We start from the raw sequence: 72,089 nt of genomic DNA, 5'->3' as shown, positions 1-72,089 counted from the left end.
ATCTTCTTCAATTTCCTGAAAAATGTGTACGCCTAAAGCGATGTTAGAACTGTCGGTGGCAATGGAATAATTTCTAGTAAGATCTGGGTGCGATAAAAATGGTGCATTCAACAAGGCATATTTCAAATTACATTTTCGTGAACATGATTCACTGTGTCAAAAGTATTGCTTGCGTTACTGGAAGATGCAACCTGTACTGTATCAAGTCAAATTCTTTCTGACGTGCTATTATTTGCGGGAGGATGCTGTGGCGTTACGACTATTTGTACTGTTCTGTTATTTCTTCCTGACGTATTTCGTTCGGGATGATATCTACTGTCTGGTTCATTCATGATAATTTGTTGTTGCGGATGATTCTGCTGTTGGTAAGACCGACTGTTATTAAACGTACGCTGAAAATTGTACTTATTACTTTTACGTCTGTCATAACTGTCATTTCTATACGGTGCATTGCGATAAGAATTAAAAATAGTGTGTTTTCTGTACGTACTGATTCCCTTGTTGTTGTGTGTTACTATTTGTTGGAGCTGATGCTATACGTGCAGGCGGCGAAACATTAAAGCTTGGTTGACCTTGTACATTACATTGTTGGTTAGGTATGCTAACCGGTTGGCTTTCATGCTGTTGCGGTGAAAAACGTCTATTGTTACCAAAATGTGGTTCCTGTTGCTGATAATTTTGATGATACTGATAATTAAAATTTTGTCTGTTATTAAAGTTCTGGTGGTTGTCGTTTCTGAAGCGTCTATTACCTTTGCTATTGAAATTGCGTGGCTGATCGTAGTTGCTGTATGTTTGTTGGCCTTCGTTATTATATGAAAAAGTTTTGTTTATAAAGGAATAATCCGATTGCTGCACTTCCAAAAGCTGTAACAGATCTCTGAATGCCGAAATATTTTCTTTTGCTGACCCATTAAAAGTGACACTCTTAATGATCGTGGTAGTTTAGAAATGCATAATTGTATGAGTGCAGATTCACTATATGGTTCACTTAAGTACTGGTTTTGTTGGACCATGTGTTAAAAAAATTGCGTGACAGTGGAAAAATTTGAGTTCTCATAATATGGTAAACTAATTAATTGAGCCTTAATTCTGCGCTGTGTCGTCTTCGACCAATACGCTGACAGAAAAGCATTCTGAAATTCTTCTACCCAGTAGCATTGTCTCGCGATCGGTCTCATAAGAGTTGCCGGTTCGCCTTCCAAAAAACTGCAAATAAATTCAAGCTTATGTGTTACGGGCCAAGTCGGTGGAAAAGCAAAGCTAAATTGTTGTATCCAATCCAAGGGGTGGATCTGTGTTCTCTCATTTTTAAATACTTTAAATTTTCTCACTGATAGAAAATGTTTGTAATCAAAATTATCGTCTCTGTATGTTTGAACAGGTTCACGATTGTATGAGAATCTATTTGTCTGTGATTGTTCGGAAACTAACTCATGTACTCTCTGTAAATTACATAAATTATACTGGCTGTGTGACTGTGACAAATGTTCGGAATGTGCCGTATGCTGTGACGCATTATTGACTGAAATATTTTTTATCTCAGTCACCTCTTGCTGTAAAGTCGACAATTTTCTACGTAATGTATTATTGGACGAATCTATCTCACTGAACGTCTGCTGTAAATTTTGGAATTCAGGTGTTTGATTAAACGAAATCGGTGAAGTATCGTCTGATTTGCTGTCATTATTACTTTCAATAACGTCAATACGACTGGCCAATTCATCATATTTTTCAGTCAGCATTTTCACCTGATCATCGATTTTAGTGTCGCAAGCATTAATTTGTTTTTGTATTTTACGTGTGGTTTCGTTCAATTTTTTAATGTCAGCTTTGATGGCATCGGAATCCTGTATTAGTTCTAATTGTTCAAGTCTGTCAGTCACTGTCTGAAAGTCTACCGTGTGTGTATCTGTTTTTGATTTAAGATCGAAAATTTCATCGCGCAATTCGGTCTTCAACTGTTTGATAGTATTAATTTCATCTGATACTGTAGCAAAATTATTGTCTACGTGTGTTTTTGCTTTCGTAAACAATTTACGTTTATCTTCCTGTCTCTGTGCGGTAATTGTTTCCATGACTTGTCGTTTTACTTTATTTTGTTCCTGTAGGAACTTACGGTAACGCGTTTCACTGTTTTGTAGGTGGTGATTAAAGCGTTCGTCAATTGGACTGTTCTGTTGGTCGAATTTCGCATCTACTTTTGCATCCAGTGTGCGTGAAAGTTCTGCTGACATTAATTTAAACTCCTCGCGTGACTGTGTTGTGTTTTCAGAGCATTGTTTACCGACTGCACTAATTTCGTCTCTAAGTGATTCTGTTGCAGCTCCTTGCGTATTCTTAATTCTTGAGCAACAGATCTAATTTCTTCACTACTTTTCCTAGCACAAGCCTCAATTTCCACACGTAATTGTTCTTTAGTATCACGACATTGCACGGCAACGGCTGTAATCTGTTCGCTAAGCTGTCTGGAATTGTTGTCTAATTTTTCATTAAGGTTGACATGTTTTTCATTAAGTTGTTTGAAATTTTCATTAAGGTTATCTTGTTTTTCATTAAGTTGTTTGTTCTGTTCACTAAGTTGTTTGAAATTTTCATTAAGGTTGTCTTGTTTTTCATTAAGTTGTTTGTTCTGTTCACTAAGTTGTTTGAAATTGTTGTCTTGCTTATCATTGTTTTCATTAAGTTGTTGTTTGAGATTTTCGTTAAGTTGTAGCATTAATGCTATGACTCGATCCATGCCAAAATTAGCTACTGTATTCTCTGTGCTGTGTGATGGTGTATCTGCTTGTGTCGCGTTTTCTATAACCATTTGGTCATTCTGTAATTCTTGAAAAGGTTTGCCAATCGGATGTGCACTGTTAGTTATTGCCTCGGAATCAAATAAATCTGTACTACTTTGAGTATACTGTTCATTTTCGTTAGAAAAATTTGTCTGTTCATTACGTAAATTTTGCAAACCGGGTGTGTCAGGCTGGGCAGCGTTCATTGTGACAGAACGTGCCGCGTCATCAATTGTCGTTAAATTAACAGACGACACAATTGAATTTGTTTGCTCATCACTAGGATAAAAATCGTTACTAGTGGTCAGTAAGCACTGATTGCCTGTAAATGGAGGATTGTCATCATTACACTGAGTGTCGCAAGTACTATCGGTCAAATTATTTGAGTCGGCTATTTCACTCATTACACATCGCGATGTACTGTTAACAGTTTTTCGTGGCATTTTTCACAAATCAGAATTAAGCACAAATGAAACAAGGACAATGCAAAATGTAACAAACACAATTACAACAAAGAGCAACAAATTGCCGATGATCTGTGAAAGAAAGAGTGACAAATTAGTAAATGCGTTGCGCCAGATGCAAACTACATTTAAGTAAATAGGAGCAGATATATGACTACTTATCAGAAGATTCACAAGGAAATATGATCCTGGCCGGATGTCGCCAAGTGTAACCTCCCCACACGAAATTAAAAAATTGAAATAAAGATAATTATTATGGGGCCAAGTGTAACCTCCCTACCAATCTAATAATTAAATGATTTTTTTAAAATATTGTAAGCTCGGAATAAAATTGGGTTCCCCCAAAAATAATAAAATTCATTAACCTGGTAAATTTTATGAGGACAGCAGCGCTGCCCTTCGGCCCTGTATTCTGAATAAAAAAAAGCAAAAATTCTTACCTCAATAAAAAAACTGCTAATATATCTGCTCTTATGTAGAAATTTTTTTTGACACAGCTTCGTGCAATGCTGGCGTATTTTTTTTTTTTTTTTTTTAATTCTTGGAAGGAATGATCATGCATTGGAAATACTCTTTAAATTGAAATGAATGCTTTTCTTTAAAAAATTACTTTATATTATGAAAATTATTATTGCGGCATTTTTGAAAGAAGTTAATGACAGTTAATATACATTACTAGACATGCGCAAGGCTGCTTCTTTACCTTCTACAATAATACTCATCCTCCAGAGTCCCGACCAGAGCAGACTGCCGACAACACGAGCCGACCACTGCATACTCAAGACTGATGCCGACTGACTACTACTACGGACTAGCGCGGACTCGCGACAAGCAACAACTAACTACATACTACTCTCTGGTCAGAGACTCTCCTATGCCTCGCCCGTCGCCGGCAACACATACGTCTTACAAAATATATATATACACATAATGACTAATTGAAAACCTCAGCTGCCGACAGGTGTTGTTGATATACCTCGATGTGGACAGCTGAAAATGTGTACCCCGACTGCGACTCGAACCCGGGATCTCCTGCTTACATGGCAGACGCTCTATCCATCTGAGCCACCGAGGACACAGATGAATAGCACGACTGCAGGGACTTATCCCTTGCACGCTTCCCGTGAGACTCACATTCCCAACAGCCCACAATTCTACATATGTATTGTACCTTATAGACATTTGCCCACCCACACATTTTCAGCTGTCCACATCGAGGTATATCAACAACACCTGTCGGCAGCTGAGGTTTTCAGTTAGTCATCATTTATTCCAGGGAAAAAGCTGCACGGTCATCAACAGTAACTGTTCTTTCGAGAACAAGTTGCTGTCTTCGTATATATAGTTAAAGGCTACCCAGCCATTGACCTTCGTCTGTGCGAATGCGTACAGGTTGCCCAAACTCTTACGGGAATCGCCAAAGCGTGCGCGAGTAATGAGTGCACAGACTACCACAGCATGCCTCGCTCTACAATCCAAATTCACATCTCAGGCAGGATTCCCAGTTTCGTTTGATTCTGAAGCGCCCTTGAGTTTAGGGGAGAATTTCAACTGGACTGAGGTACGAATAGGAATTTGGACTGAGGAGGGAGGTGTGGTAGGATGGTTTGGGCAGTTGTGTAAAGCCACTGTGCCAGGGTGGTGTAGTGGTCAGCACATCTGCCTAGTGAGCAGGAGACGTGGGTTAGAATCCTAGGCTTGTTACAAATTTTCAGTCATCACTTCAGTCTGCGTATACAGGGTGTTCCATTTACCTTGACTACCCAACACAAATGTTTGTCCAGATGCAAATTACAAAATGTTTCAACCACATGTTCTTTAGCTGTCAGGGGGCATCAATCAGCGTGATTGCCTTCATTGTAGCTTTGTTTTTTAAAAGATATGAACAGCGGCATGACTTTTTTAAATGGCACCCTATATTTTTTATTCGGTAATTCATTTCCTCTCCTAAAGACTTATTCAAAAATGTATCACAGTGTACCATTCACTGAAACACAACGTTATTAATTACATAACACACCATTGACTTTGAGCCCGGGACCACAAACTCGTCCACTTGCTGGAGTTGTCAGAAAACCAATGAAAACAAGTAAAAACATAACACAAAATTGACTTTGATTCTCCTGTACCATTGCCCAAGAGAATCCATATGTTTGTAAAAACAATGCTACAGCGAAGGCAATCATGCTGATTGATGTCCCCCTGACAGCTAAAGAACACTTGCTGGAAACACTTTGTAATTTGCTTCTGGACAAACAGTTATTTAGGGTGGCCTATGTAGGGTGGTCAAGATAAATGGGACACTCTGTATATTTATTTATTTATTTTATTTATTTATGCATTTATTTTACCTGGCAAGATTAGGGCCTTCAGGTCCTCTCTTACACCTAACCAGGCATACTCAGATTGAACAAATTTCAGTTTCTACAGAACATTAAGGACATACAGTATAACATGTTATACAGTATTAATGTTAAAGAAAAAATAGGGATTACGACAATCAAAAAAATAATTATAACAATCAATAATGATAATAATAATAATAATAATAATAATAATAATAATAGTAATGACTATGTATATGAAAGTACACATATTTTTCTCTTATGAATGTCAGTCCTATTGCTAGTTGGGAATTTTCTCGTTATATTCTTGCAGCTTGTGAGTTATTCTCATCGAGCAGAGACATAAGACGATAGAATGGGGTGAAATAGATAGAGGTAGATAGGTTAGAGGAAGAGAAATAGAATGGTAAAATTCGAAGCTATGATGGAGAGGAGAAAGAAAGAGATGAGATGGGCACAACAATGGTGGCTATACCGTCCCTAATATGTAAGTTTTGAGTTCACTCTTGAAAGTTGAGTGGTTCTGGATAAGACGCAGATCACAGGGGAGCGCGTTCCATAGTCGTATGGCTGAGATGGAGAATGACACGGAGAAAGATTTTGTGTTATGTAAAGGTACAGCCAAGATGCTAGACGTATCCGATCTGGTATTGCGGTTGTGGAATGATGATAGGTGTTTAATGTGAGAAGATAAGTATTGGGGGCACCAGTGGCTAAGAAATCGATGAAGTAAGCACATCGTGTGGAGATCGCGTGCCTTATGTGGGAGTATCCAACCTAGCTGGGAGTATGAAGGACTGATATGATCATACAACCGTATGTTGCACACGTATCTAACGCAAGCGTTCATCACTAGCTCGAAGCATCTCGAATTTTCACTATTTGTGCCGTGTTGAACTACATCACACTAGTAAAGATTAGGCAAGACTAGTGTTTGGACTAATTTTTGTTTAACATTGGTTGGAAATATTTTTCTAAATTTTTGAATTGCATGTAGGGAGGAGAGTGATTTCTGGCAAGCTGTGACTGTTTGTTCTTCCCAGTTTAGGTGTTCATCCAAGATTATTCCAAGGTCTTTTACTGTTTTTTGGTATGGTAGTTGGGTACCATTGAGGAGTATTTGAGGGACTGTTTCGCGAAAGTACCGGCTGATTAACTTTGGATGAGATATAAGTATGACCTGGGATTTCTTGGGGTTTAGTTTCAGACCTAGGTTCTGTGCCCATTGAGAAACAGAGCAAAGATCTGCGTTAATACTCGCTACTGCGTCAGCAGTGTTCTTGGGGCTTGCACTTATGTACAGTTGGATGTCGTCGGCATATAGATGGTAGTTGCAGGAGTGAATCACTGAAGAAAGTCATTAATGTACAGTGAGAACAGTAATGGTTCAAATGGCTCTGAGCACTATGGGACTTAACATCCATGGTCATCAGTCCCCTAGAACTTAGAACTACTTAAACCTAACTAACCTAAGGACAGCACACAACACCCAGCCATCACGTGGCAGAGAAAATCCCTGACCCCGCCGGGAATCGAACCCGGGATCGAGAAGAGTAATGGACCAAGGACGGAGCCTTGGGGAACTCCAGAGCGCACGTTTTTCCATGATGACTTTTCCGACCCACAAATGACTTGTTGATTTCTGTTTCTGAGGTAGCTGTCGAACCAGTGTATTGCGCTGTTCGAGAAATTCAGCTGCTTCATTTTAATTAGTAATATATCAAAGTCAACTGTATCAGAAGCCTTGCTAAAGTCAAGCAGTGTTAGGATGGTAGCTTCACGTCTGTCCATAGCATGTTTAATGTCATCAGTTACTTTGATTAATGCAGTTGCCGTACTATGGTGCTTTCGAAAGCCTGACTGATATTTGTCGTGGATGTTATGAGTTTTGAGGTAATCTAGGGTTTTAGATATTGTAGGTAGTATGCTGATCGGCTTGTAGTCACCTGGCGACTTAGGGCTGTCAGTCTTGGGTATAGGTTGAATTAAACTTTGCTTCTACTCAGTAGAATATGTACTACTGACAAGAGACGGGTTGAAGATGTCTGTGATAACTGGAGTAATAGTGTCTACGATGTTCTTAATCATGCCAGTGCTCACTCCATCATTTCCTAGTGCCTCGGAAGAGATTCTCATAATTTCCTTGTGTACTGTGCCGGTAGTGACATGTTTTAGGAAAAACTTGTCTCTCGAGAGGTTGATATCTTGGGGCTGGTAATTTGTCGCTGCGTGGCAGTTTACAGCTGTTGAGGAGAAATCGTTTAATTCTTCTGCAGACGCTTGATAAACAGCCTCAGATCTTCGCTTCCCTATACCGAAACTGCGCAGCTTTTTCCACAGTGCAGCAGGTTTTGATATGCCGCATACGACAGAGCGGGCATGTCTGATTTTGGCATTCCTCACGCTTTGCTTGGTTCTGTTTCGGAGTTTCCTATAAGCTTCGTACGCCTCGGGAGTTGGGTTACGCTTGGAGGCCCTATGTGCAGCACCACGTTTATTCATTAACTGGCGTAATGAGAGTGGTGAGCCACGGAGCCGGAGCTCTCTTTACCTTGACAGTGCGTTGAGGAGCATGTTTATCATACAGTGCAATAATTTTGCGACATAATTCCCGAATTTTTCCGTCTAAAGTCGGTTCATTGCTAATATCATGCCAAGGAATATCTGAGCAATCCTTTTGAAGAGCGTCATGTTTAACATTTTTTAGGTTTCTGTAGGTTACCAGATGAGATTTTTCTTTGGTAGTATGCACTGAGTAATTTAAGAATATCACGTCATGAGCAGAGAGTCCCGGAGCGGATGTCTGATTGGCGCGAATTATTTTATCTGGTCGCTTTGTTGCTATTATATCTATGAGTGTATGGCTGTGTGGCGTGTGATGAGTTGGGTCCAGCGGTGTTAAACTCATATCATTGGAGTGTAACAGTCTCCTTAGTTTTTCTGCAGAGGGAGATTTTAACTGTAAGTCGATGTTTGTGTCGCCCATAATGATTATGTGTTTTAGTGTCACGAGTGAGGACAGGGCAGACTGAAAGGAGGACATGGCACTGACGTTTGGAGGTTTATAGATTACTCCAGTTAGCAGTTTCTGATTTGATGTACTTATCTTGTTTGCAAACTCTCAACCTAGAATGGATAAAACGCACGGAACGCTAAGCTATTAACAATTTGTACAGAAACCAGACAGTAGTTACTAGAAATGAAGGACGTGAAGCGAAACAATAGTTGAGCAGGCAGTGAGTTAGTGTTGTAACCTCAGCCTCTCCTCAATGTTATTCGGTCTGTGCAGGGAGCAAGCAGTAAAAGAGAGCCAGGACAAATCTGGGAAGAAAATTAAAGTTAATGAATCATAATTTTAAAACTTTGCTGTTTGCCAATGACATCTTCAAAATATAAGAGACGGCATAGGTGTTGCAAGAGCAATTGAACGAAATGGATAGTGTGCCGATAAAAGATTATCGACAAAAGTAGAACAAGGATAATCGAATACAGTTATGCTCTGCGCACGGCGTCTTGTGCTCGTCTACCGCGGCGCTCGGAGTCGCAGCACTAAGTTACGACACCTGAAGATGGCCGTATAAGAGCCAGAAACCGGTCGTGTACTAAATAAAAGAACCTTCCAACTATAGCGGTATTTTCAACGTCTGATGTAATGTTCAGTTGCGGATGTTCCTCTGATAAGATTGTTTGCGAGTACAGTCGGTTGACGCTAATATGATTATATTAGGCCGGCCGGGGTGGCCGAGCGGTTCTAGGCGCTGCAGTCTGGAACCGCGCGACCGCTACGGTCGCAGGTTCAAACCCTGCCTCGGGCATGGATGTGTGTGATGTCCTTAGGTTAGTTAGGTTTAAGTAGTTCTAAGTTCTAGGGGACTCATCATCTCAGAAGTTAAGTCCCATAGTGGTCAGAGCCATTTTTTTTATTATAATAGCTAATATGAAATTGAAAGTAGTCGATAAGTTTTACTGTTTGAGCAGAAAAATAACTGACGATGGGGCCGAAGTAGAAAGGATACCGAGCGAGGTGGCGCAGTGGTTAGCACACTGGACTCGCATTCGGGAGGACGACGGTTCAATACCGTCTCCAGCCATCCTGATTTAGGTTTCCCGTGATTTCCCTAAATCGTTTCAGGTAAATGCTGGGATCGTTCCTTTCAAAGGGCACGCCCGATTTCCTTCCCCATCCTTCCCTAACCCGAGCTAGCGCTCCGTCTCTAATGACCTCGTTTCGACGGGACGTTAAACAACACTAACCTAACCTAACCTAGAAAGGATATAAAATGCAAACTGACAATAACAAGAAAATCTTTTCTCAGAAAGAATGACATCATAACATTGAATATAAAATTAACTGTTAGGGAGTTTTTCTGAAAGTAGCTGTTGAGAGTGAAGCCTTGGAAAGTAGTAATACTCGGAGGTGAACCGTTGCACGATCGACAGCTCGCGTCACCTTTCAGGAACACAATCTTTGGCATGAACGGGGCGTGGTACGTTTGCCTCGAATACCGTTGAGACCTTTTTTTCCGTGTAGAGGCAGTCAGCGAATCCGAACCGACAGTGTAGGTCTGCGGGGTAACGGGTCGGCTGTTTGTTCTGCCGCACGTGTGACTTCCAAGTCAATCTAGCTGAGCACCTTCCGCACACAAGGGACGTGCACCGGAAACGAGAGTGGACACCCTCTGGCCGACTATGTGGGAGGCGGGCGGTGGGTCGTCGTCATACACACGTCTCTTGGCCGCGCCGAGTACTCTACAGTTTCCCATCCCACAGCGGTTTTGCATCCTCGGTGAACTACTTTCAGTTCGGTGCCTTGGTGCCGTGACCATGCGGCATTCGGAAAGACTGACCACCCACCCGCTGTGAGCGTGATAATTGTGACTGGTTCGCTTCCTGTCGTGTTTCAGTCCTCCTGCTTTTATACTAGACTCGTTTCAGTCTCATGTTGTTGTTCTTGTGTCTGGCCAAGCTATTTGAGAAGCGTCTCGCTCATATCGAAACATAATAGCTTCCATTTAGCAATTGTCATAGAGTTACAATTTGACTGTATGTTTTAAAGTATTGGGGTTTTATAAATTTCTTGTACGTTCAGTGTTATTATTTGCGAATTCCAACACCTTTTTTCCTTTTAGCTTGTGTACAAAAACACCAAGTAACTTTGCTTAGTTATTTGGAGGCCACAAACTTATGCGCTTCACCAGGAAAATCACGTTGCTTGGCCGGCCGGCGTGGCCGAGTGGTTCTAGGCGCTTCTGTCTGGAACTGCGCGACCGCTGCGGTCGCAGGTTCGAATCCTGCCTCGGGCATAGATGTGTGTGATGTCCTTAGGTTAGTTAGGTTTAAGTAGTTCTAAGTTCTAGGGGACTGATGACCTCAGGTGTTAAGTCCCATAGTGCTCAGAGCCATATGAACCATTTGAACCATATTGCTTGTACTCTGGTGGCCTGTGTTTACGTAGGTGTGGTTCATCAGCCTTATCAGCCAACAGTGAGCGTCTTTCTTCAATCTATGTTTTCCGTCCCGCGCAACAGTTGAGTATTTACCGTGCCTGCCTCGTGGCGTGACTTGGAATTGAATCTCGGTTGGCCACTGAACTACTTTACTATCACGGGGTTGTAGGATGGTTGTTTGGGAAAAAGAGACCAAACAGCGAGGTCATCGGTCTCATCAGAATGGGGAAGGATGGGAAAGGGCTGTGCCCTTTCAAGGGAACCATCCCAGCATTTCCCTGGAGTGATTTAGGGAATTCACGGAAAACCTAAATTAGGATGGCCGGACGTGGGATACTATCAGGTATAAGGGAAGGAGGAGGGGGTTTACCTTCACAAACGTTTATCTGCGCTGCTAGCGTGTAATCTGACGACTTAAATTTTACTCGTTTTACTTAAAAATTGCTTGTCTGGTAATCAGGCTATCGTTATATTTTTCTGCGTTTGGGTGTGTTCTCACTGGTTGCTTAGGGAACGAGGAGTGTGGTGAGAATCATACTGGGCTTGCCCTAAGTGATTTCAGTTCGTCAGGATCACATTGCCCGACGTGTGGTGGTTTCACATGGAGCAGTTTCAATCTTTTTTTTTTTTTTTTTTTTTTTTTCCTTCTAAGGAACTCCTTTTTCGGCAAACCTCAATTACTTGTTGTATTTTAGTCAAACACACTCAAGAAATATTTGTGTGCTAACTATTTGAAGACTGTTCTCTCAGAACCTTTGAAAAGACTGTTACGTCATTTCAGTTGATTCAAATGGTTCAAATGGCTCTGAGGACTATGGGACTTAACATCGGAGGTCATCAGTCCCTAGACTTAGAACAACTTAAATCTTACTAACCTAAGGACATGACACACATCCATGCCCCAGGCAGGATTCGAACCTACGACAGTAGCAGCCACGCGGTTCCGGACTGAAGCGCCTAGGACTGCTCGGCCACAACGGCCGGCTTCAGTTGGTGAAATGTTATCCTACTTCACGTATTAAAATTTGCTGTGAATATATCAATAATAGTAACCAGTGGCACACAAGATTTGTATATTTTGGAAAAAGAATAAAATTTGTTGTAAGTTTAAAGTTTCATACTTCATGTTCCCATGACTAATGTTTGGATAGCTGAGAGCAAGTATTTGAATTTTCACTATAATCTTTTGTTTCTTGGTATCACTGAAATATTTGTTATATTGTTGACCGACTATCAGTAATTGTTTTTAAGTAATTTTATTTAATTTAGCAGTTTTAACCCAATATGTTAAGGTCGTGTTGGCCTAGGTAATAAATTTACTTTGCTGGCAACTGTTAATAAAAAACTTCGTACGAATGATGTTCAACCCTCATTTGGCCAGCTTGTTGTACTGCCAGGCAGCTTCACACCACCATTGCGTACCAGGATGAAAAGCAGTTGGGGCAAGAAGAGAATAAAAGTTTTTCTATTGTCGCGTTACAGAAGAATCTTGAAAAATAGATTGGTAGATAGAATAATTAATGAGGAGGTGATGAATCGAATTGGGGAGAAAAGGTATTTGCAGCGCAACTTGATTAAAAGAAGGTTGGATTGACACCACACATCCTGATGCATCAAAGAATCGTCAATTTGCTACTGGAACCGAGTGCTGGGGCTAGACATTGAAGGAGACGACCAAGGCTTGAATATAACAAGCAGGATCAAATGGATGTACGTTGCTGTAGTTATTCGGACCTAGCTTGCGCGCAGTAGAATAGCATAGAGCGCTTCAGCACACCAATCTTCGGACTGAAGACCACAACATTAACAACAACTAAAACATAAAATATTCATTTTTCTGATGTTGTAGATCTTCCTACTTTTCGATCTAGTTGAGCAGAGAAAAACTGAGAAAAAATTCCGCTTTATGCGAGGCATTGTATCATAATTTTTATTTCATACAATCGTGTTTCAGCAACATCCGTACTAACTTCGGAGGGTAATTGTTTATTTCTCTGTCGCTCATGGTGCTATCACTCCATTTTGTGCTGAAAATTTATATCTATAATAAATTCTACAACACTCTCTGTCATAACACGCATTATTGCGGCTTTATAACCACAGCAAAAGATATGGGTAATAGGTTTTCTGCGATATCCCTAAATCGCTCCTGGAAAATGCTGGGTTAGTTCTTTCGAAGGGGACATGGCTCATTCCCTTCCGTGTCATTTCGCAACACGTGCTTGTGCTCCATCTCAAACGACGGCGCTGTCGACATGTGGTGAAAACTATATAGCCTTCTTCCTCTTTAACCACAATAACACGCTACTGACGACTGAAACCTTGTGTTTCATGAAAAAGAAGCGCGTGTGTAACGCATTTGTGGCTCAGTTTGATTAAAAGAAGGTATCGGTTATTAAGATACTTCCTGAGGTTCCAGTAGATTTTACACTACTGGCCATTAAAATTGCTACACCACGAAGATGACGTGCTACAGACGGGAAATTTAACCGACAGGAAGAAGATGCTGTGATATGCAAATGATAGCTTTTCAGAGCATTCAGACAAGGTTGGTCCCGGTGGCGACACCTACAACGTGCTGACATGAGGAAAGTTTCCAACCGATTTCTCATACACAAACAGCAGTTGACCGGCGTTGCGTGTTGAAACGTTGTTGTGATGCCTCGTGTAAGAAGGAGAAATCCGTACCATCACGTTTCCGACTTTGATAAACGTCGGATTGTAGCCTATCGCGATTGCGGTTTATCGTATGGCGACATTGCTACTCGCGTTGGTCGAGATCCAATGACTGTTAGCAGAATATGGAATCGGTGGGTTCAGGAGGATAATACGGAACGCCGTGCTGGATCCCAACGGCCTCGTATCACTAGCAGTCGAGATGACAGGCATCTTATCCGCATGGCAGTAACGGATCGTGCAGCCACGTCTCGATCCCTGAGTCAACAAATGGGGACGTTTGCAAGACAATAACCATCTGCACGAACAGTTCGACGACGTTTGCAGCAGCATGGACTATCAGCTCGGAGACCATGGCTGCGGTTACCCTTGTTGCTGCATCACAGACAGGAGCGCCTGCGATGGTGTACTCAACGACGAACCTGGGTGCACGAATGGCAAAACATCATTTTTTGGATGAATCCAGGTTCTGTTTACAGCATCATGATGGTCGCATCCGTGTTTGGCGACATCGCGGTGAACGCACATTGGAAGCGTGTATTCGTCATCGCCATACTGGCGTCTCAGCCGGCGTGATGGTATGGAGTCACCTGTTGTTCACATTGACGGCACTTTGATCAGTGGACGTTACATTTGACATGTGTTACGACCCGTGGCTCTACCCTTCATTCGATCCATGCGAAACCCTACATTTCAGCAGGGTAATGGACGACCGCATGTTGCAGGTCCTGTACGGACGTTTCTGGATACAGAAAATGTTCAACTGCTGCCCTGGCCAGCACATTCTCCAGATCTCTCACCAATTGAAAACGTCCGGTCAATGGTGGCCGAGCAACTGGCTCATCACAATACGCCAGTCACTACTTTTGATGAACTGTGGTATCGTGTTGAAGCTGCATGGGCAGCTGTACCTGTACACGCCATCCAAGCTCTGTTTGACTCAATGCCCAGGCGTATCAATGCCGTTATTACGCCCAGAGGTGGTTGCTCTGGGTACTGATTTCTCAGGATCTAAGCACCCAAATTGCGTGAAAATGTAATCACATGTCAGTTCGAGTATAATATATTTATCTAATGAATACCCGTTCATCTTCTGCATTTCTTCATGGTGTAGCAATTTTAATGGCCAGTGGTGTACTTTCAATAAAGCAAAATATTTCTGTAGTCTGTAAAGGTCTTCAAACAGGACTATACACAATCAATACAACAAAATGTATTCCATTAAATTAAAGAATTAGACTCCAACCTTTTCTCTAACGTACACAACCTGCCAACAACATTAACATTCACTGATGTTAAATTCAAATGTTCCCCTTCGTTCCACAAAAGATCTCTGATTGACCGAGGCGGCCGAGCTAATTGCGGACACCGAAGTGCGCGTAGTTTCATTGACTATTGGATCATGACATATTGAAATAAATACGTCTACACACTTCCACACGCACAGTTAGAGAATCCTCCAAAACACTTGGATTCACATTTACAGAGAGTTGAAAGCAGCGCTTGAATTGTAGAAGAGGAGGTTCCGGTACTGCAATCTTCAAGAGGGGGATGGGGGGGGGGGGGGGGGGGGGTGAAGTGGACTGCGGTAGTAGTGGTGGGGTTGTGGACCACTGCGGTTGCGGCGAGGACCGAGCCTCTCCGTCGTTTCTAGGTCCCCGGTTAACATACAACACACAACAACGCACCTTACACATACACACTATGAATCTGAAGAAGTACTGTTAAGTAATAATCGATCTTTTCATACTTACTATATCAAATTCTACGGATAACACAACGACACTGTTAACATTTGATATTAGTAACTTCTATACTTACGGAGATATAAATTTTTATCTAAAACACTTTGTGCTGGCATTGTAAAACCGAGGTAGGGACTCTAATGTAGTCGTCTGTAGTATCAATTGAAACTACAACCAACAGGATAGGTTCCTACAATCAAATTTTCTGGAATTTGCTTCAGTTTCATTACAACAGATTTCTGACGTAATCAAAAGTACTTCGGAAAATTATTACTTCATCGTGTTTTTGTTGTGTGAGTGTTTTGGGAGAGACAGAGAGAGTGAATGGCGGACACGAGTACAGATAAAATGTGATAATTTTATTAAAACTATATTCATAAATGCCTGAGAAAATTGTTGTGCGATAGAAAAATTTGTGATATATGTCCGAGTGAGCTTGATTTTGTAAAAGGCAGCCAGAAGGGGGAGCGCTGAGTAATTGATTTTGGGGAAAGGAATCGCATTTTCTTTTCATTAAAGTTTATTTAGTTTCGGAATTACGAGATTTTTGACTACCAGACATTAGGAATACCGCGAGTATAGAAGTGGTCGAGATGACCTAATTGGCTGCTTAGCATACTGGCCGATAGGAATTCATTATTTCTCGCACGTCTGAGTAGGGCTGTGTGCCCCAGTTCTATGCCTCGAAAGAATCGCTTGGGAGCCGTCTTCTGGTAGACGCCTATGTTAAATTGCGCTGATCAAATTTTTACGAAAATGAAGAAATCCTGGCGTTTGATTGGTTCTCGTGTCGTTGACAAAAAAGGAACTACAGCGTTGAGCATTTTTTTAATCTTGGAGCCTTGTGAGTGGTTTATTTAAGGAGATACTTGCGTGTGAGCATCTCATGTGGTACACCAACTCCAAGTGGTGTGTTTCGTGCAGATAACGAGACGTTATGGAGAGCACTTATAGGAATCCTACTGAATGATGAATGTATTAACTCGCAAGCAGTCGAACTAAATATTTTATAGCTGCTTTCAGGTGTGAACTTGTTACAGAGACAGTCAGTAACATAGCATAATTAATATCGGGATAGCAGCGCGGAGTGACCGCTTGGTTTGAGGCGTCCTGTTACGAACTGCGCGGCCCCTCCCGCCGGAGGTTCGAGTCCTCCCTCGGGCATGGGTGTGTGTGTTGTTCTTAGCATAAGTTAGTTTAAGTAGTGTGTAAGTCTAGGGAATTCACACACATTTGAACATTTTTCAATATCGTGATATTAAATAAGGACTTGATGGCCATTTTCCTCGTTTTAAAGAAAATAAAACAACTTTAAGGAAATTTTAGAAATTTTTTGAAACTGCTGAAGCCAGAATCCGGACCGCCCGATAGTTTTACCGGCTTTCAGATGCTACCCATGGACGTGGCTTTTGCATAGTAGGTATTTAGTCGAATTTTCGTCAACGCTGCTTTTGCCGACTAAACCATATCCACCATCGCAGAATGAAGGGGCAGACAGCCCAAAACCTATCCAGGTCGGCGGGCAGATTGTTTAATGACGGCACCATTCGACCCGTGCACGTCCACGCCTTGGCACGGGTAGGAGACGGGCTAGAGGTGCGCGTGGCTGTAGTCGCACTGCAAATGACCGGTTGGCAACAGCTAGTGCTGACACGTCTGGGCTCACAAGCCCTCTTATCTGTGATGTGGTAGCTGAACGATCTGCCACTGCTGACATTACAGTTCGAAAATCCCGGCGGGAACTTTGTCCACTGGTGTGAGAATGTTCACGTGACTACTGATACAAGCATCGTTGCACAAGTGAAACAGAACACCCAACTTGTTTGGTAATTCTCTGAGGGGACCATCCTGCCATTAGTAAGGCCACTTTTAGATCCCTTTCAGACTCGCTCAGCTGGCTGTAGGAAGTGCTTCTCTGTGGCGTGGTTGCCTGCTTGCTCCACATGTTTGCACCACACTGAGCGTTCTGGCTATGAGCATTCCCTCTTAAAGGGTAGACAGAAATGGCTCTGGTAGGTATGACACTAAGCTATCTGTTGGCATACAACGTCGAAAGCGTTATCAGTACATCCTCTATCTCCCAGGAGACATATGCCTTCATCAGATCAAAACGACGTCGTCTTCCCACGGGTACTCTTCTCCGCCAGTATATACATAAAGTCAGCCTGAAACAGTTTGTTAGGTGCGCACTGTGGGCGCGAGTCAAATGTGTACACAGTGCTTGGACTGCATACATAATACACTGATCGTCAGAGCAAGAGCGGCCCCCAGAAGGGCAAAGTGGGCTGCGTTCATTGTTGGCGGGTAGGTTCATGGTACCAGACGTACAAAACGACCACTCTTTCAACTATGAAGGAGCAAATTTTTTTGAGGTAGACGACAATAAATTTATGTGTTAGTATGACGCGAGGCTCCGTCCAGACGTCATGGCACGGAGTTGTACAGATATCGGATGTAGACCAGCGATACTGTGTCCCATGTCATTTGCACCTGGGCGCACTTCCCGCAGACTGGTCGGTGGAGTGCAGATGCCATGCTCCGTAGAACCCCACACATTTTCGATAGAGAAGAGATGCGGCTGCTCATGGTACAGTATCCACAGATACAACGTATGCTCAGAAGAAGGTACTGACGTGGGGACGTGTTGTTCTGCTGAAGTCGGGCATTGGCTTGGGAATTACGAAAAGCAGAGACACGAGTTGCAGTACCTCCTCTACGTACCATGCAGCTCGCACGGAACGCGTTAGAAACATTAACGGTGACCGGATACCACACGATATCACTCCCTAAACCGTTAAACCAGGCTGGTGGAAGGTGTGGTTGCAGACCCCTATCCGCTCTTCGTGGCGCTCTGCACTCTGCCTGCAGGAGTGGGTCCGGTGGACGTCGTCTCCAAGGCAATAGCGGGACTCGTCACGAAAGATGATCTGTTGCTAGTCTGCAGGACCCAATGTTCGTCATTGCCGACACCAGGCGTGGCTTTGCAGGGTGAAAGTAGCAGACGTCGTCACGGCCAGAGTGTGGCGAGTCCTGCGCCAAGCAGCCACCTGCAGATGGTACTAACACAGGGGACGTTGCATAGAACGCAAGACATCCTGCTGAATGGGTCCCATCGCTGCCGTTGGATGCGTTTGTGCGTGGCAGACTACCTGTCGATCCTCCCTCCTCGTGGAGAGTGTCGTATGTCCAGATTCTACATATCAGGCATGCACACATTACTGTATGCATTGTCCCCAACAGCGGGCAATAGTGGAGTCCGTATGACCGGTGTGGTTTGCAGTACGATGATACACTATGCCATCAAAAGTATCCGGACACCTGGCTGAAAATGACTTACAAGTTCCTGGCGCCCTCCATCAGGAATTCGTTAGCTCACCCTTAGCCTTGAAGACAGCTTCCACTCTCGCAGGCACATGTTCAATCAGGTGCTGGAAGGTTTCTTGGGGAATGGCAGCCCATTCTTCACGGAGTGCTGCACCAAGGAGAGGTATCGATGACGGTCGGTGAGGCCTGGCACGGAGTCGGCGTTGCAAAACATCCCGAAGGTGTACTATAGGATTCAGGTCAGGACTCTGTACAGGTCAGTGCATTACAGGGATGTTATTGTGATGCATTATGAACAGGTGCTCGATCGTGTTCACGGATTCAATCGCCATCCCCAAATTGCTCTTCAACAGTGGGAAGCAAGAAGGCGCTTAAAACATCATTGTAGGCCTGCGCTGTGATAGCGTCGCGCAAAACAAGAAGGGGTGCGAGCCCCCTCTATCAAAAACACGACCACACCACAACACCATCGCCTCAGAATTTTACTGTTGGCATTACGCACTCCGTCAGATGACGTTCACCGGGCATTCGCCATGCCCACACCATGCCATCGGATCGCCACATTGTGTACCGTGATACGTCACTCCGCACAACGTTTTTCCACTGTTCAATCGTCCGATGTTTACGTTCCTCTGATGGGCCTCTTGGATTTGTGAACACAACGGCCTGATTGGCTAACTTCAATGATAATTAATTAGAAAAATGTACAACGTATCGGATTTTTTTCTTAAAAATTATTTCTCAGCACAACCTAACCTACAACACTCTTACGAGCTTTTCAGACTGTACCTGACTACCCTGTAGTCGTCACAGTCACCACGTCTGTATATGACTATATCCTCATTGTTTCATTATTTCGTCATGACCATTTTCCAAGTTCTGCGTAATACATTCCATTTGCTTGGACGAACTCATACAATTCTGTGTTTTCTTTGTGTCATTTGTTTCTTAAGAGCACTCATTATTATGAACTGAATCTTCTTAATTCTTTGTTTTACTTAAAAAAGTGTCCGATCATAATCTATGGTTTTTAATATGTCTAATGTAACTGAGTACGCTAACTGCTAATGCAAAAATTATTCCGTTAATGGCTCTTGCGTCTACTGTGATGTGTACTGATCCATCTGTCTTTGGGTGTATGATAATGAGACTACAGTAACTGCTTTGTGAATGCTCAATTTTTCCTTACTTTAGAATACTTTTTATTCCTTTGCCCATTGCTTCCCTCTTGGATAAGGCTGTGGGGAACAGTGCAACTTTAAATGCATCATCTGGCTCATGTGGAAAACAATACATATACTTTTTCATGGGCACTGTTTTCTTCCAAAATGCATTCTGATATTTAAGCAGTTGTTGTTGTTGTTGTTATTGTTGTTGTGGTCTTCAGTCCTGAGACTGGTTTGATGAAGCTCTCCATGCTACTCTATCCTGTGCAAGCTACTTCATCTCCCAGTACCTACTAAAGCCTACATCCTTCTGAATCTACTTAGTGTGTTAATCTCTTGGTGCTCCTCTACGATTTTTACCCTCAATGCTGCCCTCCAGTACTAAATTGGTGATCCCTTGATGTCTCAGAAAATGTCCCACCAACTGATCCCTTCTTCTAGTCAAGCTGTGCCACAAACTCCTCTTCTCCCCAATTCCATTCAGTACCTCCTCATTAGTTATGTGATCTACCCATTTAACCTTCAGCATTCTTCTGTAGCACCACGTTTCGAAAGCTTCTATTCTCTTCTTGTCTGAACTATTTATCGTCCATGTTTCACTTCCATACATGGCTACGCTCAATACAGATACTTTCTGAAACGACTTCCTGACACTTAAATCAATACTCGATGTTAACAAATTTCTCTTCTTCAGAAACTCTTTCCTTGCTATTGACAGTGTACATTTAATATCCTCTCCACTTCGACCATCATCAGTTATGTTGCTCCCCAAATAGCAAAACTCCTTTACTACTTTCAGTGTCTCATTTCCTAAACTAATTCCCTCAGCATCACCCGACTTAATTCGACTACATTCCATTATCCTCGTTTTGCTTTTGTTGATGTTCATCTTATACCCTCCTTTCAAGACACTGTCCATTCCATTCAACTGCTCTTCCAAGTCCTTTACTGTCTCTGACAGAATTACAATGTCATCGGCGAACCTCAAAGTTTTTATTTCTTCTCCATGGATTTTAATACCTACTCCGAAGTTTTCTTTTGTTTCCTTTACTGCTTGCTCAGTATACAGATTGAATAACATTGGGGAGAGGTTAAAACCCTGTCTCACTCCCTTCCCAACCACTGCTTCCCTTTCATGCCCCTCGACTCTTATAACTGCCATCTGGTTTCTGTACAAATTGTAAACAGCCTTTCGCTCCCTGTATTTGACCCCTGCCACCTTCAGAATTTGAAAGAGCGTATTCCAGTCAACATTGTCAAAAGCTGTCTCTAAGTCTACAAATGCTAGAAACGTAGGTTTACCTTTCCCAAATCTTTCTTCTAAGATAAATTGTAGGGTCAGTATTGCCTCACGTGTTCCAACATTTCTACGGAATCCAAACTGATCTTCCCCGAGGTCGGCTTCTACCAGTTTTTCCATTCGTATGTAAAGAATTCGCGTTAGTATTTTGCAGCTGTGAATTATTAAACTGATAGTTCGGTAATTTTCAGACCTGTCAACACCTGCTTTCTTTGGGATTGGATTTATTATATTCTTCTTGAAGTCTGAGGGAATTTCGCCTATCTCATACATCTTGCTCACCAGATGGTAGAGTTTTGTCAGGACTGGCTCTCCCAAGGCCGTCAGTAGTTCTAATGGAATGTTGTCTACTCCCGGGGCCTTGTTTCGACTCAGGTCTTTCAGTGTTCTGTCAAACTCTTTACGCAGTATCGTATCTCCCATTTCATCTTCATCTACATCCTCTTCCATTTCCATAATATTGTCCTCAAGAACGTCGCCCCAGTATAGACCCTCTGTATACTCCTTCCACCTTTCTGCTTTCCCTTCTTTGCTTAGAACTGGGTTTCCATCTGAGCTCTTGACATTCGTGCAAGTAGTTCTCTTTTCTCCAAAGGTCTCTTCAATTTTCCTGTAGGGCAGTATCTATCTTACCCCTCTTGAGATAAGCCTCTACCTCCTTACATTTGTCCTCCAGCCATACCCGCTTAGCCATTTTGCACTTCCTGTCAATCTCATTTTTGAGACGTTTGTATTACTTTTTGCCTGCTTCTTTTACTGCATTTTCGTATTTTCTCCTTTCATCAATGAAATTCAATATCTCTTCTGTTACCCATGAATTTCTACTAGCTCTCGTCGGTTTTTTACCAACTTGAGCCTTTGCTGCCTTCACTGTTTCATCCCTCAAAGCTACCCATTCTTCTTCTACTGTATTTCTTTCCCTCATTCCTATCAATTTAGCCGGCCGCGGTGGTCTAGCGATTCTTGCGCTGCAGTCCGGAATCGCGGGACTGCTACGGTCGCAGGCTCGAATCCTGCCTCGGGCATGGGTGTGTGTGATGTCCTTAGGTTAGTTAGGTTTAAGTAGTTCTAAGATCTAGGGGACTTATGACCTAAGATGTTGAGTCCCATAGTGCTCAGAGCCTATCAATTTAAGCAGTACTTCTTGCAAATCATGCGCCTCTTATTCACTTAATCCTTTAATGTTTGCGACCTTTTCTTTAATATTTACTTCTATTCTGACCTCTTTGGATCGTACCACACTCTCGTACATAAGAATATTTTCGTCTGAACCATTTGTTCTCTCATTGTAAGTGCTCTAGCTTTTCATTGCTACCTTCTGTGGTCTCATTTTCCCTGAGCCTGAACACCTTCTCGTCATCATCCTCTGTTATCTTTATTACATACCGGCCGCGGTGGTCTCGCGGTTCTAGGCGCGCAGTCCAGAACCGCGTGACTGCTACGGTCGCAGGTTCCAATCCTGCCTCGGGCATGGATGTGTGTGATGTCCTTAGGTTAGTTAGGTTTAAGTAGTTCTAAGTTCTAGGGGACTGATGACCACAGCTATTAAGTCCCATAGTGCTCAGAGCCATTCTTTATTACACTTTCAGTGAAATCTAACACTCTCTTGTTTGCTGTTAGATAACCCATTCCATATATTAAACTGACACATAGCCTTGGCAGTAGCATAGCGCTTAACAGTGATTACTGTATCCTACACTTTAAACTCTAAGGGAATTTGCCTCTTCATTAGCTTGTTTCTGGTTCCACACACTGTAACAACTTTAACCTTCTGTACTCGTTACTCTGGAATATTCAAACTCTTCTTCATTTCTTCAAATAAATCATTGGATATGGCATTTCATTTGCTACCTGAATGGAGAGTTGCAACCACCGTCATATTTTGTGTGCCAACTTCAATAGCTGGTTGGTACAGTTCTTTTACTTCATTTGTATCGTCTTCCATTGCCCCTCATTTTCGTAAGTGATTCAATATATCTTGCCACTAGCGACTGAATCAGGTCGGAACCACCCTCTAATTTTCCTGCAGCTTGCAAATTCTATATTCTCAGGTACGTGTTCCCAATTTCCACTATTCAGGTACCCTCTGTTGCCTCCGTCGTCGCTTCCTTTTTGATGACCTACTGAAACATGCCCCTTCCTCTCCTACATGACTTGCAGCTATGTTGCGTTGGTCTACTCTCTTCCAAGCTGTGACACATACCATTCCTATCAGCGCCGCTGCCTTTGCTTTTCTCGATGTCATTATGCCTTTCCCTTTACTACGTATTTCATCTGCACCCTTCCTACCCATGTCTGTTGCGTGACACTTAATCTAACTACTGAAGTACATGCATTAAATCACTAACGGCATCTTTGTTTACGCTAAGATTTTCCTCTACTGACACAACGAGTTACAATTTTATTGTAAAAATAAAGTTCGATTCTTCCTGTAATCAGTTAAATATATGTTCTTCGCCCAGTAATGTTGGAAAAATTCTGAGAAAGCGCCTCGCTTCAGTTGTATCACTTCTGATGCTGTGCTGTGTGCTGGTGGACAAATACTGGTTGGGAAACGTGTGTACAAAGTCATCATATGTTTTGCATGTGTTAAACACGTTTTGCCCCTGATATGACATCGCGCTCAAATCTACTTCCAACCCACTTTTTTTTTCTGTTCTTTGTTATACGATGTGGTTTCGTAAATTTCATATTTTGTGTTATTTTTATTCTACATGTATTTTTAATAACACGACATTTTTAAGAAGAAAACTGAAACTTTGTGCATAGGATTCACTCTTAGCATTATTGCGTCTACTTAAAGCTTAGCATTGACTTTTCGCTCTAGTATTTGGCATACCTAGTTGAGAAGCAAGTATGACAATTGCATGCCAGTCGTAAATGGCAATCTATATATTTTAAGGCTGCACTATGTGCCATATGTTTGCTATTATAGAAAGGTAATATTTTGTAATCGCTTATTTCATTATTATTTTAAATACATACACTGTAATGTTTTGACTATAGCATGGCCTGAAGAAGGTGCTGTGTACCAAAACCGGTATCCAGAAGGAAAAATAAAAACGGAATTGCAAGTTTCCGTCCAACACTGACAGCGGTGGTGTAGGGCCCACCAGGCCGATTGGAACACGTCCACTGAGCCACACCTTAGAGTATAAATATCTGTGGAGTGAGAATAGCCTACTGCGCATGTTCTCAACATCAAACCAGGCTAGTCACGTGGTGTTGGGGACGTCGCTGCTTGTCTGCAGTTTGTGGCAACAGCGAAACTTTAGTATTAGACGTATTCACCTGTTGCTACTGATGTAAAGATAAGTACGTGAAAGGAGAACCAGTTACTTTTCATAGGTGGTGTAAACTGCTTATTTACAGTAACGATTTCATTATCATTGCTACAAATGCGTCCCCCCTCCCCCTCCACTTCTTCCTGTGATGCATCGGCGCCCAATAGAGTGTCATTGTGACGTAATTAATTAGATTCGACAACATGAATAAGTGCAATAGAAAACCTAAAAAGGTATTGTTGGCCGTCACTCTTTTCCCGCACCCGAAAAAACGTGAGTAAAGTGGAACTGAGCTATGATACTGCGGCGTAAAAGCACAATACCCTTGCTCTTCACAGCCTTAAAACTATGTCAGTGCCAGGTATAAAATTGTTAAGATGTCTATAAAACGCATATACAAATATGTCAGGATCCTCCCGAAGGTGATCTATCTGTTCTAGAAGAAGTAACAGCACTCAAAATACACTAAGCGCTACACAGACTAGTGGCAGTGCCCTCTGCCGCCACGATGTAGGATGATCGGTGCCAGACACTCAGCCCACTTGCACTTGCAGCCTCATCGTACCAACACCGTAGGTCGTGCCTTCAACAGCGAGCTTCATCCTTGTTGACACTGTGATAGCTGGACTCTGTCTCCTGTTGCACCATTTGTAATGAGTCTTCATACGGTTGGAGAAATACAAGTTAAGTAAATCTTCTGTTTGTTGTGTTAACTTGTTCGCTAATTGTTTCTGCTCCAGTCCAGCTTTCCTACGACGACAGTTGCTGCACAACACTGTCCTCACATCTGTTTATCATTGTGTACTAAGTCGTATACCACAGAGAAAATGCTCGATTACACTTAAAATTGGCTGTAAAATCTCAGTTTTCAATATTCCATTTTACTTTTTCAATTTTTCCATTACTTCGAGGACTAGTTATCCCAGCACTTCTCCAAAGACGATTCTGTACGCAGTATCGACTACAAGCATGGGTTACCTTCGGAGTTTTTCTCTGTGTGTTTTATGGGTAGTGTGATCACCTTTTCCAGGCGTCCAGCCCAATCAACGCCCTCACAAAAGCACACAGGGCTGGCTTTCAAATACTCTACTGTTGGGTGTGCTACAAGGAGAACAAGACGTGGTTTGGTCCTGAATTTGGCTGGTTGCAGAGTTGCTGACTGATGAGATGGTTCATGTAATTGGGCTGTGCCTAGGCAATTTCGTTAATCTTTCATGAGGTGGTGGCATTCAGTGAGTTAATTTTCACTTCACATAGTGAAATGGTTACAAACTGAGTGTTGTCGTGTTCCACGTACCATTACTGGTTCCTTGTTTTGTTGTGAAGACAACAGTTACGACGCTTGCTACAGAATTTGACTTTATCAGAGTCTGAATTTAATGAATTAATGCAAAGAACGTTGCAGTAAAGTCAATTACCTTTCTCATCAGTTTACCTTACTACAAGGGTCGTTCAGTACGTAATGCCCAATTTTTTCTCAGAACATATTTACTGTCAAGAGTCAAAATTTGGTGTCAATATACAGCAATATACTTGTCCATGTCCTATTTTTCTACGTAGTCTCAATCACTTTCTATGCCCATACGCCAACGTTGTGGAAGAGCATGTATTCCCTGCTGGTAAAAGCTCTTGACCTGTAGGCGTAGCCATGTTTTCACTGCGTGATTGACCTCTTGTCATCTTCACAGTGTGTTCCCCGTAGAGAATCGGCAAGCGGCCCAAAGAGATGGAAGTCCGAGGGTGCCAGGTCTGGACTGTAGAGTGGATGAGGCAACCCAATTTCGCGTTGTGTTCCTGGGTTCTCAGACTTGTGTGTGGGTGTGCATTATCGTACTGGAGCAAGATTTTTGCTGGATTCTTGTCCGACCGAACACGTCAGAAACGATTCTTGAGTTTATTCAGAGACTTCACGTATGCCTCTGAATTGATGGTTGGCCCTCTTGGCATCACATCCACAAGAATGACGCCATCACAAGCCCAGAAGGCTGTCACCATGACTTTTCCGGCAGAGGGGATTGTTTTGAATTTCCTCTTTTGTGGTGAATGAGGATGATGCCACTCCCTGAACTGCCTTTTTGTTTCCGGCGCAAAGTGGTTCGTTCCCCGTAACGATCCGTGACAAGAAAAGGCCTCTCCGTCGGTCTCCAGCAATTCCTTTCTTTGAATCTTGAGCTCCGCTGTGAGCATTCGTGGAACCCATCGCGAGCACCTCTTTGAATATCCGAGAGTCTCGAACATTGCAGACGCACTTCCAATGCTGACCGACAACTGTAGAGCAAATTGTCAAGTTGTGATGCGCCGATCGACACGAATAATGACTTCCGCACAATTCAGCATGTCTGGAGCAGTTGCTGTGAAAGGGTGTCTCAAGCGTGGCTGATCATGGAGCTCTGTTTCTGCATTTTCTGTGGCTGCAACTTTCTTTACCCATTGCCCGACTGTACTTCTATCAACTGCAGCATCGCCGCACACTGCACACAAATGTATATGGATGTTCACCACGATTTCTTTTTCTGTACACGAGAATTCAATAACAACACGCTGCTTGTAGCGTGAGTCGTATGTTGACACCATTTTGGCGCTGTACTATGGCTCTGACATCGACCAGAACGATTCGAAACTTCACCGGCGCACATAACAAACATCACATGTTAAGCACCACCGAGGACGTTTGTTTGTGTGTATTAATGGCTTTTTAAAAAAGAACGTGGTCTCATTGAACGACCCTTGCAAATATTTAGTGACTTATATGGAAACTTGTTCATGTGATGCTTACGTATTTGAATTTTACCTACCAGCCTGCCGGGGTGGCCGAGCGGTTCTTGGCCCTTCAGTCCGGAACCGCGCGACCGCTACGGTCGCAGGTTCGAAGCCTGCCTCCGGCATGGATGTGTGTGGTGTCCTTAGGTTAGTTAGATTTAAGTAATTCTAAGTTCTAGGGGACTGATGACCTCAGATGTTAAGTCCCATAGTGCTCAGAGCCATTTGAACCATTTTTTTACCTACCATGTATCTTTTTTACGCTAACAGATCGTGTATTATTTTACTCACGTCACTTCTGAAATTTAAAAAAATGGCTCTAAGCACTATGGGACTTAATATCTGAGATCATCAGTCCCCTAGAACTTAGAATTACTTAAACATAACTAACCTAAGGACATCACACACGTCCATGTCCGAGGCAGGATTCGAACCTGCGACCGCAGCAGCAGCGCGGTTCCAGACTGAAGCGCCTAGAACCGCTCGGCCGCAGCGGCCGGCTCTGAAGTTAAACATATTGTTTTAATTTCCTTGGTCATTTATTTGTTTATTAAATGCGTTGGCGTGACTGATTCTTTCCAGCAAATGTACGATCGCGCAGTCCAATCCGCAACCTTTGGTTGTGCTAATTGAAACGCTCCACGGTTTTCGTACGGTATTTCACATCAAAGATAGCATCCACTACTCTGAATACTTATTACGTATCCCGTTCTTTGTACACATTTTCCAGCAAATAAGAGACGGCGTGCCGCTAGTTCAGTTTACAGAAGTTCAGTTTACAGACGCGCTCTACTCGTCCGCAGCTCGTGGTTGTGCGGTAGCGTTCTTGCTTCCCACGGGTGGGTTCCCGGGTTCGATTCACGCCGGGGTTAGGGATTTTCTCTGCCTCGTGATGACTGGGTGTTGTGTGATTTCCTTAGGTTAGTTAGGTTTAAGTCGTTCCAAGTTCTAGGGGACTGATGACCATAGCTGTTAATTCCCACAGTGCTCAGAGCCATTTGAACCATTTTTCGCTCTACTTCCTTCTATGGAACTGTATATGTTCGACATTTATATTTGACTACTCTAATTACAGATCTGTGTTCAAATCCACTGAGCGTAGTAGCCGCCCATAATTCGAGCTGCTAAAGCACCTGCATTATTGCTGGAAAATTAGAGACAATTTCTTATATTCAGTGGAGTTTCCATTTGCTGTGCCCGATATTTACCGTTGCGCGCTGAAGGTAAGGTCGCACTGACAAGGGAACCTCACCATCGCACCCCCCTCAGATTTAGTTATAAGTTGGCACAGTGGATAGGCCTTGAAAAACTGAACACAGATCAATCGAGAAAACAGGAAGAAGTTGTGTGGAACCGTGAAAAAAATTAGTAAAATATACAAACTGAGTAGTCCATATGCAAGATAGGCAACATCAAGGACAATGCGATCCCAGCAGCGCCGTGGTCCTGTGGTTAGCGTGAGTAGCTGCAGACCGAGAGGTCCTTGGTTCAAGTCTTCCCTCGACTGAAAATTTTACTTTCTTTATTTTCGCAAAGTTATGATCTGTCCGTTCGTTCATTGACGTTTCTGTTCACTGCAATAATTTTAGTGTCTGTGTTTTGCGACCGCACCGCAAAACCGTGCGATTAGTAGACGAAAGGACGTGCCTCTCCAATGGGAACCGAAAACATTTGATCGCAAGGTCATAGGTCAACCGATTCCTCCACGGGAAAACACGTCTGATATATTCTATACGACACTGGTGACGACATGTGCGTCACATGACAGGAATATGTTGTCGACCCACCAAACTTGTACACTTAGCGAGTGGGTAAAAAGATTCTTCTACCTTGCCCGATTTAGGTTTTCTCGCAGATGTGGTAATCACTCCCAAAATAGTGATGAAAACATAAGAGTTTGTCACATAAACTGAAAATAAAAAATTAAAGTTTTCACTCGAAGGAAGACTTGAACCTAGGACTTCTCGTTACATAGCTGCTCTCGCTATCCACGGGACCACGGCGCACCTTGACTCCCAGTGTCCTTGATGTTGCCTATCTTCGCGTGGACTACTCAGTTTGTATATTTTACTAATTTTTTTCATAGTTCCACACAACTTCTTCCTGTTTTCTCGATTGACCTGTGTTCAGTTTTTCAAGGTCTATCCACTGTGCCAACTTATAACTAAATCTGAGGGGGGTGCGATGGGGAGGTTCCCTTGTGAGCGGAACTGCACTGCAATAGAGCAGTGCGACAGGACGCGACCCAATATTGTTCGTATGAAATCGTATGAGACCGTGCGACACTTCACTGAGAGGCAAAGTTGGCAAACTGGCCAACTAGGATGCACTGTGCTGCGTCGCGTAGTTCCGTTGTCGCGACACCGGGCGCCATTCAGGTCGCAGAGGTGGCCCACGAGAAAGACAGGCCATGTCGCGTACGTCACGGCACGTGCCACTGCAGGTCTCGAGAGTGCGAGCAGCCGTTTCTGGCGGGGGGCGGGTAATTATTTCAGTCGAGTTTAACAATTCATGACTCCGTGTTTAGGAGCACGCTAACTCACGACAGCACACGACAAAGTTAAGACAGTTTTTGGGTACCTTTTCAATTAAACATTGATTTCCCGTGGTCCCTGCACGGACACGAGCGTTCGCGAAGTGAGGCTGGACAATACGACTAGTGTGACGTCACAAGTTCGTTGCAAGGTCCGTGTAACTTGTTGGCGCCGAATCGTTACTCTTTTGACGTGCAAAACGAAAGTTTGTTTACTAAAATAGCGTTAGAGGAGGGGAAGCACGCATAAGTGAATACCCAGAGTGATATGACTTTCAAAATCAACTTTATATGAACAGTGCCAGAAAAATGAAAATTTGGAAATAAATTCCCAAGGAAATGGAAGTAAAGAATACGTAAATTGCATATTTTTTTCTCTGATGGGCCAATACATTTATTTTTTGATAAAAATAATGTGCAAATACCTACAATTTATATTTCTTTTTATTTTGTGAAACAGATGATCAAGTATTTATTTTTTTATGACTACACGCTTATTATTACATTTTTACTAACTGCTCATTTTCTATTTGAAACAATCTTTGGATCTATCCCACATCTGGATAGCATTATTTGCAAAACTGCCTCCTATATGAGGAAGGTCTCGTAACCGCATGTGTTCAGTCTCCTCATTGTGAAACTGCACTGTATCATATCTGAGAAAACTGTACAAAATACAAGTGGCAAGATCACGTTTCCCACCCATTTCGAATTGAGACACCGCTTGTGATAGTTAATCCTAAATGTTAGGACAATATTCCAGAAGCGTTTCCTGCAGCTCTTTAGGCTCCTTTATATATGTAACCGCATATTTTTTTCGATTGCTCATCTAATTGTGTACCAAGTTAAAGTCTCGTCAGATAGGTTCTTGATGGGAAATCTTCGTCTCCAACAATCACATAAGCGGGCGAACTCTCGTGGCTGGTAATTCTTTTGGGCCAGGAAATTAGCGGTATTTGATTCCAATTTTGTTGCTAAGTCACCAACGTTCACGTGTGTAAATTTATGGTCTCCATCTACTAATGCAAGTAGCACTATTGAGGATACTTTTTGTAATTAAAATATAGGGAACCACTTTTTGGTATTGAGAAAATTGATCTGTCGTACCCATCTAGTCCACCAATACGGTTTGACTAATTCCATTTTACAGAAAATTCTTTTTCAACTTTCTTCTATTTCTCATGATCCGGTATGGTCACTACTGTCTTGGATAAAATTTCCCCGCAACGAAAAGGTTCTGCAATATTCTTGAATGACGTCACTAGTAGCAAGACGTCTAAACAAGCAAAGTTAAAAATTAATATTTTTACTATCAGATACCATTGAAAATAGAAATGTAAAGCTTTGAGAGGCACTATCATGTAAGTAAAATGAGACGCAAATGCAAGAATGGAGATGGTTCTAGACAAGCAAAAAATAGAAAAACAAGAGTCAAAAGGAGTTGTTACGGCGATATCTTCAGGAGAGAGTTACAAAGAGCGTCAGTGAAGACGCCGAGTTATTAGAGATGATAATATTACCAATGCGATTCGCTTCGTGATGTAATGGCAGTTTTTCTTCAGCCAGTAAACTCAGCCCTATCTTCTTCATCGGCAAGATTATTGACGTTCAAGAATATTAATGTGAGGAAGAAGAACCGAACGCACCAGATATCAGTAGCCAGTACTCTACAGAATTACCTGAATTCACTACCATCTACAACTACACCGGAAACAACAAGGGACAGTTACTTTTCCAAAGTTATGACTGACTCCGGCAAAGGCATGCGACCAGATCTACAACTAAAGCCAAAAAATAAAATTTATATTGAAACTACCTCTAATTTTTTTATTAATCTCTGACCTACAGAATTTTCCCTGACAAAGACAACTCAAACTTAACATATTCATTTAACACCTACAATATACGTGCACAACACAATCTGACTGCTATACACTGACAACACAACTTCCAATAATTAACACAAAAGAATGGCCCTGAATTCCAAAAAATCCTAACAATAAAACAAATCCAAAAAGTATGAAATTAAAGAAATATGAAACTACTTCGAACACTATTAATTGCCTAAACTTATTTCAATCACGCATCCCGATAGTGGAAACCCCTTTGTTTTTCATAAGTCAGTTACCTCACAGAAAATCTTCATAACACGAACTACAGCAATTACAAGTAGCATAAACAGCCGGCCAAATGAAAAGATTCTAACTACTGTAGACACTAATTACGACGAGGTATCTGGATAGCAAAAAAAAAAAAAAAAAAATTGTTGACGAGCAAACAATGTTTTTAGAAAATATTTCTTTCGTATCACATGCAGTTCCAAAAATTATATAGTTGTCAATAATTCCACTGCCCAAACTTAGTCAACCATTCACTCGTCATCATACATTTCCTTGTGAATTTTCTTATAAAAACATCATTTCATCTCACTTTACAATGCATGTTGTTGTTGTTGTTGTTGTCGCGGTCTTCAGTCCTGAGACTGGTTTGATGAAGCTCTCCATGCTACTCTATCCTGTGCAAGCTACTTCATCTCCCAGTACTTACTGCAACCTACGTCCTTCTGAATCTGCTTAGTGTATTCATCCTTTGGTCTCCCTCTATGATTTTTACCCTCAACACTGCCCTCCAATGCTAAATTTGTGATCCCTTGATGCCTCAGAACATGTCCTACCACCCGGTCCCTTCTTCTTGTCAAGTTGTGCCACAAACTCCTCTTCTCCTCAATTCTATTCAATACCTCCTCATTAGTTATGTGATCTACCCAACTAATCTTCAGCATTCTTCTGTAGCACCACATTTCGAAAGCTTCTATTCTCTTCTTGCCCAAACTATTTAACGTCCATGTTTCACTTCCATACATCGCTACACTCCATACAAATACTTTCAGAAACGACATCCTGACACTTAAATCTATAATCGATGTTAACAAATTTCTCTTCTTCAGAAGCGCTTTCCTTGCCATTGCCAGTCTACATTTTATATCCTCTCTACTTCGACCATCATCAGTTATTTTGCTCCCCAAATAGCAAAACCCCTTTACTACTTTAAGTGTCTCATTTCCTAATCTAATTTCCTCAGTATCACCCGATTTAATTCGACTACATTCCATTACACTCGTTTTGCTTTTGCTGATGTTCATCATATACCTTCCTTTCAAGACACTGTCCATTCCATTCAACTGCTCTTCCAAGTCCTTTGCTGTCTCTCACAGAACTACAATGTCATCGGGGAACCTCGAAGTTTTTATTTCTTCTCCATGGATTTTAATACCTACTCCGAATTTTCTTCTGTTTCCTTTACTGCTTGCTCAATATACAGATGGAATAACATTGGGGAGCGGCTAAAACCCTGTCTCACTCCCTTCCCAACCACTGCTTCCCTTTCATGCCCCTCCACTCTTCTAACTGCCATCTGGTTTCTGTACAAATTGTAAATAGCCTTTCGCTCCCTGTATTTTACCGCTGCCACCTTCAGAATCTTAAAGAGAGTATTCCGGTCAACATTGTCAAAAGCTTTCTCTAAGTCTACAAATGCTAGAAACGTGGGTTTGCTTTTTCGTAATCTAGCTTCTAAGATAAGTCGTAGGATCAGTATTGCCTCACGTGGTCCAATACTTGTACGGAAACCAAACTGATCTTACAATTATAGTTCGGTAATTTTCATACCTGTCAACACCTACTTTCTTTGGGATTGGAATTATTATATTCTTCTTGAAGTCTGGGGGTATTTTGCCTGTCTCATACATTTCGCTCACCAGATGGTAGAGTTTTGTCAGGACTGGCTCTCCCAAGGCTGTCAGTAGTTCTAATGGAATGTTGTCTACTCCCGGGGCCTTGTTTCGTCTCAGGTCTGTCAGTGCTCTGTCAAACTCTTCACGCAGTATCATATCTCCTATTTCATCTTCATCTACCTCCTCTTCCATTTCCATAATATTGCCCTGAAGTACATCGCCCTTGTATAGACACTATATACTCCTTCCACCTTCCTGCTTTCCTTTATTTGCTTAGAACTGGGTTTCCATCTGAGCTCTTGATATTCGTGCAAGTAGTTCTCTTTTCTCCAAAGGTCTCTTTAATTTTCTGTAGGCAGTATCTATTTTACCCCTAGTGAGATAAGCCTCTACATCCTTACGTTTGTCCTCTAGCCATGCCTGCTTAGCAATTTTGCGCTTTCTGTCGATCTCGTTTTTGAGACATTTGTATTCCTTTCTGCCTCCTTCATTTACTGCATTTTTATATTTTTTCCTTTCATCAATTAAATTCAATAGTTCTCCTGTCACCCAACGATTTCTACTAGCCCTCGTCTTTTTACCTACTTGATGCTCTGCTGCCTTCACTACTTCATCGTTCAAAGCTACCCATTCTTCTCCTACTGTATTTCTTTCCCCCATTCTTGTCAATTGTTCCTTATGCTCTCCCTGAAACTCTGTACAACCTCTGGTTTAGTCAGTTTATCCAGTACCCATCTCCTTAAATTCCCACCTTTTTGCAGTTTCTTCAGGTTTAATCTACAGTTCATAACCAGTGGCCAGAGTCCACATCTGAGCCTGGAAATGCCTTACAACTACCAGGCGGCTTCCTCTTTCATTTCTTCCCCCCAATCCATATTCACCTACTACGTTTCCTTCTCTTCCTTTTCCTACTATCGAATTACAGTCACCCATGCCTATTAAATTTTCGTCTCCCTTCACTATCTGAATAATTTCTTCTATCTCATCATACATTTCTTCTGTTTCTATGTCATCTGCAGAGCTAGTTGGCATATAAACTTGTACTACTGTAGTAGGCGTGGTCTTCGTGTCTATCTTGGCCGGCCGGCCGGTGTGGCCGTGCGGTTAAAGGCGCTTCAGTCTGGAACCGCGTGTCCGCTACGGTCGCAGGTTCGAATCCTGCCTCGGGAATGGATGTGTGTGATGTCCTTAGGCTAGTTAGGTTTAATTAGTTCTAAGTTCTAGGCGACTGATGACCTCAGAAGTTAAGTCGCATAGTGCTCAGAGACATTTTTTTCTATCTTGGCCACAATAATGCGTTCACTTTGCTGTTTGTAGTAGCTTATCCGCACTCCTATTTTTTTTATTCATTATTGAACTTACTCCTGCATTACCCCTATTTGATTTTGTACTTATAACCCAGTATTCACCTGATCAAAAGTCTTGTTCCTCCTGCCACCGAACTTCGCTAATTCCCATAATATCTAACTTTAACCTATCCATTTCCCTTTTTAAATTTTCTAACCTCCTGCCCGATTAAGGGATCTGACATTCCACGCTCCGATCCGTAGAATGCCAGTTTTCTTTCTCCTGATAACGACGTCCTCTTGAGTAGTCCCCGCCCGGAGATACGAATAGGGGACTATTTTACCCCCGGAGTATTTTACCCAAGAGGACGCCATCATCATTTAACCAGATCAGTCTATCATCCAGACTATTGCCCGTGCAAATACTGAAAAAGCTGCTGCCCCTCTTCAGGAACCACACGTTTGTCTGGCTTCTCAACAGATACCCCTCCGTTGCGGTTTCACCTACGGTACGGCTATCTGTATCGCTGAGGAAAGCAAGCCTCCCCACCAACGACAAGGTCTACGATTCATGGGGGTTACAATGCATGTACTACCAATTATATCACGTCCATCCACTTCCCTATCCACTCCCTAACTGCTAGTCCGTCCCTCACAGAATCTCTTGCAGAGGGCGCAAAGCGCTGTTAGTGATATTAACACAGTCTATAGCGCAGCCAACATACAAGCAGGCTACTTACAATATTATAGAATCAAATTTAGAATACGAGAATCTACTGAGGAGCTCGACATCATCTGCAAGACGAGCCAGAGCAGTAACAAAGGAATCAGCTCCATCTGCACCTTATGATTTAAATAAACAGTTCCATGTACCAACTCCATCTATATCTGTCTTAAATAAATAGTTCCTCAAAAGACAAAACACGCTGGTAACACGACTTCAGACTATTGAAATCCATAGAGTTCAGATTGCTTCAAGCAAGTCACAACATAATATTTCTGGTACAACCATGGGAACGGACAACGGTTCTCAAAGCTGTCGTGAGGCAGGTCCGAATAAACAAATCGTATATATCATAACCTCGGATGGCTTTCTGCGGACACAAAATGCTGCATATGGTGTGTGATAATCAGTATCTATGTAATAAAAACTGCTATCCTAATAGTCACCATGTTTTTCCCACCACCCCTATCGATTTTCGGAACAGTACATCCGCTTTTGTTATATGGGACTCCATAATTTGTATTAACTCGTTGAATTTGTCTTGAAACATTCTAAAGTACGTATGAAATTTCTTTGGAGCATTTTTAAGCCGTGGCAAAATATGTGATACTTTCCTTCTTCACATTGTCAATTGAAAATTTTATGTAGGCATATACTTCGTCTTTCTCTTGCTTCCTTTTGCTTCAGCCTTTCTTCTTCCTACATAACAAAGAGATTAGCATCACATCCATGTCACTTAGGTCCATTTTTCTAGGCGGTTGCCGACCGGATTTCATGAATAACTTGCTGTGTGTTATCGCGCCGTTCTGCTGTAATACAGTTACGTCCAGTACGGTCTTACGTTTAAAGTAAATAAGAACTACTCAGGTAACTCTCATTTATCATGTTTTAGTCAAACTGCGATCGTAAATTAATTGCACTGGTCAAAATTTTATAACCGATAGGACGCAGTTTTTTGGATCATAGCATGTTGGGATTTATTTGCACTAGTAACGCAACCCATGGTTGTCACTGCAAACATCGGAAAGTATCGTGCTCCGGACCAACCAAAAGTGGGACGATCAATAAAACTATTTGAAGTGGGATCAGAAACCTAGTTAAAATTCACAAAAGGAATCTAACGAAATGTAATTTATCCATGCAATAAGTGGATTGCAGAACGCTTTTTCGACGATTCTTGAATACTGCTTCTCAGTCTAAGACCCTCACCAGGTACGAGTAAGAGAGAGGATAGGTCCAACGAAGAGCGGCATGTTGCGTCGGAGCATCGTCTAGCGAACACCAGAGCAGTACAGAGATACTGAACAAACCGCATCGGCAGACGCTACAACAGGAGCGTTGCGCCTAATGGAGTGGTTTACTGTTAGAATACAGACAGCGCACTTCCCAAGCAGAGTCAGGCAATGTACTATTTCCTTTTATGTACTTCTCTCTCCACGAGGAAACATCAGACAAATCAGAGCTCAAGAAAGTGGCGAAATGACTGTGATACTAGAGTACCCACCGCCACACACCACAAGGGGCTTTCCGAGTACATGTAGACGTCGGCAGACTTTCGCTTTTTTTTGGGGGGGGGGGGGGGTTGCTTCAGTTTAGATTTAGATGCTGTTGACGATGTGTGGCTTATTCTTACTAATTATGTCAATAACTTCTAAGGGCCATTGTACTGACCTTGGGCTTTATTACAGTGCTGTCTCGTGTCCTCTACCTAAGGGACTTTAACTCGTCATCAGTGGGAAAGTTGCAAAGGGCAATACACGTATACCTACTATTCCTTTTCAGTAAACATTTCAGTGATACTGTAATCACTTAAAAGCCTCAGAAGGTGACGTTTCGCTGAACACGACTTTCAATAGTTCTACCAAGCTAAGAGAAAGCACTTCAGCTAGTGTAACCATGTATTTTTAACTCTCTATGTTTAGACTGTGACCTGATTCATTTTGTTTTTGTTTTTGGTTTATTCAATTTGGTTCATCTAAAGTATCTAATCAATTCTAGAAAACCTCAGTTAACGTTTCTATGATTTCCAAATTGTCTATAGCTTTTTGTAAATTTATTTCGTACCGAATGCGTCTTTCACAGACATCCTGCATACATTTCTTGTTGGATGAGAGAATATACACTCTCAGAAAAAAAATTAGTGCACCTGGAAAGATGTCGTCGATTTTGCTCCGATCACGGCATATCCCACATTGGAGATAGTAGATGTACTGATAATGGTTTCAACATCGCCCCCTAACACAGAGCGTAGTGGTGTAGCTAACAGAGCGCCATCCGTCTCTGTTCTTCAACGTGGACTGCTCATAGAAAGAAGGCTCAGTGCGGTGCAAATGTGTGAAGCAAACAGGCACCCATGCCACTGATTGTGAGACGCACTCGTGCTTCCTACAGTCAACCGAGCGAATTTGAAAGGGCCCAATTGTGGCAGGATGGTCCTTTTGGAAAACTGCCACATCAGTTGGACATGCTGTGCCAGTTTTATGATGCTAGCTTTCCCACACCTGCAGACGAGGTTGTGGACTTGCATGCAGCACAGACGGCCACAAAGACCTTCTTATCATAAGGGCAACAGCGGAAGATCGTACAGCTACCACAGCACAGATAAGAGAGCCTCTGAGCCCAGACGTGTCAACATGAGCTGTTGCAAACCAGTTATTAGGAGTGGGACTACGGGCACGCACTCACCTCTCGCCCATCTTCCACTCACGCCACAGCACCGACGTGCACGGTTCGACTGGTGCCGTCAGAGGATCGCTTGGTAAATGGAATGGCGCGCTGTGGTCTTCAGCAACGGAAGCAGATTCTGCCTGCTTGCAAGTTATGGTCGTTTGTGCTTACGATTTAGACCTGGTGAACGCTGTCTCGCATAGTGCATTCGTCCGAGACACACTTGTCCCATCCGAGGCCATATTGTAAGCTAGCGCACTCGAACAGATGTAATTTAGATGGATTCCTCACACGCTGCCTGCGATATGTAAACTACAACAATGTGTGTGTGTGAAATCTTATGGGACTTAACTGCTAAGGTCATCAGTCCCTAAGATTACACACTACTTAACCTAAATTATCCTAAAGGACAAACACACACACACACACACACACACCCATGTCCGAGGGAGGACTCGAACCTCCGCCGGGACCAGCCGCACAGTCCATGACTGCAAGCTGTAAGAGAATCTCAGACCAGAGAGCAGTGTTGTATGCAGTAGGAACTGTGTGGCAGTAGGAGTAAGGAGTAGCTGGCAGTCTGGTGTATCGAGTTGGCTGGGTCGGTTGTGGGGAGCGATGGCGGTGCCTCAGCGATGTAGTATAAGGTAAAAGCAGCCTCGCACATGTTTACTATTGTTGTATCAAGTCCCATGTAAATGGTTTTTTTTAAATCTCTTAATAATAATCTTTCTTATAAAAATTAACTTTCGACAATCATTCATCTCAATTTAAAGAATTTACTAATTTCTCCAATCCATGGTCATCCTGATTATTGTAAAGAAAAATCTGTTGTTTCTTTTTATACATAACAAATCTATCGGCCAGCATTGCACTGGGCTGTGCCACAAAAATTTCTTATAGGAGCAGATATATATACGCGTTATCCGGCATCTTAATCGAGGTAAGAATTTTCAATTTATTCAGTATGATCTTTCAGGGCCATGACGCATGACTGATGACGTCCAAATTTACCAGTTTAGATTCACAGCCGCTTAATTTTTGAAGGGTTATATCTGAGCCACAATTTTATTGAGAGATTAGCCACATTTTATTATTGGTGGGTTACGGAATCTATCTGCTGGTAGGTTCTACTAGATGTGAGTGCTGTATAATTTTATTTATTTATTTATTTATTTATTTATTTATTTATTTTTTTGTGTGTGTGGAGGTTACAATATGGTCGGGGATGCGAAAAGCTACAACTCTCGTTCATTTATGGTGTGTCTGGAGAGGATGATAACCAGGGCCTGGTACGCGCAGAATTTTTGTTAGACCCGTTCTTCTTCCATTCCATTTGTGTGTTATTGGATTGGATTGTTCGAGGGAAGAGACCAAACAGCGAAGTCATCGGTCTCATCGGATTAGGGAGGACGGGTAAGGAAGTCGGTCGTGCCATTTCAAAGGAATCATCCCGGCATTTGCCTGGAGCGATTTAGGGAAATCACGGAAAACCTAAATCAGGATGGCCGGACGCGGGATTGAACAGTCGTCCTCCCGAATGCGAGACCAGTGTAATAACTTCTGCGCCACCTCGCTCGGTCTCTTCGTCCATTCTTGCAGAAGGAAGGCGATGTATTGTTCCCACAGCATAATGCTGCCGTGAAACTCAACGTACTCTGCAAGACGTGCTGCAACTTCCCTGGTCAGCACGATCTCCAGACTTGTCTCCAATCGAGCACATGTGGGATATGATGGAACGAGAAGCGAACAGTTTGACTCATCGACCAACAATTCTTACAGAACTACGTGAGCAGGCCGAGCAGGCGAGGCACTGATTATTTCGGAACAGTATTCGCCGTCTGTACGATCGACTGGGTGCCGAAGTCAGCGCCTGCATTGACGCCTGTCAAGGCTACACCACGTTCTAAGATGGGTGTTCCAGCAAGGCGCGACACTCATACCTCAAATCCGATTGTGGTATTGGTCTGTAAATGTAATAACTGCATGTACTCAATATTCACAGTCTTAACAATAAACCCTCAGTGAACTGGAGGCCTCGAAGAGGGTCTACTAATTTTTTATTTTCAGCACTGTAATTAACTTTGCTTTTTTGCCTTTATTACTTTCCTTGACTTTTTTCTGGGTGCTGAAATAGAGGGCTATTACAAATGATTGAAGCGATTTCATAAATTCACTGTAGCTCCATTTATTGACATATGGTCACGACACACTACAGATACGTAGAAAAACTCATAAAGTTTTGTTCGGCTAAAGCCGCACTTCAGGTTTCTGCCGCCAGAGCGCTCGAGAGCGCAGTGAGACAAAATGGCGACAGGAGACGAGAAAGCGTATGTCGTGCTTGAAATGCACTCACATCAGTCAGTCATAACAGTGCAACGACACTTCAGGACGAAGTTCAACAAAGATCCAACAACTGCTAACTCCATTCAGCGATGGTATGCCCAATTTAAAGCTTCTGGATGCCTCTGTAAGGGGAAATCAACGGGTCGGCCTGCAGTGAGCGAAGAAACGGTTGAACGCGTGCGGGCAAGTTTCACGCGTAGCCCGCGGATGGCGACGAATAAAGCAAGCAGGGAGCTAAACGTACCACAGGATGGTGCTCCACCGCACTTCAATCATGATGTTCGGCATTTCTTAAACAGGAGATTGGAAAACCGATGGATCGGTCGTGGTGGAGATCATGATCAGCAATTCATGTCATGGCCTCCACGCTCTCCCGACTTAACCCAATGCAATTTCTTTCTGTGGGGTTATGTGAAAGATTCAGTGTTTGAACCTCCTCTACCAAGAGGAGAAACGTGCCAGAACTGCGAGCTCGCATCAACGATGCTTTCGAACTCATTGATGGGGACATGCTGCGCCGAGTGTGGGAGGAGCTTGATTATCGGCTTGATGTCTGCCGAATCACTAAAGGGGCACATATAGAACATTTGTGAATGCCTAAAAAAACTTTTTGAGTTTTTGTATGTGTGTGCAAAGCATTGTGAAAATATCTCAAATAATAAAGTTATTGTAGAGCTGTGATATCGCTTCAATCATTTGTAATAACCCTGTAGATTTAGGATGGTCATTATCTTCTCTGATAATTCCATCAGTGTGCCCCCTCTTGTTGTTGTTGTTGTTGTGGTCTTCAGTCCAGAGACTGGTTTGATGCAGCCCTCCATTCTACTCTATCCTGTGCAAGCTTCTTCATCTCCCAGTACCTACTGCAACCTACATCCTTCTCAATCTGCTTATTCATCTCTTGGTCTCCCTCTGCAATTTTTACCCTCCACGCTGCCCTGCAATACTAAATTGGTGATCCCTTGATGCCTCAGAACATGTCCTACCAACCGATCCCTTCCTCCAGTTAAGTTGTACCACGAATTTCTCTTCTCCTCCATCCTATTCAATACCTCCTCGTTAGTTATGTGATCTACCCATGTAATCTTCAGCATTCTCCTGTAGCACCACATTTCGAAAGCTTCTATTCTCTTCTTGTCCAAACTATTTATCGTCCATCTTTCGCTCCCATACATGGCTACACTCCATGCAAATACTTTCAGAAATGACGTGCGGCTGATCCCGGCGGAGGTTCGAGTCCTCCCTCGGGCATGGGTGTATGTGTGTTTGTCCTTAGGATAATTTAGGTTAAGTAGTGTGTAAGCTTAGGGACTGATGACCTTAGCAGTTAAGTCCCATAAGATTTCACACACATTTGAACATTTTTTTTTTTCAGAAAAGACTTCCGGACACTTAAATCTACACTTCATGTTAACAAATTTCTCGACTTCAGAAACGCTTTCCTTGCCATTGCCAGTCTACATTTTATATCCTCTCTATTTCGACCATCATTAGTTATTTTGCTCCCCAAATAGCAAAACTCATTAACTACTTAAAGTGTCTCATTTCCTAATCTAATTCCCTCAGCATGACCCGAGTAAACTTCATTCCATTCCATTATCCTCGTTTTGCTTTTGTTGATGTTCATCTTATATCCTCCTTTCAAAACACTGTCAATTCCATTCAACTGCTCTTCCAGGTCCTTTACTGTCTCTGACAGAATTACAATGTCATCGACGAACCTCAAAGTTTTTATTTCTTCTCCATGGATTTTAATTCCCACTCCAAATTTTTCTTTTGTTCCCCCTCTATCGATTCTCATATTAAAATCGAAATTTCGTATACATACAGTCTTTCTCCTGTTCCGTCCTTTTACCATAAAACTGTCCGCCCCGATAGTTGGGTGGTCAGCGTGACGGATTGCCGCCCTACGGGCGTGGGTTCGATTCCCGGCTGGGTCGGAGATTTTCTTCGCTCAGGGACTGGGTGTTGTGTTGTCTTCATCATCATTTCATCCCCATCCGGAGTGCACGTCGCCCAATGTGGCGTCGAATGTAATAAGACATGCACCCAGGCGGCCGGACCTGCCCCGCAAGAAACCTCCCGGCCAATGACGCCGAACGCTCATTTCATTTCCACCGTAAAACTGGCCACTGTTATCGTATAGTGCTACGAACTTTTGTTTAAAACATTTTTTGTAACTAACCATAAAATCATTTTCCGAAGAAGCAGATGACGTTATGTGCAGCTCCCTAAAATGTTCTGAAACTTTTTAGCGAAGATCGAAGGGGAATTAGTCTTTAATATCCACTCCAAACAGAATTCAAATATTTAAGCAGACAATGTGGAAAGCACTTGCGCCGAATGAATGTCGATTACTTGAACAATGAGCGCTAATGTTTAAGAAGGTCAACGATTTAATACTAGGTAAAGTAAAACTATTCACTGCTTGAACTCTTATTTTCGAATTGATTTTAGTATGACAGCGTTTGTTTTATTTTTTACCAGTTTTACTCTCTGCACCATGGTTTATTTTTCAGCAGTTTCACGTACTAGAATATTTCCCATTTGTTTGTTCCATTAGGATGCTACATTTCCATTTTTTTAGATAAGAGATTCACTTTCAAATTGAATATTTATTTTAACTGATATTCGTTACTTCACTTAGCGTTACAGCAAACCTTGTAGCTGAGGGCAGTTGCGCTGCACAGTTTCATTTAGTTTAATAGCGGTACAGACGAAATACACGCCAGGCCACAAGTGCACTTTGTGATGTTTTGCTGGTTCTCGCGCATCACCTTTAATCTCTTCCACTAAGAAAGACCTAGTGGTACCATTCCTCTTTATTCCGTCTTAATTAAGAGAGCTTAAATTTCCTTTATTACTTGCATCGTATCGCGAGAAGAAGTTTCAAGTTTTTCTGCTCAAAGTCTACTAATTACGCAGAGTTACAGACTGAGGAAAACTAACAGCAACTGAATATCTTCAGGAAAGAATGTATCTAATTCGTGTAACTTTAGGCAATAGCAAGTTGCTAACTGCGGGTTTTGAACATTAATTTTTTATGCTTTCCATTTTCACGGAATAGAAAGTTAGAGGAGAATTTAGGTGCAGTTCTGCTTAAATATCCTTTATTGCGAGAAATTTAGAAACCACAATAGAACTTAGTGCTGGTATAGTGTACTGTCCCTTCAAATGTCACTAAACTGTGATAATCGTTGTTGATTTGCTGTTTTCAGTTGAATAACTGGAACAAGAGCGGACGTTGTTAACCATCCAACATTGCCGTTAACTTCTGTACCCCCTGAAATAATAAAAAACAGATGTTTTTAGGCGACAGTCTAAAGCATGAATATATTGTAGAAAATGCATTTTAACTTTTCTGTATTTAATTTTACACATTTATTCCGACCGGTTTCGGTTTCCAACTATTTAAAAGTCGTATTATTTTTTGCTTTTACCTGGATGATGGTTAAGAAAGCGAAACCGGTCGGAATAAATTCAATACAACAAAGTTAACATACATTTTTCCAAAAAAAAAAAGAAAAAAAGAAAAAACATCCATTTTACTGAAGATAAAGACACTGTATCATTAAATGAGTTGTGTATTAGAGAAATGAGTAAATATTTAATATGTGATGGACAGTGCACTTTTGGGGATGTGTAGCTTAGTGTAAAATACAGTGAAACAGATAGCCGCATTGTGCCACCAGAATGTTAGATAATTAATAACATTCGCAAAATAGTGATAAATAAACAATGTTTGGTACGAATTGTCACAATCCTCTAACAATGGACTTGAGTAAATATATTTTTTAATTAGAGGGGAAATTTTGAACTGGTGGTGAGATGATATTTTTACGAAAATGTTCTGACCTTAGGGATAAATCAGCATGTGGTTGCTCTTAAGAGGAGTCGTGCCGCGCAAAATGACAAAATTTGACATTTTTACTTTCATGCAAATTATGAAAATGTGGATGTTTATGCTTAATTTGGTGTTGGTTTTATTAAAATATTCGATTATTTACTATTTTAAATAAATATTTGAAAATAATCATGCAATGACATTTCCGAGAATTTTGTTTTTCATCATTTCGCATATCGGCATTTTTCTCTGGAACTATATAGTCTAGAAGGCTGTGGTTTCTTTTGTTTTGTAGAGAACTGTCTGTTTCATAAGTTGCCTATACTGCCGGTACTTCGTAGTAAACTCTTTGAACTGTACATTTGTTTGTGTTTGACAACAACAGTTATCCACTTGCCACGTTTTAGTTTCTATGTTTCCTTTGATAGTTTTCGTCATGACTAAACTAAAATGAGTGTTTAAAAAAATACGAAACAAAGGAAACAGATACTACAGTACAAATACAGCAGCAGTAAAAAGAGAAGTTAGCACCGAAGGACGTGATAATTTGCTTGTAAATAGTGACAGTCCTTCTACTCCTCCGAGTGCTTCCAAGAAAAACTGCTGGGTAATGATGTAAAATACAACGCAGCTTCAGACAGTGAAACAAACTGCAATATCATTATTAATCTCCATATACTTATTTCAGCTTTGTGTGAAACAGCGTGTTGTCGTATATGTGGAGGGGAAATTGAAATTTCTGAAAAACTATCTCAACGCAATGGTCTGGTGTGCACTTTACAAATAATGTGTTTGAACTGTAAAAGCAAAAAGACTTTCAAGACTTCAGAAGTAAGTGTAAAGAGTGGCCTTTTTTTACACTAATTTAAGATACTTCTATGGACTTAGATGCATAGGAAAAGGTAAGATTCTTTGTGGCTTGCTGAACCTCCCTAGCCCCCCTACAAAATCTATCAAATACAACTCCATAGTAAGAAGTAGCGTCAAGGCATGTGCTATGGAGTCAAAGACTACAGCAGCAGAGCAGGCTGTAGCAGAAAATGGTAGTTCTGACATAGCAATATCATTCGACGGATTCTGGCAAAAAACAGGTTTCCAGTCAAAGAATTCATGTGCATCTATTATGAGCATCGACAATGGGGAAGTGTTGGATGTTGATGTGTTGACCATGTACTGTCAGGGTTGTAGGCAAGCAGGCAACAGTACTGAAAAGCAAACTAAGCATGAAATGAATTGTCAGAGAAATGAAGGAACTAGTGGAGGGATGGAGGTTGCTTCTGCAGTGAAAATTTTCCAACGTTCCCAGCATGGCCGTTCTGTGCGCTACATGAGTTCTCTTGGGGATGGAGACTCACGATCGTATAAGGCACTGGTGGAGAGTAAACCCTATGGTGATTTGTCAATTACAAAACTAGAGTGCATTAATCATGTGCAAAAGAGGATGGGCACGAGACTACGTAGACTCAAGGATTAGTGTTTTAGGGCGCACAAAACGTAGACTCAACCAGCAGCTGGGAAGTACCAAGCTATCTGATGGTCTAAGTATAAGACGTCGACTGACTGATAAACAAATAGATCATATTACACAATATTATGCTATGGCTATTAGAAGTAACAGAGATAATTTAGATGGTATGAAGAGAGCTATTTGGACAATTTATTTTCACAAGATGTGTACAGATGCTGAACCAATACACAACCTATGTTCAACTGAGTGGTGTAAATACTTGAAAGCAAAAGAGCAGGGTAAAGCAGACACTTTCTCGCACAAAATTACTATACCAAATGCTGTTATGCTTGCCATGAAACCTGTGTTTCAGGATCTTGCCCAACCAGCGTTGTTGAAGAAACGACTCAATAGCAAAACCCAAAATGCGAATGAATCATTTAGCAATGTTGTATGGTCAAGGATACCAAAAAATGTGTTTGTTGGGTCAGTCTCTGAACTTGGTGTTTTGGATGCTGTTCTTACTTTTAACGATGGCTATTCTGGAAGACTACAGGTTTTGATATACCTTGGCTTTCATAAAGGTTACACCAGTAAAAGTGTGATGGACTTGGACCAACTGCGAATCACGAAGGCAGAGATTGCAACAAACAATATGTCAAAAGAAGCCAGATCCAAGTGAAGGAGGGCACCACTGGGTGAGGAAGATGAAGGAGGAGAATAGGACTACCATATTTTTTATGTGTCAGTTGGCTATATATTAAAATTTTTCTTTAAACGCAATTTTCTCAGCATGACATTTTTCAGTATAAAAGCCCCTTTTTCTCAGGAACTTCTGAATCTACTTCAATGAATTATTTACCACATAAAATAGATAGTACAATGATGTTGTAGCTCTACTTTAGTAGTATTTACTGTAATAGTTAAAATTCAAGAAATTAAAATTGTGAAAATTTTCACCAAAAAATTATATGTTTGGGGAAAAAAATCATAATTTTCTTCCAGTTGTTATTTTAAAGTGACTGTAGAGCAATATAGTCACCAAACTTGGGAGAACATGTGTTAAAAACACCACATTTATATACTCAACAGTTCCTGAGAAAACGGGGCATTTATATAGCTAATTTAATGTTGTCGAGATAGGGCGGTACGACTCCCCTTAATATGGTAGTTGCCAGAACCGCCAACTTCTGGTTCAGTTTCTGAACACAATTGTTAAAGAAACCGACTGAATCATTCAGTAACTGTAATGTTACTTCTCGGTGCGTTTGCGGAACACTCGTCAATGATGCATTTAGGTGAGACAGACAGGGGGTTTTGAGACCAGCGCGTCATATATCAAGATTTAGTACGGGGAAGGCGCGCCGGGGAGTTGGCATCCAACACGACGATAATCCCTTTGAGGAGATTAGACACATTGATTCGGAATTTATTCGGTTCCGCGCTGGCTGCTGACGCTAACGGTAATGAATTATGTCTGCGGTGAACTCGGGGGGCCCGCCGCGGCCATGAATATTTGACGGCTCCGCCGCCGCCGCCGCCCCCGCGTCCGGCATCGCCGCCAACTTCTCTGTCCTGGCGGGTAACTTCCGCCCTTCTTTTCTAATTTGTTGGACCTCCTAGTACAAAGTTTACTGTGCGCTACAAATCCTGCTAAAGCTGTTGGACACGGGAATGCACTTTATTTAGATCTCCGTCGAGGTTCGCTCTTTATTTTACACAAAGTTTTCTGTAACCGCAGTCTCGGGAAAAAGCGCTTTTGACCTCAGCAACTCGCTCTCCGGCGAGGAGCACATTCAAGGCAGACCTTTCTGCAGATTTACCTGCGAAACAACAGATATGCACACAGAAATAAATAAATAAAACACCTTTTAAGTTTCGCAGAGTCTTCATGAGGTTTTACACTGAAGTGCCGATAATTACAGTACAGCCGTCATTATCATATACACTATTTCCAAGTCAACATCCCTTTTTCTTAACATATGATTGCTGCATTGTTAGGAAGACTTTTAAACCGGCTTCTGACATTTCACTTCTGGAAAATTTTAACAAAAAAGCTACCTTTAGCTATCATATAGCCGGCCGTTGTGGTCGAGCGGTTCTAGGCGCTTCAGTCCGAAACCGCGCGACTGCTACGGTCGCAGGTTCGAATCCTGCCTCGTGCATGGATGTGTGTGATGTCCTTAGGTTAGTTAGGTTTAAGTAGTTTTAAGTTATAGGGGACTGATGACCTCAGATGTTAAGTCTCATAGTGTTCAGAGCCATTTGAACCATTTGAACTATCATATATGCCCAGCTTCACACATATATTACATGACGCTAACTTATTAATCACAAATAAAAGACTCCAGTTTTGCATTATAATTATTTGTTTTAAAGCATTTATTGAGTCTATACTACATTGTCACAGATAACAACCGTGACCCCTGCGGTAGTCCATCATCTCTTCTCGTCGTACGAGTTGACTTCCCGAAACGACAAACGTATTTGTCATTGTCGCCTTGAGTTGTGATTTACTTATTGCTACTACGGCCTAAAGTACTTATTGTAATTGAAAACGTTTTTCGATTTAAAGTTAAACTTTGTGGACCTACTGACAGTTCCTGATCTCTGCCCGTCGTAAAAGCCGGGACAAACATTCCAAATGCAAAACACATTTGTAGACAAATGGAAGGGTGTATACAAAATTCTTTCATAAATTCATGATAATTATTACACGACGTTAGGTTCACTTTTAAGGATGATTTCTCTTCATTCCCACATCTAGGCTTACCGTAACCACTATACTTGTTCCAAATACTGTCATTATTTAAAACTATAAAAGTGAGGACGTTTCGCACCGGTCTCCTGGTTTAAGTTATTATACGCTACTGGCTATTAAAATTGCTACACCAAGAAGAAATGCAGATGATAAACGGGTATTCATTGGACAAATATATTATACTAGAACTGACATGTGATTACATTTTCACGCAATTTGGGTGCATAGATCCTGATAAATCAGTACCCAGAACAACCACCTCTGGCCGTAATAACGGCCTTGATAAGACCGGGCATTGAGTCAAACAGAGCTTGGATGGCGTGTACAGGTACAGCTGCCCATGCAACTTCAACACGATACCACAGTTCATCAAGAGTAGTGACTGACGTATTGTGACGAGCCAGCTCCTCGGCCACCATTGACCAGACGTTTTCAATTGGTGAAAGATCTGGAGAATGTGCTGGCCAGGGCATCAGTATAACATTTTCTGTATCGAGAAAGGCCCGTACAGGACCTGCAACATGCAGTCGTGCATTATCCTGCTGAAATGTAGGGTTTCGCAGTGATCGAATGAAGAGTAGAGCCACGGGTCGTAACACATCTGAAATGTAACGTCCACTGTTCAAAGAGCCGTCAATGCGAACAAGAGGTGACCGAGACGTGTAACCAATGGCACCCCATACCATCACGCCGGGTGATACGCCAGTATGGCGATGACGCATACACGTTCACAATGAGCGTTCACCGCGATGTCGCCAAAACACGGATGCGACCATCATGATGCTGTAAACAGAACCTGGATTCATCCGAAAAAATGACGTTTAGCCATTCGTGCACCCAGGTTCGTCGTTGAGTACAACATCACACGCGCTCCTGTCTGTGATGCAGCGTCATGGGTAACCGCAGCCATGGTCTCCGAGCTGATAGTCCATGCTGCTTCAAACGTTGACGAACTGTTCGTGCAGATGGTTGTTGTCTTGCAAATGTCCCCATCAGTTGACTCAGGCATCCAGACGTGGCTGTACGATCCGTTACAGCCATGCGGATAAGGTCCCTGTCATCTCGACTGCCAGTGATACGAGGCGTTCCGTATTACCCTCCTGAACCCACCGATTACATATTCTGCTAACAGTCATTGGATTTCGACCAACGCGAGCAGCAATGTATCGATACGATAAACCGCAATCGCGATAGGCTTTACAATCCGACCTTTATCAAAGTCGGGAACGTGATGGTACGCATTTCTCCTCCTTACTCGAGGCATCACAATAACGTTTTACCAGGCAACGCCGGTCAACTGCTGTTTGTGTATGAGTAATCGGTTGGGAAGTTTCCTTATGTCAGCACGTTGTAGGTGTAACCACCGGCGCCCACCTTGTGTGAATGCTCTGAAAAGCTGATCATTTGCATATCACAGCATCTTCTTCCTGTCGGTTAAATTTCGCGTCTGTAGCACGTCATCTTCGTGGTATAGCAATTTTAATGGCCAGTAGTGTAATATGGTCACTGGTAACAAACTATTTTCCACGTCATCACTCATTACCAAAGTGTCAAGTAACCTTCCATTTCTCTCTATCTTTTGCTAATATTTCTCACATCTGCGTGTCTACTAAAGTAGTATTACACAGTATTTGTTCGCCTACAATTTTATCACTTGCTTGCTCAATTGGAACAAATTTCAAATCCTTCGTAGCTATTATTAATTTAAGTTTCCCATGCTTTGGCCACATGAAACTAAAGTTATTTCCGCTATATGTAAAGATAGTTATGAAAAGATACGACCAACATCCCACCTCCTCCGCAAGCATAATCACAGTTTAGTGAATGTAAATGACGATGTGTAAGCTAGTACGACTAGTGTTATGAAAGATGTGAATGCGAGTCTTGTGGTAGAAAATATGAGTGTGCACCCTTCATCACAACGCCATACCAGACACAATATAGGAGGTGTTAATTAACACGTGGAAAACATCTAGAGAATGAATAGAGGACTTAAAAAGAAAGAAACAGTTGCTTTACACATGTGGTCAATTTTTTATTTTCTTAGTAACAAACACTTTTTGTTGTTACTTGTTGATTCGTTTTGGTCTTCTTGTTTTTCAGACTTAATGTTTATTTTGTTTTCAGATATTGTATTGTGATGGCTAAATGAAGTGCTCAAAATTCCTAACATCAACTGTAACACAGACACCGAAACGCCGCGTCATGGATTGCACTACTCGCTGACATATTCCAGATGTGTGCTGTATGTGCTGAAATACTTCTTTAACACAATGGCGGAGTATTTAAACATTCAAAAAAAGGTCTTGAATACACGGTATCCATTAGATGTCCCAAAAAATAAGAATCCAATGGATTCAGATCAGAAGATCTAGAAGACCTAGATGTGGGTGTCTCATGGTGTATACAGTTATTTGGTAAACGTTGATTTAAAACTGTTGTTGGTTGCAGAGAAAAATGAACTGGCTAGCCATCGAGCGTGAACCACATGTGCTGAATTAAGAGAAGTGGATCTTATTACACCAAAAAATTTCAATGTTCAATTTAAAAATCACTGCATGATGGACGCTCCAGTGTTCCATGGGAAATGAAAAAACCAGTTAATATGTCTCGAATTATACCATCCCCCACATTAATGCTAAACTGTTGTTGATGTCTTTGTTCCAGAACTGCAGAAGGAGTCTCATCCGTCCCATCCGCCCATATATATATATATATATATATATATATATATATATGGAAGTTCGCTCTTTATTTTACACGAAGTTTTCTGTAACCGAAGTCTCGGGAAAAAGCGCTTTTGACTTCAGCAACTCGAGCGCCAGCGAGGAGAACATTCAAGGCAGACCTTTCTGCAGATTTACCTTCGATACAATAGATCTGCACACAGATATAAATAAAACATTTTTTAAGTTGCGCAGAGTCTTCATGAGTTTTTGCACTGAAGTGGCGATAATGACAACACAGCATCATTATCATATATACTATTCCTCAAGTCAACATCCCTTTTTTTTAACATATGATTGCTGTATCGTTAGAAATATTTCTTAACCGGCTTCTGACATTTCATTTGCGGAAAATTTTAACATAAAAGGTACCTTTAACCATCATATAAGCCCTGCTTCACACATATGTTTCATGACGCTAACTTATTGACCACAAATAAAAGACTCTCGTTTCGTATTATCTTATTACAAACATCACTTTATTTGTTTTAAAGAATTTATTAACTGTATACATCATTGTCACAGACAAAAACTGTGACCTCTGCAGTAGTCCACTATCTCTTCTCGTCGTACAAGTTGACTTTTCTAAGTGAATATACTTGCCGAAACGACAAACATATTTGTCATTGTCGCCTTGAGTTGTGATTTACCTATTGCTACTACGGCCTAAAGTACTTACTGTAACTGAAAATGATTGTCGAGTTAAAGTTATAGGTTATGTGGTCCTACTGACAGTACCTGATCTCTGTCCGTCGTAAAAGCCGGGGCAAACATTCCGAATGCAAAACACATATGTGGACACGTAGAAGCTTTTATTATTTCCCTGGTAAAGCTGCCATTATTGTCTTGAAAATGATCAAGTACTAGAGGTTTTAAATCAGGTGTCCTAACGTTGTTTGGTGTTTCAGAACGGATTTCCTTTTCTCGGAAGAGCTTGTCTCCATCAGACGTTCATGTATTCTTTGAAATGATTTTATTGTTCGTTAATTATCTATTAGGAAATCATATAGCGTACAAACGTCTGGCTTCATGTGCATTACAATTTGCAGGTAAGTACATCAGATGTATGTCCGTTATGTGGTGATTATAATACATTTAAACCAAAAATCAACAGTACACAGTGTGGCCCTAACTTTTCACTTTCAGAAACTTCAGCACAAGATTCATAGTGTTAGTAAGGATTTGTATAGCAGTCAGGCGTCTTGCTTTTATTAATCTGGAGAATATTGTAGCCTACCCGTGAACACTTAAAATTAAACAAAGAGAGTACTTTGATACTGTCAGCGAGTTTCGTGTCGTTAGTTGCATGCAGTCGTCTGCTGTGTTATTACTTGTGTTGCACTGGGATGGAAAGTTGCACCCAGCGCTCAAAAGTGTTGAAAACGTAGACAGATTGGCAGTATTAGCAAGCTTTCAATTCAAGGAACGCTTCTTGGGATGCTCTGAAATCCCAACATCTCCAGGAGAAGTTTGAGCCATGACTGTTCACGAGTCATCAGTAAAGCGGCGTATGTGGTACGGTAGCAAGCGATACAGGCCGAGTAAAAGTCAACTCTACAAATCTAGAAAAATAGTTCAGCCGTGAAGAGCTATATCTGCCTCGCCGTCATCAGATTTTTTAAGTGGTGCTTAAGACCTGTTCTCACTAGCTGATGGAGGCAACTTCTGGCCTGTACATGGAACTTTCCAAGAAATTTAAAGTGGTCGCAAGTCGAGGAGATGGTTTATACAACCGGTAGGAGTAAAGTATCTGATTACTTACGAAGTATCATTCTCGGATTTCAAGAAAACCAAGTTTATACGTGGAAACAAGCGCGAGATGATTTTCCTTGGAGTTTTTGGCCGAAAAAAGTGTTCCTGCCGGTCCATATTCTTCTTACCAAATTTAGCACTATTAAGCACTACGTGACTTCTAGCTCTCTCCGAAAATTAAAACAGTGCTTAAAGGGAAACATTTTGACGCCATTCCTGACGTTTAGAGGCCCACGACTGAGCAGCTGTACGCCCTTCCAAAAGACGCCTTCCAGAAATGCTTCCAGTCAAGGATACAACGTTGGAGTAAGTGTACTGCTAGCCAGTGGCAAAACTTTGAAGAAGATTAAATCTAATTTCATGTAAGCTCATTATTTTTTTTCTAAAAAAATTATTCACGGTATTTTTTGATCACATCTCGTACTTTGCCAGTTCCCCCCTCCCCCCCCCCCCCCCTCTCAGTTTCCATTTCGCTGTTAGTTTCTCGGTGTGAGTCAGTGTCAGTACCCCGCGCATTGTGTGACATCGATCTTTCCTCCCTCTTACCGTGGGTTGTACTTCTTGTACTTCCATTTGATATTCACGACAGAATTATTTCACAAGTTATGGGTTCATTCGCGTGTTGGATCACAAACCTGCTAAATGCAACTATGGCGCTATAATATATTCGTTCTATTGGTCTCACAGTTCACCTTCCTTCCTTACGTCTATCGTACAGGCTGTCGATGTTAGTTCTGAGGTGAACTACAGCATTGAACTGCGTATATTATCTCTAGTCCGACACTTCCCAAGCATCTATGACTGCGGAATGCTTCGGCAGATAACTCACGCAGAGCCCAGCAAAGTGACTTTTTATAGTTACAAGACGGATATTTTATAAGTGTCAGTAGTTTTCATGTGTCCACTAAGATCTTTTGGCACAGTTCCTTGTGTGCCGACAACCACTGGAACCGCTTTCACATATTACGCCAGAATATTGAGAGTTCCAAGTCCTCATATTTGGTAAGTCTTACCAATTTTTTCTCGTCGATTCTACTATCACGTGGGATAACAACATCAAAAAGCCACACTTTATTTTATTCACATTTGTAATACCTGGAGTACTATGTTCCAGCATTAGATATCTGAAGCAGGAAGTTCTACAGTAATTTGTTATGTTTGTGTTCAACATTTTCTCCGGCTTATGGTCTCACCGGTTCTTTCCCACAGGCAGATGATAATTTTGGCAAACATTGCAGTGGATTATTTTTGCCGAGCATTTCACCTCTACTTCTAACTAACATGGGAGATCGTTTAGCAAGTGCTCGAGGTGGTGATGATCGTTTCCATAGTATTTTTTTTTTTCCTTCAGGGTCTCCACTTCGGTTCTTCAACTGATCTGTCGATTCTAACTTTGATGACTTTAGTTGTCATAGCTTGCTCCTGTGCTGCAAAAACCGGTCCTTCGCTTCCTTCTTTAGGGTTCCATTGGTCGTCCATAACTAGGTGTTTCGTTCATCTACTTTTCCTTGCGACTTCTCCAAAACCTGCCGATCCGATGCATTATTCCGCTAGTTGTCAGCCAGGTACTGAAGTGCAGCTTTCGGGTATTGATTTTTAGTCTGATGTAATTCGGCAGCTTTCTGTTGTTGATATAATTTTGAGAGACACGACTGTGTTATCAATTAAATCATGTAAAATGTTTTGGGATTTCTTGCAAACGTGACATATTGTATACTGCCTGACAAAAAAAGTGAAGCACCCAGAGGACATAGTTCAATGTCAATGTAACTTAATCTGTGTACGCGCCATCGTTGGGTACGTAAATCATTAGAGTTACAATCCTCTGTGACAGGTAGTGCATTAATGCATTAGTGTTGTTCGTGCTTAGTGTCGCTATCAGACCTGACACGGAGTCTAAGGAGCGTGATCACTCTGAAGCGAATGGAGATTCCGTGCACTCGTGTGAGATAGCGTTATCGTCCCTAACAGGGCATAAAAGTGGCCTCGTTGTGGGACTCCATTTGGTCAGCTGGTCCAACAGTGCAGTGTCCAGATTCACGATGAATTTTGGTGTTACAGTGGTCTAATGTTGGAATGCATGGAAACCTGAGGGCAAGCATACCCGTTATCAAGTTTCCGCTCGACCTCATCCGATCACCACAAGAGAGGATCGCCGTATTGAGCCCCATGGACTGCCCATGAATGGCACTGTCTTCACTATGTTCTGCACTGCGCCAGATGACCATCATTGGCGATTACGGCGGCGACATGGGGAGCACACCCTTTCTTCCAAGGTTTTCAGGGAAGCACTGCGGTGCTACTCCCGGCGTTACTGTGTGGGAACCATCGAGTGTGAGGGTTGGATTGTTTGGGGAAGGAGACCAGACAACGAGGTCATCGGTCTCATCGGATTAGAGAAGGATGGGGAAGGAAGTCGGCCGTGCCCTTTCAGAGGAACCATCCCGGCATTTGCCTGGAGTGATTTAGGGAAATCACGGAAAACCTAAATCAGGATGGCCGGACGCGGGATTGAACCGTCGTCCTCCCGAATGCGAGTCCAGTGTCTAACCACTGCGCCACCTCGCTCGGTCCATCGAGTGTGACTTCAGGTCACGGCTGAGGGAACCCTGACGGCACAACAGTAAGTGACGGACATCCTGCGTCGTCGCATGCGACAGTGTTATGGTGCCACTTTTCAACAGTACAAAGCTCGTCTACACACATGGCACGTTTCCCTATGAGCTGTGCGTGATGTTGAGGTTCCTCATGGCCAGCAACACCCTGATATTCGTCCTCAATAGAACATGTGTAGGACCAGCTCCAACATCAAATCCGTCCCAGTATTACATCAGGATATCAAGGGCCAGTTACAACATTTGTGGGCCATCTCCCTCAGGAGAGGATGCAACGGCTTTACGACATCCATCCCAACCGCATCAGTGCGTGCATCCAGGCCAGAGGGGCTGTAACTTCATACTGATAACTGGGCCCATAGTGCAAATTTGACTCTATTTTGCAGTCACTGGAATTACATCATGTATCTTCTCAAACCGTGAAATTTCGTTTAATTTCCTCTTCTTTCTGAATGTTTCACATTGTTGTAAGGCGGTGTATAAGTACAGACAATGAAACGAAGGATGGCAACAAATAAATTTATTTTCCTAAATGCTTAAGGAAAGTGCTACACTGATTCCTTTGAACCAAAGATTGGCGATAACCAACAGTGGAAAATACGAGTTTGCACCTGTCTCAACGACTGTCGTCATTAAATCATAAAATATCAGTCTTCTTTTAGCAGATTTCATTAGTGATCTTTTTCTGGCAAAGATATTCCGCAGATGATATTTTCCCATGATAGTTCTGGTGATATTTCCATTTAACTTTCAACATCCAGTTGTCGCATTAAATTTCAAACAGAGCAAGTTTCCCCTTCTCCTTTCTAGCTTTGTCCCCGTATGGGTTCTGCACAATGTAATCCACAAGTAGAATTTCAGAAACTTGCCTATCAGTTCCACGTATCTATCTGACACTATCAGAGGCCACCGTTCCGCCTTTCATTTTCAATTTGAGGAATCTCTCTTCGTTTGTAGCAATGTGCTGCAGTAGTCTACTTCGATTTCTTATCTTTGACAAGAATCGTAAGTGACCCGTACATTTTATTCAACAATTTTTTTAACCTTTCTTGGGGCCAGATGTGTCACGTGACAGTGTACGTTAAACCTTATTTTTGTCGTCGGATATGCTACACTGGAGTACTGCTGTACCCCAAATTTAAAAAAAATGTTTTTAAATGTATTACTGTGCGGCTGGTCCCGGCGGAGGTTCGAGTCCTCCCTCGTTCATGGGTCTGTGTACTTGTCCTTAGGATAATTTAGGTTAAGTAGTGTGTAAGCTTAGGGACTGATCACCTTAGCAGTTAAGTCCCACAAGATTTCACACACATTTTAAGTGTATTATTTTTTTCTATTTCGCAGTAATACAATAAACACTTTAATCATACTTCATAAAAAATGAAAAATGTGCAGAGGCAAACATTACGTTACTGATCATATGAAGTACACACTTTTCGTAGATGGTCCAAAGCATTTAAATTTTTCGAAGCACATGTAACCCTAGATTTGTGGTCTCGAGTTCTAGTGCGGAAAATACGTCTGGTATCCTTTGGGCTTCTTCCACCTTTGGCAGATCTAAAATAGGACCAACGGTTAGACGGAGTTCTCTTCTTAAAGTCGGTTTTTTCCAAATTTAGTAACACGTGTCATTTGATCATATCTACTACCGACTGTTTTAGGCAAGAACTTCTATTCCAAAATATTTCTTTATCATCTGCAGTAGTCGCTCTCAACAGCAGTAGATAACTGTATCAACTAACGTTTGATGAGTAGTAGGATAGGCAGACAGGCCAACGACGAGTTTTCCTAACGCAAGAATACTAATGACATAACAGGTTTAAAGTTGCAACACCTCCTTTGGTAGAGATATAAAACTGAATATTTTCGGAGAACTACCGTATTTGGTGCATCCTATTTTTCATGCGTAGTTGACAGCGTAAGAACACTATTTTGTTTTGAGTGAGGCGGTTCGACAACATGGTAAGTTGTCCACTAAAGGAGAACATTGCACAATTTGGCCATCTCTTCTTAGTACTAAGAAATGATGGAGGACCATCTCTCTTTTTTTCAGGGTAAGATCTCTGGAAGGTTCTTTGCTGTTTCTAAGGTTATATCAACTGTCCTTAGTCCAGTTTCCGTTGGTCCATGAGAAGAAGAAATGAAATTTTCTCAATAATACTGAGCCTCCGCTATGTTTTCTAATATAGATCCCGTACCCGCACACACTTCTGAACCGAGAACATAAAATGTTTTCGCATCTCAGCATAAAGTGAAGCACACGGAAGACGTAGTGGGCTATCTACGTAACTTGGCCCACGTACGCATCATCGGTGGGTATGTAAATCATTAGTGGCAACGGGGCCAGATGATCTTGCTGCAGACTTGAGGAAATCAAAACATTGGGATTCGGCTGAATTTTTGACGGTTTACTTAAATCAGATAATTGAGGAGGGAAAGATTCCAGCTGACTAGATATGTAGCACAACAGTTCCAATTTGGAAGCAGAAGGGAAGCCCAGCTGAATGTAACAACTGCCGCCCAATACGCCTTCTGTCACACACCATGAAAGTATTGGAGCGCATCATCGATAAAAGGATCCGACAAATTACCAGTCAATCAATGTGGATTCGTGAAGGGCTGTGGAACGACAAATGCTATCCATGCAGCTCGCCTGCTTATCGAAAAGCACCGTGAGAAGTCAAAACATCTACACTTTGTCTTTCTCGACCTCGAAAAGGCCTTTGACCACACGAATTAATTTGGCCCGCCCTGCGTGAGCATGGAGTACCTGAAGAGCTCGTCATGTGGGTCAAACTGCTCCACCAGACCCTGAAGAGCCGGATACAGTCAGCTGCCAGACTATGTGACTACTTCTCTATTTCCGTGGGAGTTCATCAGTGATCTGCTCTCTCACCACTCTTGTTTATCACTGTCATGGATACCGTCACAAGAAACCTGCAGAAAACCATTCCCTGAACGTTACTGTAGGCTGATGATGTGGTACTGGCCAGTGAATATAAGAAGCCTGGAATGACCAGCTTGCAGATGTAGGACTACGACTCAATGTATTGAAAACACATCACCTTTCCACAGATTTAAATGACTCTGTAAGCATCAGAATCAATGGTGTTGACCTCACAACAGAAAGGACTTTTATGTACCTGCCGATGGAAATCTCAGTGAAGAAATAACCAACCACCTTAGCAGCGCATAGATCAAAAGGCGTCCCGTTAATGGAGTACTATGCGACAAGAAAATTCCAAACAGGCTCAAATAAAAGTACACCGATCGGTAATCCGTCCAGTTGCACTGTATGGGGCTGAATGCTGACCTTCAACAAAGGAAGTAAAGCAAAGAATTGCTGCTATGGAGACGAAAATGCTTAGGTGGACATCGGGATTAACTTTGTACGAGCATGTCACAAATAATGAAGTTCGCTGGCTATACAGTGTTGCACCAACAGTAAACAAAATGAGAGAAAATCGCCTACGTTGGTACGGGCATGTCCTTAGAGCAGACGAGACAACAGTGGCAGAGACTAGTTTCAACCTAAATGTAAATGGGAAACGGCCAGCAGGACGACCAAGACACCGATGACTTGACACCCTGCATGAATACCTCAAGAGCTCAGGCCTTCACCCTTATCAGGCACAAGATCGCAAGAAGTGGCGACAACGAATCAAAACAGCAGACCCCTGCCAGCACGCGGAAAAAACGCCAAGGAAGAAGAAGAAGAAGAAGTTGCAGTTCTCTACGACAGGTAGTGCATCAGTTCGTGTTCTTCGTGTTTAGTGTCGTTACCAGGCCTGCTAGGGTGTGTCAGGGCCTGATCAACATCAGATGTTGAGTGATCACTGAAGGACATTGATATGACGCGTACACATCTGCGGCATCATTATCAGCACATGAGAGAGCTTAAAAAGTGCCTCATTGTGTGTCTCAATTTGGCCGAATGGAAGCAGCCTTCACAAAAAAAAAGTGTGTGAAATGTTATGCCCGAGGGAGGACTCGAACTTCCGCCGGGACCAGCCGCACAGTCCATGACTGCAGTGCCATAGACCGCTCGGCTAATCCCGCGCGGCGCAGCCTTTACACCCAACTAATTGTTCGTCTACAGAGATTTATTCTAGAGGTACGCACAGTTGTTTCATTTTGTGTACGGAGCGCTCAAGTAATTCCCGAGACGGGACCAATTGTCAGTCAGTGTCTCTGCACTCCACTGTCCGTCATCAAATCTGAGATAATTCACTAAAAATCTGAAACGTACTTCGGGTATGTAGCGCGAAATACTCCACTGTTTGGGCCAAAAAATGTTTTTTTAAAGACATCTCCCATTTTAATGACTCCAGCACAGTACAATAATACTATAAGAGGTTCGGTTTCAATATCATCCGTTTTATCGGTGTATGAAGCCTTACTGTCATTAGGATCAGCCTTAATTTAATATTTTTCGTCCGTATTTCTGTTGTATTTGGATCTCTTAGCTTAAATTTCTTTTTTAACGTTCACTGTAAACAAAATACTCTACTTGTCTTGCTTCGTTTTTGTTTCCTGGTAATCGTACTACAAGATTTCATTGAGGAATGCAAAAAAGAACACCTGTTTCGCCATTCCACTTAAATTTATTTTTCCCACCCAGTTCATTCGGAGCGTTTACGATTCGACGTATCAGAACTTTGAAAACTCTGTGACTGATTGTCTTTATCAGAATCATAAACTGGTACAACGAGACGTCGAATTTGATCTTCAAGAGCATCTGACTGTTCTTCGCTTTCAGATTCATCTTTGGATTTAAAATCTGGAACGACACAGTCCTCTTCATCGACTTCATCGATTTGCGAATACGCGATTTCGAAATCTGAACTCAAGTGCATACGACGTATTTCGCTAATATCCTCCTCCTTGGTAAGGTCGACACTCTGTTTTCGAGATGTAATTTTGTATCACATAAAAAATCTGTTTACCGGAAATTTCCAATTATCCTCTGCAAGAGTTTCATAACATTTGAAATTACGTGCTCCAGGGACGTATTAAGCCTCAACTTCTTCTGTGATAGTGAAAACAGGCCGAAGTAATGAATTCAAATCTGTACCAAAGCCTGGATTTGAAACCGGGTCTTCCGTTCACTATGCAGGTGCACTAAGCACTGCGCTACGCTGGCGCGAATTGCTCTAGATGTCTCAGTTCTGCGTTGGGAGCAGGAAGAAGTTAAAAAGGGGGAAATCAAGATGGCCTGAGGCATGAATTGGAGTTTGTATTAAGGAGGGAGATGCACTAGGCTAATCCGTGCAGGTCTTTTAGCCGCAGTGCCAGGGTGTTGCTGCAGTTAGGGCACGTTCATTAATTACGTGAGTTCAAAATGAGAGGGAAGCGGTCTGGCAAAATCTCACCAAATTCAATTCTGAGGGGGGTGGGGGGTGGAGGGGGCAATGAAAATACACATCCGCTTTGTTATTCAGAGAACATACGTTACAGTAATGTAAAACATTTTATATTACATAATAAATCCCGAGCATATACAATATTAAAGTGCCCATTATTCTTCATGGCCTCTCTGAACTGAAAGCTTTACACGTGTGCATGTCAGGGATTCCCTGATTTGAAAGAAATGCGGCGCAAGAGTTCTCTACCGCGCCGGTCGAAATCGCTGCAACGCGTAAAAAGTCGATGTCATTGCGTTCTACGTAAACTTGTATCAAAACTTTTACAATTCATATGTTAAGCGGCATGCTGGCAAGTGAAAATACACGTTCAAACAAGAAGTTAATTGTCTATAGAATGAATCTAAGCTGACGTTCACCGACAAGAGTTCTCTTAATGATCCCATAAATTAAGAGACTGAGAAGCTACAAATCATACAGTTCGCAGAAAGGTGCAAACCATGTTGTCTTTCGTCTGCAATGTACGAGTAAGTGAAGGTTCAATGACATTTAATATGTATATCAATAAAAGGTCAATTTTTTAGGGATCCATAAAACAGGCTAATACTGTTTTGGTGGAGCCTGTTTATCCATAGTTATCTGTCTGTCCGTCCGTTCTGAACACTAAAATATTGTTTTTAATCACTTCTTTCTATTCTGTCAAGGAGCTCCTGGAACAACTGAAAAATTAAGCAAATTCCAGTGTTACATTGTTGATTTTCTTTATTTAAACTTACGACTTGCCCCCTGAATATGTTTCTTATATTTCATTTTATCTGTTTCTACTATCGTGTTATAATTTCATGTATTGACTCGTTCCATGACCATGGAAACTTCTCCTTAATTTGGTCCCACTGAACAATAAATAAATAAAAAAATTAAAAAAATCATTTTTACGTAGTAACGCGGTACATCTCACATGATGGACAGGGATGGGGGGAAGGGGGGGGGGGTCCCACTACATCTCACCAGATATCACCAAGGGGGCAGGGGAGATTCAAATTTTAAAGAAAACCCCTTACGTAATTAATGGATGTCTCCTTACGGCATCTGCCTAGTAAATCCCGGCCTTGGCACAAATTTTAATTCACTGATTCAGCCTACAGTAATTGCTTTAGAACAATATGTAATTTAATCTTTGTAAGTAACATAATCGTAAATTCAGTGTTTAAAAGTAGCGTAATAGTATTTGATATCATACTTTACACGTATGAAGAATCATAGTCCAAAAATTTTTTTATGCCGATTGTGCAGCACTGATATGGGGAGGTCGCCAATCGGGACAAGCCGATTTCGCCCAAATTGCGTGCGTAGAGGGAGGTGGGTCTCCACGTCACGTTGTAACAATAACAACTGTACATATAATAATTTTTCTTCTGACTTTCGATGAATTAATGTAAGCAATGTTTTGATTTCATTTCTTTTTCTTTTCCTGTCATTATATTAAAGAAAATGTAAGCAACTTTCGATGTGAATATTAATATTTATGTCAAATTTCAAGAAATGCTATAATAGAATTGAAGTGTAACACATGTTGAATCTATTGTAACATGTTTAAAATTGTAATTGTGCGCCTGGTCCATACGTAGGCAATGTATTAGGATATGTGGAATGTGAAACCTTTGGTGAATACCCTATCTGTAGGAGAGCGGTAAAGGGTGGATGGCAGGCGAGCGCGGGAAAATGCACACGGGCGCGGCACGGCATAACGGGCTCAGCAAGACAGTCGGAGTTGGGCATCGGTCTAAGGAACACGTTCCGGATCGAGGAGGCTATCCTGGAAAAAGTGGTTTCATTGAGCCTCGGATGTGCCGTTTCCGACGACTACACAGCATGGCTATCTTCTACAGGCACTAAATTGAAAAGGATTGCGACGCTAAGAAGAAGCAAAGTGCCGATACACCAAGAGCCATAGCTGTGATTGTATGTGTGCTGTGCGCCTCGCCATCTCGCCGCCCCCCAACCGCCGCATCGACACGAACAGGTTGAATCTTTAGAATTGTATTCGTGTGGACCAGTGTTAATTTTGTTCCTGACTGTTCAATAACAACTTAACTTTTACCAGAATTGTCCTATCAATTAATTATCCTTATCACTAACCTAGACAGGGTCCTTTCCACATGTTGTGCAATCCGAGTGCCCTGAAATGAAGATTTAAAGTTTATGTTAATAAGAATTTCCTGCAGATCTTTTTATGCTAGAATGAATTTTAAGGAGCTTTATTGTTAATGAAAATATAAGCAAAGAACAAAGGTCTGACAAAGTTGGAAGTTAATTTTGGAACTGGTTTAGTAACGAAGCTTAATTAATTTGAGACAAAAATAATGGTAGTTAAATGAGGAAGTAATAAGACAAAAAGAGTAGTAACTCATATTTTGTAAATCTTGAGTGATTAATGTTTCCAATAGATAATAGTTGCAACACAGTGACCATAACAGTTTCAGGGACCCCCCCCCCCCCCTCTCCACTCTTTTCTTTTCTATTCATTTAAATTCTGGAGTGTACTGAACTGATTTGACCTGCAAAGTTAAAGTCAATATAAAACCTAAATTTATCAGTGTTTTACCCTTATTAAAATTGACATTGTTTGTGTGTTTCAAAAGCGCTATTTCTAGGGTAACCTATGCCCGATTTCAGTCAGATCAATAGACAAAACGCAGTTTGTAGTAATCATTATAGTGTGATGTTGTGTATTTATAGCTTGCCCAAATTAGTACAGAAAGGGAAAATATTAGTTAAGTAGATTTTTCTGGTTCAAAAATTTACCATATAATGCAGTATTACTATGTGTTGTTATGCTTGTACGTACATCCACTTGTACAAGGAAAAAACTCACTTAATGCCAAATTAGGCTGGCGACCGTATTATTAACAATTGGTAGCATCTGGTGTGTATGTTTCTTGCCCGTCCTAACGTGTAGTTGCACTTTAGACTTGCTTGACGTATCATTGTTGTTACTGAGTGGGTGTAAGTCTGATTTTGCCTCCATTCAGGTACACGCGGTCAACATATTTACTAAAATCCTTTCTTATAAGGTGAAGCCCGTCAACTTATCATAGTACAGGCTTTAAAGAGTTAACGTACGCCCGAGTGGAGACGTTACAAGTGGCTTCCCGGTGACAGGACATCCAGTTGTTGTCGGTCACAAATTAAAGTGAATACCGAACAGTGGATGTTCAGTGGCTCGAATTGCAATAATAGTCAGTAAAGTAAATAGCAGTGAACGTCGAGTACAGTGGAGAGGTGTAGCATTCAGTATGCACAGGAACGTAGACACGGTAGATGTGCCGAGCGTAATGGAAAATGCGGCTGGCAGTAGCATTAGTTTACGCGGCCAGATAACAGATGGCGTTAGCGGAAGACAATTGGCGTGCATATAATATCATGAACACGTTAACGAACAGATTGAAATGTCGAGATCGTCTCGAACACAGCAAGGGATAAAACAGGAAGTAGAGGGTGGCTTTGTAGATGATAGTGGGTATGTGAATGAATCCACTGACATGTTTGATTCACCACAGATAAAGAAAGAATCGAAAGAAACTTCTGAAGTAGGATCAGGATACACCGATTCAGTAGAACAAAACAGTGTGAAAATTTTAAGCATGAACGATTTATTTGAACAATTAACCAAACAAATTTCAGGGCAGAATAATCAGCTTAAAACACACGTTGACGAGCAGCTTAAAACACAGAGCGATCAGCTTAAAACACAGAATGATCAGCTTAAAGCACAGGTCGAAGAGCAAGGAATTAAAATTAGTAAACAAATAGAACAGGTAGAACAAAAAGTGGGTAATTTAAGTTCTGTGGTAAATACTATGAAATTTGAAATTGACACCATTAACAAAAATATGGATACTATGCAGGGGGAAATTGACAAAATTAACAGTAGGTTTGATGTTGAAATTCTCAACATCCAAGAGAAAGTAGAGCCTCTGGTTGAAACAAAAGCAGACGAAAAAGTTTTTGGTCTTAAAACTGAAATCGTAAACGAATGTCAACACGGAATCTCACAGTTGAAAAGGGCAGTTTCAGACACTGAAAGAGAATTAGGTGAGAAAGTTACCGGATGTGTACAAAAATGTGAACAAAATACTTCGAAAATTCAAGGCAAAATTTTCGATCTTGAGAGTAAAATTAAAGATAGACCTGGTGTTGTCTGTAATGGCACACCAATTACGAAACTATTAGAAGGTGAGGAACGCTTCGATCCCGCCAAGAAACATAACGGATGGCATCCGTTAGATTTCATCAGAAATTGCGAGAGGATATTTCCTGAACACTTGTCTGATCAGGAAAAGATAAACGTAGTAATTAGCGCCTTAGCAGGTGACGCTAAGCGCTGGGGAATTAATTTGAATACCGAACAAATGGCGTTCGAAGAATTCAGGCAAAGGTTTACGGAAGAATATTGGTCCGAACAAAAACAGGATCATTTATGGCGCGAGTTTATCATGGCCAAACATCATGATAACAGGGGCAGGAATTCTTTGAAAGAATTCTGCGAATATTGGTACCGGAAATTGACACATTTAAGAGGTCGAAGATCAGATTCAGAAATTATTTGGGAGCTATATAAAAAGCTTCCAGAAGATTCAAAGAGATACGTGGGAAGCAATCATCGTAGCTTCCAAGAATTTCTCGAAAGGGTCGAAGACGAAGACCATTGGCGCGAAAGTCGTGCCAATTATCAAAATTTTGGTAATCGAAATAACCGTAATAATGACGAAAGAAATGACGGCGAAGGGTTTCGCGTCAATATGATACAGAGAGGTAGAGGTAGAGGCCGAGGAAGAGGAAGTTATTCAGGTCGCGGTAGAGGATACACCGCGCAAAATAACAACGACGCGGGAAACTGATTTCCGTGAACGTTGCGGGCCAAACGGAAGCGGACAATATATACCAGCCCCGATTTAAGAAAAGTCACCGAACTGATAGTAATGTTATGAGACAGGTTAGAGACAGGCGTGGAACGACGCAACGTGTTGTTGCGAAACAAGCGTCAGGTGCGAGCCAGAATGAGTCATCTCCGCTGCGCAGAGCGCTACTTGTTAACAGGCGAGTGGAGCATCAGAGGGCAACGGCCCAGCCTAGCAGAACAGCTGTTCAGAGAGAAGCCGCTAGCAATGCGGCAGCATTAGATACGAACATAGTCGTAAGAGGAAGTAATAAGACAAAAAGAGTAGTAACTCATATTTTGTAAATCTTGAGTGATTAATGTTTCCAATAGTTAATAGTTGCAAAACAGTGATCATAACAGTTTCAGGGTCCCCCCCCCCCTTCCACTCTTTTCTTTTCTATTCATTTAAATTCTGGAGTGTACTGAACTGATTTGACCTGCAAAGTTAAAGTCAATATAAAACCTAAATTTATCAGTGTTTTACCCTTATTAAAATTGACATTGTTTGTGTGTTTCAAAAGTGCTATTTCTAGGGTAACCTATGCCTGATTTCAGTCAGATCAATAGACAAAACGCAGTTTGTAGTAATCATTATAGTGTGATGTTGTGTATTTATAGCTTGCGCAAATTAGTACAGAAAGGGAAAATATTAGTTCAGTAGATTTTTCTGGTTCAAAAATTTACCATATAATGCAGTATTACTACGTGTTGTTATGCTTGTACGTACATCCACTTGTACAAGGAAAAAACTCACTTAATGCCAAATTAGGCTGGCGACCGTATTATTAACAATTGGTAGCATCTGCTGTGTATGTTTCTTGCCTGTCCTAACGTGTAGTTGCACTTTAGACTTGCTTGACGTATCATTGTTGTTACTGAGTGGGTGTAAGTCTGATTTTGCCTCCATTCAGGTACACGCGGTCAACATATTTACTAAAATCCTTTCTTATAAGGTGAAGCCCGTCAACTTATCATAGTACAGGCTTTAAAGAGTTAACGTACGCCCGAGCGGAGACGTTACAACGTGCCTTAAATATTTTTCCTGAGTGGGCCTTAGGAAAGGAGAAAATGCTCTCGAAAGTTTTTCCGATACCACTATATACCTTATTCAGCGCTCTGTTTGTCGTTAACGGCGTAGCGTAATGGTCAAGCGCATTGCTTACGAAACAGGCGACCTGAGTCAGTCTGCTTTAGGCGGTGGCGTGGCACGGACCTGTTGTTCCGACCGCGGGCGCGCTTGGACGTGGAAGTGTTTACACCGCCAGCACTTGCGAGTGTGGTCTTACTAGATCGCCATGGCACACGGTTTTAGAAAGATTGCCCTTCAGTTTACGTTTGACAACGAATATGCCAGACCCAAAGCTTTCGAAATAGAGCGTTTTTTGAGGGAAGACGTTCGTTTACCATCTACAGACCTAAGTGGAATACACCTGTCCACTGTAAGCAGTACAATGTACGTCAAAATGACCGATGAAACTGCGTGTGAAAGAACTCTTGCCGCTGCTCAAAGAGAATTTAAATTTCGACACTCTGATGGCCATATCAGCGATGTAACAGTAGCCCCTTCAGGCTTGGGTGTGAGAGTCATTTGGATCTTTGAATTGCCGTTTGGGGTACCAGAATCGATGGTTGCTGAATCGCTGCGACCATATTCATCGGTACTCAGTCATACGCCTGAACGCTGGGCAAGTTTTGGCACCTATCCCGTGCTAAACAGCGTCCGACAGGTGCGGATCGTCCTTAACAATTTTTTTTTTCCTTTATTGAATTTCAATTCCCCGCGAAGGCGGCGGGCTGGCAGCAGCTTAGTATGCCGCTCTTCAGCCTGCAGACTTTGTTAGAAAGATGAAGATAATAAATAATAAAAACAGGCGATAAAATCGGAGACTTAAAGAGTAACATGGCGAAAAGAAATCGTGGAACTTAAAACAAAGAGCAGAGGGATGATGACGCTAAGAAAATTCCTACAAAACAGACAGGTAAAACAATAGACAGACAATTAAAAAAACACGGGGACAATCTGGTTTCTGTTCGCAAAAGACATAAAATTCACACCCAGCGACAGCATGGTTTCTGTTCGCAACACGAGAAAGACGAACAACACTGAACAGTCACTGTAACACTGCACTAAAAAGTTGGCAAATGTGAGTCCTTAACAAACATATCCCTTCTTATTTATACATTGGAGGATGTCGAGCTATTGTGATTTACGATGGCCAGCCACGCTCATGTTATGGCTGTGGTGGAGAAGGACATATCCCCTCGGAGTGCATATAACGCAGGATCATGCAACTGCCATCATGCAACTGCCACATGGAGAAGCGTCACAGCGAGAAGTTCCCATGCAACTGCCGATGACGCACGTGTCGGTGGCCCGCCGGGAGGTGTTGCCAAGTTCGGAGCGTGACAAGGACGTGTTGATGCAAGAGCAGACCGACTTGAGGACCATGGAGGTGACACAGAGAATGCCCCTAGACCCACGTCACGTCAGATGAGGTGAGGCGTAGCGACTTCGCATCGCTCCTGTCACTTGTTAGGACGATATCGTTACAGGCATGAGTCATCGACAGATGTCACCAGCTGACATGGACCTGAGTTACAGAGCTGCACGTAGTTGTACTAGTAGGCGGCAGAGGTCAGCAGCTGACGGACGGTGCTAGCAGTCGTAGTCAAAACAATGTTGTAAAGTTATGTTTGACTAATATTTAACGTATTTGCATAATTATAATTGTTTTATATGTGTAGTAATTAGCAAAGTGAGTGTAACACAAATTAATCGTTAATTTCGGAAGGAGTAGTTTTATATTTGATACTTTTCTAAATTTATTTATTTAGCAATTGCCATAGAAAGAAATGTTTTACTATCATTGTTCATAGTAAATCGCGGGTCATAGTAAATCGCGGGTTAGCGCGGGATAATACTGCAACCTGATTTGCTGTTTGTGATGTCAGCCAATCAGAAAAATGCAGGCTCGCGCCAATCTATGCTGGGAACAAAGCCTTTGTGTGATCTAGGTCAGTCGGGGCTGAGGGTTCGAACTAGTAACATCTCATTGAAAGTAGCTCCGACGAAAGTACTGTAAAATCGCGGAAAACTGCTAATTACGAGTTCGCGAAGTAGTACAAAGTGTATTTAAGTGAACGGTATAGTGGAAGTCGTGTGGAATTTCGGACGGAATATCAAAATTATTGCTTTTGACTGTTAGTTAAAACCGCGTGGCGTGTTGTGCGATCTAAGACTGGAACAGGTATTACGTGTAGGTCAGAGTGCACAACATTTGAGCGAGCATTTTCATAACTAACCGATCCAGTGAACTCTATTAACTTCGGTAACGGGTGTAAATACCATAAACTGGCTACGTGTGTGATTGTAGATTGCGAGTGAAGTTTACATTGTGTTTCACTTAGAACGGACTTGGCAGTATTAACTGTGATCTTTATCGTAAAAATACACCTGAAAATTTACATTGCCAAGTTAAAACTTTTATTTCAGTAGCGAGCCACATCCCGTTTACCGGACAATTCTATGTATGTTGCGACCTGCAGTAGACAGTAGTGGTCTAGTATTTTCTACTACAGCTTTTAGCTAGACAAATGAGCATTGCTGCACACTGGCAGGGCGGTAAAAAGAAACGTGCCGCGCCGCAGAGGGAGGAACCTTCCGCACACTCGCATGTAGCGCGCGGCGTGAAAATAGAGGTCGAGACAGTGGCGCCAGCAACGGACCAACGAACGATCGACGAACACAGTGAGGCAGCAGAGGGCAGGGCACGCAAACAGCGATCGCCGAAGCGTCGCAAAAAGCGTCCCCATAGTTCGGGTGACACTTCCCCCCCTAGCCTAGGGAACACGGAAGTTATTCTAGACGAAGAACTGTCTGACACGGAACACGTGCCTTTAGAGGACGCTGACAGGGATTCCTTCAGATGGTGACCGTATGTCCTGCCTTTCAGTCAGTCCCTCTTCATTGACGCCGACTGACCCAGCACTGCCGACGTAGGAGTCGGGGACACCAGTGTCCCGACAGCCACATCGAAATACGTCAGAGGACATTTCTGGGATTGATGCGCACTGGGACTGGGCGGAACCAGTCGAAGAGATACAGGAATTGGCATCCCCAATGGATGACAACTCACTTACAGGATGCACACCACAGAATGAAAACAACGGAGGACAACCCGTTGGCGTGCACCCCTTTGAGCACGAATAGTGGACTAAAGCCCTTGGAGTTCACAATGACAGGACACGAGCATCACAATGACAACGGACCAAGCGTATAATGTGGTCACAGAGAACATTAGCACTGCACGTTCGCTTGCAAAGATGCAACTTTCCCGGGACATGATTTACGACACAGAAGTGGATATTCTGCTGGTGCAAGAAACCTGCAATGCTGCTTTTCCCGACGTGCTTGGTTACGACACTTATCTAGCGCCGACTCCAGATGGAGCACATGGCACAGCGATATTAGTCCGCGAAGGGATTCCGATGTGTGACCTCGATTATCTTCCTTCGGCTCGGGGTTTGGCTATGACCGTGAACGGCATTCGCATCGTCAACATCTATGCACCCTCCGGATCTGAGAAACGACGGCCACGAGCGCGATTCTACTCGGAGGAGATCGCCCCCCTATTCCATGGGAGATATGACCACATCTTGGTAGGAGGGGATTTTAACTGCGTTCTCCCACCGAAGGATCAAACTCCTAATTTCAGCTCCTGCCACGCATTGAACACGATCTGTCGGAACATGGCACTAATGGACATGTGGGAAAAGATCCATGGGCAGCGAGAAGGCTACACGTTTTTTACTAGCCACTCGGTGAGCAGGCCTGATCGGATTTATGTTTCTGACAGATTAAAGGGTTCACGTGTTGGCTGCTGAACGTTGTCCCACACCTTTTATGGATCACCTTGCGTATTTAGGCACATTAACCCTCCCACGGCAGCGGATCTGGCGGAGTCGTAGTTCATGGAAACTTAATTCATCCATATTGGTGGATCTCGAATGTCGCCAGAGGATCGAAGAAACTTGGCAGACACGCACTCGCCGTCTGCCGCTGCACCGTATGGGTCTTTCATGGTGGTTCAAAAATGGTTCAAATGGCTCTGAGCACTGTGGGACTTAACATCTGTGGTCATCAGTTCCCTAAAACTTAGAACCACTTAAACCTAACTAACCTAAGGACATCACACACAACCATGCCCGAGGCAGGATTCGAACCTGCGACCGTAGCGGTCACGCGGTTCCAGACTGAAGCGCCTAGAACCGCACGGCCACACCGGCCGGCTTTCATGGCGGCTGCAATGTGCAAAACCGGCGATGCGAAGAATGGCAAGGAAAAAGCGAAATGGCTCCGAGATACACTTGATTATTACTACATGGTGCTCCGCGACCTGTCCTCCAGGGCCCCATCGTCCGAGCGTCAAGCGGAAGTCCATCACATTCAGGCGTGCATTTTATCGATCACGAGACGTCGACTGGAGGGACGTTCGATCCGTGCTCGGTGCTTGGACAACGTCCATGAAGAACGTATTAGCATGCATCATATGACCAAGGGACATGCGCGTAATGGCCTATTCTTGATCACAGTGCTCCATGATGACAATGTTCGGCCCTTGACGTCACAACAAGACATTGCTGCTGGGTTTCTGGAGCATTACCGCCTCCTTTCCACTGGGACGCCGAAGGACAATCGGATAGGAGAAGAAATTTTGCGACAGATGCAAACGGAGGTGGATGTTCCGGATGCAGAGGTGCTATTGGAACCCCTAACGGAATATGACATACGGAGGGCACTCACGAAGGGTGCCGTGCATAAATTCCCTGGGCCACATGGGTTGACACTCGAATTTTATGGCGCATTTGCGGATTTAATGATGTCCCAGTTGGTGTTGATGTATAATGAGTTATTGAGCCCTGACACGGACGTTCCGTCACAGTTCATGGCGGGACTGCTTATACCAATACCGAAATCGACAGCGAGTGTCAGCGCCCATCAATTTAGACCATTCACAATGATCAATACTGACTATAAGATCTTTGCGCGAATGTTGGCG

This window comes from Schistocerca americana, chromosome 5, assembly GCF_021461395.2.
Source record: "Schistocerca americana isolate TAMUIC-IGC-003095 chromosome 5, iqSchAmer2.1, whole genome shotgun sequence".
Lineage (NCBI taxonomy): Eukaryota > Metazoa > Arthropoda > Insecta > Orthoptera > Acrididae > Schistocerca > Schistocerca americana.
The sequence above is the reverse complement of the archived record's forward strand: the minus strand, read 5'-3'. Positions refer to the sequence as shown.